Raw genomic sequence first — 72,089 nt, forward strand, 5'->3', positions numbered from 1 at the left:
GTTGGGCAAGTCACTTAAACTCTTCCTGTCTCACTTTCTTTGTCAGTAAAATGGGGTTAAAAATAGCATCTACATAACAGGGTTCTTATGAAAATCAAATGAGATACTCTCTGTAAAGTGCTTTGCATACCTCAAAGCACTATGCAAATGTTATTTTAATTATTATTATCATTATTATTTTCTTCATCATTATCATTGTTTCTAATTGGGTGGATACAACACCCTTACTGAATTTCTATCTCTAGCACCAACATCAGTAATCAAATCACCACTAAAGACACCTGGGTAGGAATGGTTATGACACCTGATAAGCTGGTGTCAATCAATTGGCATCTGATGGAACTCATCCTTCCTATGATTTCTCTAACTGTGTCGTCCCAATGTAATCACCATTCCCATATATGTATTGTCTTCCCTTACTAGAATCTATGCTCCTTCAGAGCATGAATTGTTGATTTTTTAAAATTTGTATCCCCAGTGTTAGCACAGTGCTAGGAATATAATAAATGCCTTGTCATTCACCATTCATTTATTATGACAAGTGATTTGCTAAACAATTGATCGCTAAACTTCTGCATATGATTATTATAGTCTTTGTCTACATCCTTTCTTCCTTACATTACACTTTTTTCATTAGCATGAGTAGTTCAACAATGATTTGTTTCAATTGCATGCCATATCCTTTCCTTTCTTTTTTCTTTCTTCTAGCTTTATATCATTATTATTTTTTTTCATCCTTGTCCTAACAGATCGGTTGTATGACTATACAGAAACAGCTGATTCAAATGATTCTCACATCACTAGCAAGTTGTTTCTCCTCTGTGATAATTGTTTTCCTTTTTTGTGATGTTATTTGGTGCTTCCCATGTCTGGCATCTACTGATTCTTTTCTTGAAGAATGTTTTCTTCATGTATAGGAGTGAGGCTTCTGTTTAGCCTACAAGGCTTTGTTATTTCTCATTTCTTATTCCTCATTTATATTTCCCAACATATTTCTCACCCATTCTAAGCATTGTGTTGAGTTTACCAAGTATTTAAGCATACGCTGATTTAATTTGCATGATCTTACTAAATTCTTCTTAGAATATCTCTACCTTTTCATCCTGTGCAACAAGTGTTGCTGCATAGGCTGCAACTACTTTCATGGCTATCTTTTGTGCAAACAGTGCCACAATACAATCTATCCAAATGTCCCTCAAAATTCTGGGGTTTTTTTTGACCCAGATAACATCACAGTGTTTTGAAGAACCTGGGGGATAGATTTATTGCAAAATAAATATATAGTAAATGTATTAATATTGTAAAAATATAGTTGAAATATGGAATATTCAATGTAAATGATGTTTCTGAATAACCAAAGTTCTTCAATCATTCTTATTTATTTTAATTCCTTTTGAATTTTATAGAAGACATTAAAAAGTGGTTTTTATATCTTAAAATGCTATATCAATATGTTATTGTCATTGTCTTAAAGTTCTTGAGGGGCATCATTAAGGTGGTGCACTGATATACTTGATAGGATGCAAGACTTACTGTCAGGAATGCATGAGTTCAGCTCTTGATTCTCTTGCTGTGTGACCCTGTATAAATCACTTGAACTCTCTGTGTCCCAATTTCTTTTTTTTAAATATAAATTTATTTATTTTTAGTTTTCAATATTCACTTCCACAAGTTTTTGAGTTCCAAATTTCTCACCCCTCCCCCCACCCCAAGATGGCATGAATTCTGAGTACCTCTTCCCCTAGTCTGCCTTCTCTTCTATCTCTCCCCACTCCCTTCACTTATCCCCTTCCCCTTCTATTTTCCTGTAGAGCAGGATAGACTTCTGTACCCCATTTCCTGTAGTTATTATTTCCCAGTTGCATGTGAAAACATTTTTTTAAAATATGTGTTTTTAAAACTTTGAGTTGCAAATTTTCTCCCTTCCTCCCTCCCCAACTACCCTCATTGAAAAGTCAAGCAACTCAATATAGGTTGTACATGTGCAGTTATGCAAAACACTTCCTTAGTAGACATGTTGTAAAAAACTAACTCTATTTCCCTTAATCCTATCCTGCCCTCCCATTTATTCTATTCTTTCTTTTGACCCTGTCCCTCCTCAGAAGTATTTACTTCTGATTACCCTGTTTCCTAATCTGCCCTCCTCTCTATCATCCCCCTGCTCTCTTGTCCCCTTCTCCCCCTATTTTCCTATAGGGTAAGACAGATTTCCATACCCAATTGAATGTGTATGTTATTCCCTCCTTAAGCCAAATCCTATGAGAATAAGATTCCCTCATTCCCTCTCACCTTCCCCTGTTTCCCCTCCACTGTGAGAGGCTTTTCTTTTCTGTATTTTTTTTGTGAGATAATTTACCCCATTCTACCTCTCCCTTTCTTCTCTGAGTATCATCTTCCCTCATCCCTTAATTTTGTTCTCCAGATATGATCCCTTAATCTTCAACTCACCCTGTGCCCTCTATCTATCTATCTCTATATACATACATATAATTTTTTTCCTTCAACTACCCTAATACTGACAAAGTTCTCATGAGTTACAAATATCATCTTTCCATGCAGGAATGTAAACAGTTCAATCTTAATAAGTCTCTTATGATTTCTCTTTCCTGTTTACCTCTTCATGTTCCACTGGAGTCCTGTATTTGAAAGTCAAATTTTCTGTTTAGCTCTGGTCTTTTCATCAGGAATGCTTGAAAGTCCTCTATTTCACTGAATGACCATCTTATCCCCTCAATTTTGCTGGGTAGATGATTCTTGGTTGTAATCCTATCTCCTTTGCCCTTCGGAATATTGTATTCCATGCCCTGCGGTCCTATAATGTAGAAGCTGCTAAATCTTGTGTTATCTTGATTGTGTTTCCACAGTACTTGAATTGTTTCTTTCTGGCAGCTTGTAATATTTTCTCCTTGACCTGGGAACTCTGGAATTTGGCTACAATATTCCTAGGAGTTTTCCTTTGGGGATCTCTTTCAGGAGGAGATCTGTGGATTCTTTCAATTTCTATTTTGCCCTCTGGTTCTACTATATCAGGGCAGTTTTCCTTGATAATTTCTTGAAAGATGATGTCTAGGCTCTTTTTTTGATCATGGCTTTCAGATAGTCCAATCATTTTAAATTCTCTCTCCTGGATCTATTTTCCAGGTCAGTTGTTTTTCCAATGAGATATTTCACATTGTTTTCTAATTTTTCATTCTTTTGGATTTGTTTTACAGTGTCTTGATTTCTCATAAAGTCACTATCTTCCAATTGCTCTATTCTAATTTTTAAGGAAGTATTTTCTTCAGTAAGCTTTTGGACTTCCTTTTCCATTTGGCCATTTTTCTTTTTAGGGCATTTTTCTCCTCATTGGCTTTTTGGACCTCTTTTGCCATTTGGGTTAGGCTGTTTTTTAAGGTGTTATTTTCTTCAGTATTTTTCTGGGTCTCCTTTATCAAGCTGTTGACTTGTTTTTCATGATTTTCTTGCATCACTCTCATTTCTCTTCCAATTTTTTCCTCTACTTCCCTTACTTGCTTCTCAACATCCCTTTTGAGCTCTTCCAAGGCCTGGGACTGATTCATATTTTTCTTGGAGGCTTTGGATGTAGGAGCTTTGACTTTGTTGTCTTCTTCTGGTTGTATATTTTGGTCTTCTTTTTCACCAAAGTAAGATAATATAGTCTGACTCTTTTTGTACTGCTTGCTCATGATCCCAGCCAATTACTTGAGTTTTAAACTCTTTGTTAAGGTAAGAGTCTGCTTCCAATGTGGAGAGTGTACTGTCCCAAGTTTCAGGGGTTTGTGTAGCTGTTTTCAGAGATACTTGTCGGGACCTGTAAATTTTCAGTTCTTCCAAGGTGGTATGATAAGGGGCAAGGTGTTTACTCCTTTCCTGGCCTGCGACTACAAGTGCTCCCTTCTGTCCTGTAACTGTGAGGAGGGGTTCCTCTCCACAACCACTACAAGCTCCAACATGCCAGTGCTCCTCCTCACACCAGCACCGCCACCCAGAACTGTGACCCAGGTCCAGACACGGGCAAAGCAAGAGATTCCTGCCTCAGCACTGGCAAAGAGATCCCTGCAATCCCTGTCTGATCAACCACTGGATTCCCCCTCAGTCTGTGGGCCAGAAGCTCGGGAAGCAGCTGCACCCCCACAGGGCCACGCTCTTGGCGAATGGAGCTGAAACCCTGCCTTCCTTTCTCAGCACCAACAGAAACCGACTTTTCCCACTGACCTTCTAAGTTGTCTTTGGCATTAGTGAATTGAGGAGTCTGGAAACCTCCACAGCTGCCTGAGAGTCAATCCTTCGAGGCCTACTCCAGGTTTGCTGCAGCCTGCGTGCCCACGCTGTGCTGCGCTTTGCTTTGCTCCCCGCCCGGCACAATACACCTTTCTGATCAATCACGCAGGTTGTCTTGGGCTGGAAATTTGTTTCACTCTGTCTTTTTGTGGGTTCTGCTCCTTCAGAATTTGTTTAGAGCCATTTTTTATGAGTATTTGGAGGGGTTTGGGGGACAGCTGAAGCAAGTCACTGCTTTCACTCTGCCATCTTAGCTCCGCCCCTCTGTCCCAATTTCTTCAGCTGAAAAATGTGGATAATAACAGCACCTACATCACAGAGTTGTCCTCAGGATCAAATGAGATAATGTAGTGCTTTGCAAACCTTAAAGGGCGACATGTAAATGCCAGCCATTATCCTTTTGTGTAACAATAACTGACGTCTATATAGAACTTAAAGGTTCACAAAATGGTTTCCATAAATTATTTTATTTTATCATCACAACAACCTTGTGAAATACAGTTTTATTGTAAAAGTGAAATGAAATAATGCATGAAGAGAACATTGCAAAGGTTAAAACCTGTTAGCTTTTATCATCATCATTAATAATAATAGGTACCATTTATATAGGGAGACTACATAGTGCAGTGGTTATAGAACATTGTGGTTAGAATCAGGAAGAGTAGAAATCCATCCTCAGACATTTACTAGCTGTGTGACCCTGGGCAAGTCACTTAACCCTGTGTGGCTTGGTTTTCTCAGCTATAAAAATGAGCTAGAGAAAAAAATGGCAAACCATGCTAATATCTTTGCCAAGAAAACACCAGAGTCATAAAGAATCAGCCGTGACTAAACAACCTAACAACGAAAAATTTATAAAAAGATTTTGAAGCTTGCAAAGCACTCAACATGTTATCTCATTTGGTTCTTGCAACAACTCTGATATAGGTGCTAATATTATTCCCATTTTATAAAGTAAACTAAAGTTTTAAGGGTTTAATTGTTTTTCCAGAGTCCCACCAGGTCAAAGGAAGGATTGAAACTCATGACTCAAAGTTGAGCTTTCTTTCTAGCACATCACATACAGTAGATGCAAGACACTTAGAAGACTGTGCTGAATCTGCCCTGACACTTAAAACATTGTGTATGTGTATTTAAAGTCTAATCAAAGTATGTATTCTTGTCCTTTTATTCCCTTTAGTTTCACACTGTCCTCCTTATTCCCAGCTGTTTGTCACTCCCGACTCTTGTTTCTGCTATTTTCTTGGTTTTTGCCTCTTCTCTTTTCCCTTGATCATGTAAATTCCTCTCAATGCTTACCCTTTGTTACTTCTTCTATATTCCCCAGCTGACCTACTCTTTTCTTAAGTTCTCCATGCATTATAGAAGTCTTTGACTTCTATACCTGCTTGATAGGCTTGCTGGTTAATCTCAGTGTCCTGTCTTCTTATTGGTGGGAAAACTGACCAATTCTCTGAATTCTTGTGCTTTGTCAGCTGACTAACAATGTTTCCCAGAGCTTTGTTGAACTTCTGTCCTTGAACAAATCTACTTGTTTCAAGATTTCAAATAGTTAGATTAGTCTTAATCAAAATTTTATTGTGGCTTGCTTTATTTTGTGTTTACTAGTTGCATTTTATAAAGAATTTTACGGTAATCTATAAATATACACATCTAGCTATTTTAAATGAGTGTAAAGATAGTGGATAAGCATCATTCTGTTTTAAAATAGATATATGACTAGTTTGGTGTCTTCTGGGCCAATGCTAGATTTTCATATAGGCAGCAATGTTTTACTATCTATGATTTTTATAGTTCTCTGGAAGTCATAGGAAGTTCCTGCCCTAAACTTTTTTTTCTTTTAAGTAACTGCCATTCTACCTTTGCTAGGAAATAGAGAGCTATTAAAAATTGATATTCTATTCTTTGATAAGAGAGCATGAAGTAGGAGAGTGTTGATATCAATCATGGAAGGGCAACCATATCTTGGACAATACGTAGTAGTGTGATAGAAAGAATATTGAGCTAGAAGATCTAGGTCTGTTTCTGCCACTAACCAGCTTAGTGGCCTGGGGAAATTCACTTCACTGTTTTGGGTTTCCATTTTTTTTTTAGATTCAAAGAGAGATCATTAAATTAAATGATCTGTTAGGCCACATCCAACTGTAAATTCCTATGCTTCTTTTCCTCTTTATGCTGTTGTGAGAAATGTTATATTAGATTTGATGCAGAATTGCATTTCTTACATTCTTAAGGCCAAGCTAAACATTGTACTGCTCCCACAACAGATTTAAGCGTTGAAGAAATAATATAACCCCTTGAACAGGTACCATGAAAAGATATGACATTTTACAATTAAGTATTTTGAACTATGCCTTTCCTGCAGAAGAAAAGACAGAACATTTTGGGAGGAAGGGTTGGGTCTTCCTATCTTCTTACCTGGGCTGAAAGTACAGTGCTTACTCATGGGCTTGGTTCCACTACTAATTAGCACAAAAGCTTTGGCCCACTCCATTTCTGATTGTAGTCAGTTTGAATCACCTTAGGTAGCCTGGTGTGCCCCCTGTTCCCAGACACCCAATTGGCTCAGAAATTCAGATCTCAATTGATCTACCAGCCATAGCCTCTAAGGTAGTAGGGATTGTAGGCACTCACTGTCATGCACAGCCACAGCATCTTTAAAAAATATATAAATAAAAATTGTTCAAGACGTTTGACTTCCAGAAAAAAAATGATGGATGTTTATAGCAGTTTGAATTAATAGTGAGTGAGCAGCTACAGTGAAAGAGAGTAACATTTGAAATTGGGCTTTGATTTAATAAGAGGTTATCAAATTATCTTTTAAAAAGAAATTGATTTTTAACTTCCTGGTATTGTGTGTGTGTGTGTGCTTTCCTGCTTCTTCTTGCTCAATGTCCGTTTCAGTTCTGCAGGGAAGCAAATGCTTTCCAGAACAGAAATGTTCTTTATTGAGTATCAAAGTACCTAGAGTTATATTTTCAATTGTGGAAAAACAAAACAAAACTGGGTCAAAGCTAAATCCTCCAAAGTACTACAGAAGTTATATTGACAAGAAGAATTTTACTTATAGCTAATGTTGCTCTCTAATGAATTCAACTTATTAAGGGGGATGACTTGAATGCTGAGGAAAATACAGCCTAATGGGATCAAATAAGAATGAAAAGAGACATCACCTAGGTTCAAACCCCACCCAAACCATGTATTCCATCTACATAACATCACCAACAAAGGGTTATATAGTCTTTGTTTGAAGACCGTCCATGATGGGGACTCTACTATGCCCTGAAGCATCTCCTTCCATTTTTGGACAGCAATAATTGCTAAGAATTCCTTCTTCTGAGCTGAAATCAGCTCACTGTAACTTCTGTTAGTTAATCCTTATTTTGTTCTCCAAAGTTAAGAGGACAACCCTCAAAATACTTGAATATCCTTATGTCTTGTATGTTTCTTTTTTTTAGCAATAGATTTCTACTCTTTTTGACCAGAAGAGAACAAACAAATGTGAGACTTGTTCCCATACATGTATAGAATGTTTCCTATTCAACTTAGCAAACTTAATATAAAAATAATTATTAAGAACTTGCTATGTGACAGCCTTGTTCTTTTACCACTGTGTTCACACTCTTTTGTATATGTTAGTCAGTATTCCTTTGAATATGTTACAGCTAGACCTACCTGGACATATTCCAGATGTGGTCTGACTAGAGAGGCTCTATATAATTAATTTTTATTAATGCAGAAAAACAATGTCTTTAGATGTTTTTATAGCCATAGCACATTTTTGACATTTATTCAGATTTCAATTCACTAAAATTCCTGGATCTTTAAAAAAATGAACTGATGTATATCTATGTGTTCTCCATCTTATACTTTGCTGTTGTTGGAAAATTCTTCACTTACCTCTATAGGATTTCATCTTTAGTCACATAATTCCAATCTGTCAATTTCTTTTTTTTTTTTTGTATATTGATTCTCTTATACAGTGTGTTAATTGTTCCTTTCTTCTTTGTGATATTTGGAAATTTGATAAATATATCATCTGTGCCTTGAATCTAAATTACAAGTTAATTTTTTTTTAACAGAATGGGGCTATAGAGAAAACACTGTAATACTCTACTGGAGACTCCTATTCATATTGACAGAAATTCACTAATGAACTTTTTTCTGGGCCAGGTCATTCACTAGTTCCAGTACAATACAACTATAATCTCATACATTTTATTTTGCCCAGAAGGATATTGTGGAGCACTTGATGAAATTTCTGGATGGAATCTAGATTATACTATTTCTACAATTTTGATCCTTATCTATTAATCTACCACTATGATTAAACAAAAGGAAAGAAAAAAATAGAAATAGTTAGCCTACTGTGACTTGTTCACAATGAACCCATGATAATTCGTAGTGCTTGCCTTCTCCTTTGCTAAGTGCTCACCAACCATCTTTTAAATATATAAAGCAAACAAAAGTCCACGTGCTTCTTACATATATGCTTTGGGATTTTACTAAGAATAGGTATCAAGCTCATCAATTCATACTTTGAAAGCTACAGTTAGTCCCCCTTTTTGAAAATAATAACAAATATGTTTTCACCAATCTAGCAATGCTTTTCCTATTTGCCATATTTCCTGAAAAATCACTTGAATATAGTTTAATAATAAGACCTACAAGTTGTCTAAGCTCCTTGGGGTACTGGGATATTTTATGTATAATTCAGGTGACCTGAACTCGTTCAAGGCAGTTACAGACCCACTTCTGATCTTTCTAGCTACTTTAGGCTTCTGTTGCTTCTTTTTATTTTGTTTTTAAGTGTGTATACTTAAATACTTAGTGTGTATACTTAATATATTATATTAAATTATTATTGTTTAATTATTATTGATTAAATTAAATTATATTAAATAAGAGTGTATACTTAGTTCAAAAATCATTCTTCTTGATAGAGAAAACAGAAGCAAAATAGGAATCAGGTTGTTAGTGTAATGAAACAAGCATTGTGTCAGGATTCAGAAGACCCGAGTTCAAATCTTGACTACCACTCTTGGGTAAATTACTTAACCTTTCTGGGTCTCTCTTGTATATTAAGGGAGTTAGATGAGATTACTAAGGGCTCTTGCAGCTCTAAACTTACAATGTTATGATCTTCCTTCTCTCTGTCATATATTAGCATCTTCTTATCTAGCAAGGTGCTTTTTTCCTTCCATGGTACTTCTTACCTCCAACACAGCTAAGCTAGCACAATTTAACGGCATATCTATCTCAAGTCTCAACTCACAATGGGTTCTAGCTGTCCTGAAGGTACTCTTTGCCATCTAGGAACATTATGTATAGTTATACTATTATTTTCCATTGGCTATAAGTTGCAGTGTTGTGCTATATTGTAGCTGTTAAACAATTGGGGGTAATGCCTGAAAGGCTTTTTTCTTTCTATCTTTTTCTTTCTTTTTTTTTTTTTAAGTATTTACACTATTCAAAAGTGAAATGCTAGCAGTAATAGATTTTATTGAGGCACCCATTTGTTATAAAGATTTCAATATAACAACAATAAACAGCTTTTCTGAAGCATGTTAGTTTTTAACATTTTTATCATTTCACACATTCTCCCATTCTCCCCCCTTTTCCATCTCTCCAATAGCTGATTCTCAAATTTTCCAGGGAAGAGAGCCACATGGCTGTAATTGCACCTGAGGGGACAATTAGGAGGCACCTGAAAAGTCAGCACAATTGGGTCCTTGCCATATTAACCAACAAAATGGCTCACAGACATTTTCCCTGTATCCCTGCTCCCTCTTGCAGAAATCTACCATAGCATAGTATAGAATTTGGTTAGCAGATGTCTTTCAACAATTAATACTTCTTCAGGTTTCTTTGTTTTGACAGACTTACTCTTTAAAAGTCTTCATACCACTTCTATTTTGCATTATTAAAGGATATGTCACAGCCAACAGTGAAAAAAATATAATAAACAACTTAAAATAATCCAACAAATGAGCAACTAATTGTTTCTCAATAAATAATAACTTTGAATGAGTAACACAATTAGATCTTTGTTTTCTACATATTTGCCTTAAATGTTAAGCAAATTTAATTTTTTTCAATGCTCATGAATAAATTGGGAACAGAATAGTCTACTTCTCAATTCCAGTTACATGTATATTAGCTGATGTGTACATGACTCTGGACATCTACATTAGTCTCTATGAACCCAATTGAACAAGGTATATGAATGCTAAGGTGGTTGAATTCACTGGCAGAGCAAAGGATATTATTAAAAACACTGGTGCTGAAGGCAATCATTTTTCTTTCTCTTTCAGTAGCAGATGATAAATTAAAGATTTTTCCATAATGCTGTTTTAGCCCCTTATACAGGCAAAGAATGTGATTTGCACCATCCAGTCATTTAATCATAAAATATTTAGCATATTGTCTATTTTTTCAAGGGTTTAAACAAGATCTGGGTATATTTAAGCTAACTATAGAACATTTTTGAATGGGACTTGTCTGGTTTTCTGAATAGATTCTTGGAAAATCAGGAACTTGAGGGACAGAGTTTTAAGAGTCAGAATTTCAAATTGGATTTGGTCTCTTTGAAAATGAATTTGATACAATAAGGTCAATCTAATTCACAACCTTAGGTACTGAGAATGGATTGGAGTAAAACTTCACTAAAGGAAAGAAAGCAATTAATATCCTTTCTAAGTTTTCCAAGTTACTAAGTTAATCTTTTGACCAAGATAACCAGAGTTCAGCTTTACCCTGAGTTTTTTCTGACAATACTTTAAAAAAAAAGTAATAGTAAATTGTTACTCATTAAGGAGTACAACCAAATATATGGCACTAGGATGAAGCAATATGCAGAATATAGCAAAGAGATGTTTACTGGGTTTAAGGAAGAACTATCTAATCCAGTCAGTCTTTCAACAAGCATTTTATTAATCCAGGTTATGTTTTTGAACAAAATCATTAAGTCAAAAAAGGGATTTCTCAGGAAAAAAAAAGGCTTTAGAAAAAAAGTAGAGAAGACTATACATGCCTCATACTCAGGAACCAGCCCTCCTTTTTTGGTTGCCTACACTTACACAATGCCTTGCACTTAATAAAACTGACCATTTACTTTGTTGATAAGGGTAACTTGGGGCTGAACAGAGCATGTCCAAAGCTTCCATTCCTGCTTCTGGTTTGCCAAATGTGCTAGGCCATTTCTTGCATTGCTTTGGGGGTGGTGAGCACCTCCTTAGTTCTGGTCACATGTGCCTCAGGGCTGAAGAGCTTGTAGTTTGATATGACAGAGCATCCCTCTTTTTGGTCACTGAGCAGGACAAGATAGTGACTCAGTGGGCCTTTAAAAAGGGGCTTTCTTGCTATCTCTGACTGGATTCAATACTAAGGGATGTATTCTCTCACGAGTAGTTGGGCTCCCTTTTCTTATACTCTTCCTCTAGTTCCATGCCTGCCCTACCCCCCCCCGGAAAAAAAATTAACATCAAATATGCAAGTTGATAAACAAGAGCATAATTCAGCATGAGGTAGACTCATAGCGGATTTGATTTTTAAGGGTATAGTTACTGAAATAGTATTAAGACTACTACTAGTAGAAGTAGTAGTAGTAGTACTAGTAGTAGTAGTAGTAGTAGCAGCAGCAATGATAGCAACAACATGAGGAGCAGCAGTAGCAACAGTAGTAGCAATACTGGTACTAACAGTGGCAACAATAGCAGGAACAGGAACATTCATATTGAACTTTAGGGTTTATAAAGCACTTATATATTTAAATTATTGTTTTTTATCTTCATAAGAATCCTATGAGGTAGGTGCTATTATTTTTCACAATTTACAAATGAAGAAAGTGAGGCTAGGAGATGTGAAGTGACCTGCCCAGGGTCACACATATAAGTAAATGTCTGAGGCAAGATTTGAACTCAAGTCTTCCTTACCCTAACTTCAGTATTCTATCTATTTTGTCCTCTAGGTGAGAAACTGAAATGACAAAAGACCTCAAGTATAAGGTACCGTACAATACCGCTACATGCATCCTTGTAACATTGTACTAAGGCAGGAGCAGGTAGGTGGTACAGTGGATAGAGCACTGGACCTAGAATCAGGAGGACCTGAGTTGAAAATCCAGCCTCAGACACTTGATACTATCTGTGTGGGCAAGTCACTGAACCCTGATTCCCTTGGGGGGGGGGATTGTATTAAGGTACTAGTATAATAATAATTATAACATTTATTTCAGGTTGTCAAAAAGTAGAACTCAGCATTGAGAACTAGGGGAGAAGTAAAAGTAAGAGACAAATTTGCTGGTTGATTGTTTCATGTCATCTTCTGAAACCATAAATTTCATTTGGGTTTAGGTCAGTGTGTTTTTTCATTTCCTATTTTCATTTTGGCAAAATGTAAGTAAAATGAAAGTAAGATTAACTTATTAGTTCGACAGATATTGGACTGCTTTTCCTTTGTGTTTAACAGTGTCTGTGTAATGACCCCAGTAGCCTCTCTACCTAACTAAACAAAGAAGTCTCAAAGAGGCTTAAATCTGCTGAGTTCCCCTGTCAGAGTAAGAGCAGCACTAATGACCCAAAGCCCCTTTCTTGCTGGTGGGAACTTGGAATGTCAATTAGTTGCCAGTTGCCCATCAATCTTCCCCCTGTCCCCCACTAGCATCAATCCTTATTAGTTTCCGGGTCCAGGATCTTCACTTCCTTCCCCCAATGAAATCGTGCTAGATCTAGATAAGAACTCAATAAGACACTCACCAGACTTTATTGGTTCAAAATGCCCCAAGAAGCCCCATTACCTCTAGACTCTAGGCAGTATGCCAAGTTCCACCAAGGGCTCCAGAGAACTTACCTATTTCTGCCATTTTCTTTGACTACCCTTGATGTTGTAAAAATATCACCTTAATAAAACTAGTTCACTTTCTTGTCTTGTGTGGTTCATGTTTCCTTTTTTTGGACCTTGGTATTTTGAAACATTTTAAGTCTGGATTAAAAAAGCTTATCTAGGGGAAGAATAAACAGAAGGTTGGGTGAGATTTCTTTTTGAGGAGTTTACAATTTTATTGGATAAAAGGGATAATATTGGTCAAAATTGTAAACGATTAGAGGCAATACATAATTAGGTGACAAATTAATTGTACAGATAATACTTATGTTGAGGGAATTGGACTAGGTAGCCTTCAAGGTCCCTATCAGCTCCAAATGTACCTCCCTATGGTCGAATTTGAGATGACTTTGTCTAGGAGGTGGGGCATGACCATGGAGAAGATATAGGATTTATATGATGAATTCATATGGTTAGAGCAAAACCAGACAGACAAAAATAAGCAACACATACTTGGCAAAGGATATACGGGTACAGTGAGTAAATGAATCATGTTGGAGTAAAGTATGTTGGGGTTTAGTAGGAAATAATGTTGTATTTGTAGGTGAGGGACGGGAATGAGATACATGAGAGATTTTGAAGGAAGAATCAATAGGGTTTGGTAACATTGGAATTGGGCCACAAAAAAAGCAGTAGGAGTACAAGATAACGCCATAGTTTAAACTTGGACAATTAAGAAAACGGTGTCACTATTAGCCGAAACAGGGAAATCAGAAGAGACTGGTGATGCAGTCTTCATTGCTGGATTTTTTGTCCATGCCTTACTGACTATATATAGGTTTATATTTCAGGGCTCTGCCTTGGGCTTTCTTCTCATCTGTTTCTTTGTTCTTTCTCTTGACTGCTCTTCTGTAACTTGGTAATGTAGTAAATGTGGCAAAGCAGCTCCCAAAGGTTCAATAATCTTTTCTATGCAGGCAATTCCCAGACCTAAATATCATTCCTCAATTTCTTTCCTGGCTTCATTAATACATTGCCAACTACCCACTAGATATTTTAGCTGAATATTTCAAGCATTTCAAATTCAAATTAAAAAAAAAAGAAAAAGAAAAACTCATTATCTCTCACACCTCCAAACCTTCCCTCTTCCTAACTTTCCTATTTCTCTTTTTATTAGTATGATTTAGTAGTGTAGTATAGTTTCTGGATAACAGGAGTAAAAAATATTTTATAAATTGGTAATTTAAAGATGAAATCTTATTATCTTTGAAACAAATGTTTTAGCTGTGCTACAAAGTATTTTTATTTTCAAAGTTTATATTAGTTAGGCAAATGTCTCCTTGTCTTAATTTCACTTCAAAAATTTGGAGAGAACTTGCTTTTCTTTGCTATTAAGTTAAAAGTAAACAGTGTTTATTGTGCATTTCAAGTATCATATAACATGCTTATATTGTAACTTGTCTCCCAGAATCAAAGATCATATGAATTTGATTTCCTATCATAGAGACTTCATCATCATAATCATTATCATATCATGCCTCAACAATGTTTTCACCCGGGAAATCTGAATTTGGCTCAAAATTTAGCTAATGTTATTCATTATCCTCTTAAAAGCTAAGAAAACTACCAAGTCCTTTAAATTTAATATATTTATTCAGAAGAGCAATAAACAGATGAAGAGTATATCCGCCATTTTTAGCAAAGAAAGAGTTGTGTATTCTACCTCTTCAGTAGTGTTGTTTCTTATTCCTTAGCCTTAAAATGGTTTAGTGTTAGAAAATCATTCAATCAATTAACTAGTGTTCAATGTGTTTACTATGTATGAGGCATCATGCCATGTGTGGTCCCTGAAAAAGACTGAGGACACCAATAGTGAAAATCTTAATAGCCTGAGTGTATTACTTAAAAGGATCCATATCATGTACATGTTTTGCATACCATAATGCACTGAATCTCCAATCAATACAAAAAGGAAAAAAATGAAGGAAAATACAAGTCTACCAATCAAAATCTTAAAAGTAAATGTATTGAATAGTCAAATAAATAATATAATCAAATCAAATAAATGAAAGAAAATAATGGTAGAGATAATAATGCAATTCATATAATTTGCTGCATACAAGAAAAAAAACTTCTTAAAAATAAAGATGAAGAGAGAATGAAAATGAATCTCTGGATCAAAACTCACATACAAGATGATTCTAAAATTGTAGGCATTGCAACGATGCTATAAAAGTTGCAGCATCAAGAGAGATAAATAGTGAAACTACATGATGAAAAGTGGAACAATAGTCATTAGACTTGTTTACAAGATGGCAGGACAATTATAAAGGAAATGTTGTTTGAACTGCCAAAAAAATAGTAACACAATAATTATAGGAAGCAAATTTAATACTCCTTTCTCAGAGCTATATAATCTAAGAACAATCTAAAGAAAAAGGGAAATAAAAAACTAAACAAGCTGCTGCAGAAGTTAAATTTGGAAAAAAAACCTTTTTACATCTTCCAACCGTAAACATTAAAGAATATGAATAAATTTTAGGATCACATACTACCTTTACAAAAATAAATCCTGTTCTTGAATACCAGGGAATCAGAACAAAATGTAGAGGCAGAAATTCTAAATAAATCTCTTGTGATTATAATAATCTATATTATTTCCCTCACTTTCATTGGAAAAGTGGTAAATTATGTATGTAGACTGTTAGTTATGATACTAGACCCTTCTCCCCCTCCCACCAAATGTTGATCAGTTTTGCTTAACATGTTTTTGTTTTATAGTTTGGTACAGTTGTTGTTCAGTCTTTCAGTCATGTCTGACTCTTCATGACCCTGTGGACCAACTGCCTATGCAATTTCCTTGGCAAGGATACTGGAATAATTTGCCATTTTCTTTTCTTGTTTTATGAAAGCAGGGGTTAAGTGACTTGACCAGGGTCATATAACTAATAAGTCTCAGAGGTTGAATTTGAACTCTGGTCATTCTGATCTTTCTGACTCCAGGCCTAGTGCTCTCGTCCAATGCACCAGCTAGCTTCCCCAGTTTGGTAAAAATGAGAGCTAATTTGAATAGAAGTGAGGGACATATTCAGATATGACATGTAAAAACAGAAAACATCAATAAAACTTGAAAATACATTGAATATCAATACCAGCAATTAATCTTGCAGAACAATTATTTTCATGAATTTAAATAACTTAAAAACAAAAATTCACTTCCAAGTCCCTATCAGGGTTCTATTCATTCCTTGTTATTCCCTTTTTCTCTTTTATGATGATCCTATATATTGTGTCCTTTACTTTTTTTTCTTGCATTATTTCATGAAGTTTCATAGGGAATTCCTTGTATTTTTCATATTTTTTAGTCTTAATTGGAATACATTAATACTTCCCATTTATAAGCTACAATGTATGTAACCATGCTTCTAATTGTAGGGCATTACATGTATGTGTGTGTATTATCTTTATATATACATATATGTAATGCCCTACAATTAGAAGCATATATATATGTATATATACATATATGTATATACATATATGTATATATACATATATGTATATATACATATATGTATATATACATATATATGTATATATAAAGATAATACACACACATACATGCACACATCCAGGAAACTTTTAATATAGATACAGATCACTCTAATAAAGATTTTATAGCAATGATAATGTAGTATTTTAATATTAGTGATCATAAATATTTGATTGCTATTAGTTTTTAATAAACTCTACAGTAAAACAGTTTTCAATAAACATTTATTGCACGCCAACTATGTTCAAAGTAGTATAATAGGCCTTGTTAGAAAGATGAATAAGGAACATTTTTTTTTATCTCAGGAGTTTCTAATCTAACTGTCAGTTAATAAACATTGATTAACTGCCCATTATGTTCCAAGTATTGTTTAAGTACTTCAGATAGATATCAGGGCAAAAAACAAACCAACAAACAAAAAACAAACAAACAAAAATCTCCCAGCACTCAGAGAGCTCACAGTCTAATTGGGCAGACAGTAAGTAAACAGTACAAACAAGCTAAATACAAAATAAATAAGAAATTATTGAAAGAAGGGAAGGTACCTGAATTAAGAGGAGTTTAGAAAGGCTTCCTATGGAAGAAAAATGTATTTCAATAGCTATGTTACAAAATATAATTGGACAAGATGTATAAGAAGTATGAAATATACAAACAGTGGCTGTTATTCAATATAAGGTGAGACTCTCGTGAACCAAATTTCATAAACAAGGCTCACAATACCTGAAATCCCCTTCCCTTCTCCCTTTCTCCCCTCTCCCTGAATTTGTTGCAAGCTGCAAAAGGCAGACAAAATTTGCCCTTTACAAAGAATTATAAGTTAGGCTGAACTATATACAGCAAGCCTTTCCCTCCTCTCCTTTCTTCCTCCAACTTTTAATAGTTATCAACCTCTGTTTAAGGTTTATTGGAAGCAATTTTGCTTTAGAGGCAGTACAGGACACAGTAATAAAGGTAACTCTGCTACTCTACCTCTGTGATTCAGAGCAAGGTTTTTTTTTTTTCCCTTGAATCTCACTTTCCTTATCTGTAAAGGATGGGGTTGAACTAAATGGCTTTTAAGGTCTTTCACAACTCTATGTCTCTGCTCCTGTATAGTTCTCAGACCAAAATGGCAATGAATTTAGGAAAAACAAAACTAAACAAAATAAAACAAAAACATTGTTAAGTGTGGGAGAGACACTGGTACAATGCAATACTTTGGATACTGGTTGATTCCTGCCCAATGTCCTAGGAGGATTCCAAAAACATTTCCCAGTGCTCCAAAAAAAAAATAATGAATGTTAAGCCACGACAATGAATTCTTTTGTATGTTACCACTTCAGATGTTCCATTTCTGTGTTTAGTGCTTGGATCTAATTGCATTGAATGTAAGGCTTTCATGATAGTGGCAGGCAGTGGAGTGGATTCAAGTGATTTGGGTGACTCTCTTGATTGTTAAATTCAAATGTTCATGAAATATGAAGCCAGCAACCTTTTCTAGTCATAAGTAAAATGGCCCTCTGGCTGAAAACAACAACAACCAAAAACTCTATTTGTTTATAGGTTAGATTAAATGAATGTGTTCTTTGTAATTGTTTGGATTCTTCTCAAATCTGGTTTATGGAAGAGATAGATTGCCAAAAAATGATGTTTTTATCATGAGAAAATGTTCATAAATTAGGGGAAAGGAAAGAAGCCCTAGGAATAAGAATAGCTCAGCTTACCAAATTCACTGAAAAGGTGACATTGAGTAGTAGGAAGAAGTTTTTTTTTTCCCCTGAGTTAGGTATCTTTCCAAGAGGTGTCATTCCAGGAAAGAAAATAGCATGACCCCTGTAGAATAAGAAAATCCTATATGTATAATTGAAACATCAATAATAATTAAAATTCAAAATTCCAGATATGGCTACAAATATGAGCAATTTGCTTCCTAAAGATTTGTTCAACTTAATGTCCTTAGGATGCTGGTATAGGAAAGAGTTTCTTCATTTGCCATTTTCAGTCTTCAGTGTAATAATAATTCTTTTGATTATTTCCTGACTACGTTTTGATTCAGCCAAGACTCTTGATTAAAAAAATTCTACATTTTCTGATATATCCTGAATAATGGGGTAATAACTTTTTTGATATTAACACTAATGTTCCATTTCAAAGCAACACCTCTAAGATGTCATGTTCCAACATACATGTAGAGACTGAAATGACTTGGCTTATTAAAATGTATATTAGAATATTTTGGTACATTAGAATATTTTAAAGATACATAATTAATTCATTTAAATGAACTTTAAAAGCCTGTTTTGTGGTACTTTGTGGAAGGAGACTTTTGGGAATACAAAGAAAATAAAAGCTGACTCTGCCCTCAATACACCTACATTATTTTAAGAGTGAGGAGTATGCATAAGTTACGTATAAGAAATGTTGGTTTTAAAAGAACTTTCTGATAGATTGTCAAGTAATTAGGCAAGGAGATACCATGTGCAAAGTCAGGAGTTGAGAGATGAAGTTCAGAGAATAGCTAATGGATTATTTTGGTTGAAAGACAGAAAGGAGAAATAATATGAAATGTTTCGGGAATGGAGATGGAAGACAGACTGTTGTTGTTCAGTTGTTTCAGTAGTTCATGACTCTTTGTGAACCCATTTGGGGTTTTCTTGGCAAAGATACTGGAATGGTTTGCCATTTCCTTCTTCAGCTCATTTTACAAATGAGGAACTCAGGCAAACAGGGTTAAGTGACTTACCCAGAATCACACAGCTAGTAAGTGTCTGAGGTCAGATGTGAACTCAGAAAGATGAGATTTCTTGACTTCAGGCCTGGTGCTCTACCACTGTACTCCAACAGACTATAGAAAATTTTAAATACTAAGCTGAAGAGGTTTAAAATTTGTTCTAAAGGAAAAATGTCATAGGAAATATTTGAGCAGAGGAGTATTTATAACTGAAATACTTTAGTAGAAAAAAAATCACCCTCTATCTTAATACATTCATAAATATATCAGATCATTTCAAAATATATCACATTGCACAGTAGCTTGCTAGACATTTGAGGGACAATCATAGCATTAGATAATGTTTATATGTGATTATTGATTGAAATGATTGGTAGGTAATCAAAGAACTGCTCATTTACTTCTCAATTCAGTCAAAATTATCAAAGCAGTTATGTGCATAAAATTATGCTTAAAAGAAGATCAAGAAAACAAGATTCAAGTTATTGGTAATTTGATAACATTCTGAGTAGAAATATACTTGTTAACACCCAGAGTGTTTTTTTCCCCTACTTAACCCTGTTTCTTCTGATTTTCTTATACCTGTTTGAGATTCAAATTTATTTCATCACATTCATTGATGAAGTTTGGATAAAGGAACAGGGACTTTCCTATTTGTACTGCTTCTATCCACAGTTACTAGTGCCTTTTTATGGCTTATGGTAGTATAAAGACAAATTAGATCCTAGTTACTAGTTACTGCAGAGGTGAGGTATAATTGCTATAGACAGAGTGAATTAAACAGGGTGACATTTTTTTTTCCCTTGCTCATGAAAGACTGAGACTGGGAAGGGGAGATGACCATTGGGAAGTTGGGTGATGGTGGTGGTGGTGGTAGATAGGAAAGAGGTGAAAGGAATTCACTTTTTTCAACTCAGCCAACAGTAAAGTTCGTGAGGCTTTCACTGAGAAGGGAGAGTCTGTAAATCATAAACTTCTGGAGTGCTTCTTTTGAGTAGCTGTGAGGCAGATTAACAATAAGGCTGTTGACTGGCCACGAGGTATGTTGGCTCTAGTAATCTTATCCTAAAAGGGTGATGACATTTCTGTGAAAAAGAAGAGCCAAGATTTTTAGCAGTGCACTGGAAAAAACAGAGAAAGGTAGCTTAGAGGCAGAGAACATCAAGAAAAGGTAGTACAACAATGATTATGGAGTAGTATTGGCAAGAGAGCTCTGGGATCATGTTAAAGAATTGCAGCAGCTAGATCTGACAACAGCTGAGATAAATGATTGGAATTTCAGGGGCATAGATATTCTCTGATGTGATGCAAGGCAGATGGAAGGAGTCCTTCCTTGGCTCTGAACGTTTATTTTCTGGGAATTTGGTAACCTTTCTCTCCCCTCTCCCCCATGTGAGTTTGTAGTGATGCCCATTTATGTATGGGAATTCACAGTGATTCTTCTGAATGAATGCCCCTTTCATTTTCCTTCCTATTTTGTTACAGTTAAATAGTTTGCTACTTACTGTATGGCCCCCTGCCTAGTTTGTTGGTAGCATAGAGATTGGATTGGAACTCAAGCTCTATTTTCACTGTCCATTGAATTGAAGCAATCTATGATCACCAGAGGCAAGTGAGATAGCTGCTCTACTCTCAGAGTTTTAGAATTTTTGACTGAATATAGATGTACATTTAAAATATCCATTTTTAAAGCAATAAATATCTAAATAAATCTTGCATATGTTTTCAGGTTTCCTTTCTATGAAAAATTTAAAACATTTAGGAATATAAATGTTCATTTTTTATTAATTTATTTAGATTTATGTTGATTTATCAACAATCACTTCCATATGCTTTTGAGTTGAAAATTTTTCTCCCCCTTCCTCCCCCCTCCATCCTCCCCAAGACAACACACAATCTGATATAGGCTTTACATTTACATACCCATTAAACATATTTTCACATTAGTGAAGTTGTAAGTAAAACCAATAGGAGGAGCCATCAGAAGCATGAAACAAAACTCAACAGAAGGTAAAAATAAGTGAGAGAGATTCGACTTCCATAGTTCTTTCTTTACATGTGGACAGCATTTTTCATCCTGAGGCCTCTGGAGATGTCTTAGATCCTCATAATGCTGAGAAGGGTTCACTTTAACAATCTTAGTCATTTCATAATGTGGCTGTTATTGTGTACAAAGTCCTCTTGGTTCTGCTCACTTCACTCAGCATCAGACCATATAAGTCTTTCCAGGTTTTTCTGAAGTCAGCCTGTTCATCATTTCTTATAGCACAATAGTATTTCATTACATTCATATGCCACGACTTGCTCATCCATTCCCCAATTAATGGACATCCTCTCAATTTCCACTTCTTTGCCACCACAAAAAGAGCTGCTATGAATATTTTTGTTCATATGGGTCCTTTTCCCATTTGTTTGATCTCTTTCGGGTATAGCCCTAGAAGTGCTATTGCTGGATCAAAGGGTATGCATATTTTTGTAGCCCTTTGGGCATAGTTCCAAATTGTTCTCCAAAATGGTTGAATCATTTCACAACTCCACCAACTTTTTATTAGTGTTCCAATTTTCCCACATCTTCTCCAACATTTATCATTTTCCTATTTTGTCATGTTGGCCAGTCAGATAGGTGTGATGTGGTACCTCAGAGTTGTTTTCATTTGCATTTCTCTAATCAATAATGATTTAGAGCATTTTTTCATATGACTGTGGACAGCTTTAATTTGTTCATCTGAGAACTGTCTGTTCATGTCTTTTGACCACTTATCAACTGGGGAATGGCTTGTGTTCTTATAAATTTGTCTTAATTCGCTATATATTTTTAGAAATGAGGCCTTTATCAGAGAGACTGGTTGTAAAAATTCTTTCCCAGTTTTCTACCTTCCTTCTAATCTTAGCTGCATTGGCTTTGTTTGTGCAAAAACTTTTCAATTTAATGTAATCAAAATTATCCATTTTGCTTTTGATAACGTTCTCTATCTCCTGTTTGGTCATGAATTCTTCTGTTCTCCATAGATCTGACAGGTAAAGTATTCCTTTTTCTCTCAGTTTACTTATGGTATCAGCCTTTATATCTAAGTCCTGAACTCATCTTGACTTTATTTTGGTATATGGTGTGAGATTTGGGTCTATGTCTAGTTTCTGCCATACTCTTTTCCAGTTTTCCCAGCAGTTTTTTTCAAAGAGTAGGTTCTTATCCCAGAAGCTGGGGTCTTTGGGTTTATCAAATAATAGATTACTATAGTCATTGGCTACTGTGTCTCGCATATTTAACCTATTCCACTGATCCACCTCCCTATTTCTTAGCCAGTACCAAGCAGTTTTGATGATTGCTGCTTTATAATAAGATTTAAGATCTGGAATTGCTCGGCCACCTTCCCCTGCATTTCTTTTCATTAGTTCCTTTGACATTGTGGACCTTTTGTTTTTCCAAATGAATCTTGTTATTATTTTTTCTAACTCTATAAAATAATTTCTTGGTAGTTTGATTGGAATGGCACTGAATAAGTAAATTAGCTTAGGTAGGACTGTCATTTTAATTATATTAGCTCGGCCTACCCATGAGCAACTGATGTTTTTCCAATTATTTAGATCTGATTTTATTTGTGTGAAAAGTGTTTTGTAGAGGGGGGATGGAGCCAAGATGGTGGAGGGAAAGCAGTGACTTGCTTGAGCTCTCCCCCAAACCCCTCCAAATACTCATAAAAAATGGCTCTAAACAAATTCTGAAGCAGCAGAACCCACAAAAATGACAGAGTGAAACAAATTTCCAGCCCAAGACAACCGGGAAGATTGATCAGAAAGGTGTATCGCACCAGGCTGGGAGCGTGGGGTGGGCGCACAGGCCACAGCAAACCTGGAGCAGGCCTCAGAGGACTGGATTGCGGGCAGCTGTGGAGGTTTCCAGATTGCTCAATCCACCAATGCCAAAGACAAATTAGAAGGTCAGTGGGAAAAGTCGGTTTCTGTTGGTGCTGAGAAAGGAAGGCAGGGTTTCAGCTCCATTCCCCAAGAGCGTGGCCTGGGGAATCCAGTGGCTGATCAGAGAGGGATTGCAGGGATCTCTTTGCCAGTGCTGAGGCAGGAATCTCTTGTTTTGCCCATGTTTGGATCTGGGCCACAGTTCTGGGTGGCAGTGTTGGGGTTAGGAGGAGCGCTGGCATGGAGGAGCTTGTAGTGGCTGTAGAGAGGAGCCCCTTCTCACAGTTACAGGATAGGAAGTAGTACTTCTGATCAGAGGCCAGGAAAGGAGTAAACACCTCGCCCCTTATCATACCACCTTGGAAGAATTGAAAATTTACAGGTCCCGACAAGTATCTCTGAAAACAGCTAAACAAACCCCTGAAGCTTGGGACAGTATACTCTCCATATTGGAAGCAGACTCTTACCTTAACAAACTCAAGTAATTGGCTGGGATCAGGAGCAAGCAGTGCAAAAAGAGTCAGACTATATTATCTTACTTTGGTGAAAAAGAAGATCAAAATATACGACCAGAAGAAGACAACAAAGTCAAAGCCCCTACATCCAAAGCCTCCAAGAAAAATATGAATCAGTCCCAGGCCTTGGAAGAGCTCAAAAGGGATGTTGAGAAGCAAGTAAGGGAAGTAGAGGAAAAACTGGGAAGAGAAATGAGAGTGATGCAAGAAAATCATGAAAAACAAGTCAAGAGTTTGCTAAAGGAGATCCAAAAAAATACTGAAGAAAATAACACCTTAAAAAACAGCCTAACCCAAATGGCAAAAGAGGTCCAAAAAGCCAATGAGGAGAAAAATGCCCTAAGAAGAAAAATTGGCCAAATGGAAAAGGAAGTCCAAAAGATTACTGAAGAAAATACTTCCTTAAAAATTAGAATAGAGCAATTGGAAGACAGTGACTTTTATGAGAAATCAAACACTGTAAAACAAATCTAAAAGAATGAAAAATTAAAACAATGTGAAATATCTCGTTGGAAAAACAACTGACCTGGAAAATAGATCCAGGAGAATTTAAAATTATTGGACTATCTGAAAGCCATGATCAAAAAAGAGCCTAGACATCATCTTTCAAGAAATTATCAAGGAAAACTCCTGATATAGTAGAACCAGAGGGCAAAATAAAAATTAAAAAATCCAAGATCCTCCTGAAAAGATCCCCAAAGGAAAACTCCTAGGAATATTGTAGCCAAATTCCAGATTCCCAGGTCAAGGAAAAAATTACAAACTGCCAAAGAAAACAATTCAATACTGTGGAAACACAATCAGAATAACACAAGATGTAGCATTCTACATTAAAGGACTACGCATGGAATAAAATTCCAGAGGGCAAAGGAGATAGGATTACAACCAAGAATCATGCACACAGCAAAACTGAGTATAATCCTTCAGGGGAAAAACTGGTCATTCAGTGAAATAGAGGACTTTCAAGCATTTTTGATGAAAAGACCAGAGCTAAACAGAAAATTTGACTTTCAAATACAGGACTCCAGTGGAACATGAAGAGCTAAACAAGAAAGAGAAATCATAAGAGACTTATTAAGATTGAACTGTTTACATTCCTGCGTGGAAAGATGATATTTGTAACTCATGAGAACTTTGTCAGTATTAGGGTAGTTGAAGGAAAATAATTGTATGTATGTATAGATAGATAGATAGAGGGTGCAGGGTGAGTTGAAGATTAAGGGGTCATATCTGGAGAATAAAATTAAGGGATGAGAGAGGATGATACTTGGAGAAGAAAGGGAGAGGTAGAATGGAGTAAATTATCTCACAAAAAAAACACAGAAAAGAAAAGTCTCTCATAGTGGAGGGGAAAAAAGGGAAGGTGAGAGGGAATGAGGGACTCTTATTCTCATAGGATTTGGCTTAAGGAGAGAATAACATACACATTCAATTGGGTGTGGAAATCTGTCATACCCTACAGGAAAATAGGGGGAGAAGGGGATAAGAGAGCAGGGGGGTGACAGAGAGGAGGACAGATTGGGAAGGGAGAAAATTTGGAACTCAAAGTTTTAAAAACACTTGTTTTTAAAAAAATGTTTTCACATGCAACTGGGAAATAAGAAATACAGGAAATGGGGTACAGAAGTCTATCCTGCTCTACAGGAAAATAGAAGGGGAAGGGCAAAAGAGAAGGGAGGGAGGAGCGATAGAAGAGAAAGCAGACCAGGGGAAGGGGTATTTAGAATGCATGCCATCTTGGGGTGGGGCGAGGGATGAGAAATTTGGAACTCAAAAACTTGTGGAAGTGAATATTGAAAACTAAAAATAAATAAATTTATATTAAATGGAAAAAAAAATTAAAAAAAAGTAAATAAGTACATTGGTTAAATCAAAAAATTTTAAAAAAAAGAATAAGAAAAGTGTTTTTTAATTGTGTTCATAGAGTTCATTCGTTTGTTTCGGGAGGTAGACTCCTAAATATTTTATATTGTCTACAATAAGTTTAAATGGGTTTTTTCTTTCTATCTCTTGCTGTTGGGCTTTGTTGGTAATATATAGAAATGCTGATGATTTATGTGGGTTTATTTTATAGCCTGCAACTTTGCTAAAGTTGTTTATTATTTCAAGTAGTTTTTTACTTGATTCTCTAGGATTCTCTAAGTATATCATCATGTCATCTGCAAAGAGTGATAGCTTTGTTTCTTCTTTGCCTATTCTAATGCCTTCAATTTATTTTTCTTCTCTTATTGCTAAAGCTAAGGTTTCCAGTACAATATTGAATAACAGTGGTGATAATGGACATCCTTGTTTCACACCCGATCTTATTGGAAATGCTTCAAGCCTGTCCCCATTACATATAATGGTTGCTGAAGTTTTTAGGCTATTTATTATTTTAAGGAAGACTCCATTTATACCTATGCTTTCTAGTGTTTTTAATAGGAATGGATGTTGTATTTTATCAAAATCTTTTTCTGCATCTATTGAGATGATCATGTGGTTTCTGTTGGTTTTGGTGTTGATATGCTCAGTGATGCTGATAGTTTTCCTAATATTGAACCAACCCTGCATTCCTGCTATAAATCCTACCTGGTTATAGTGTATTATTCTTGTGATAAGTTGCTGCAATCTACTTGCTAGTATTTTGTTTAAAATTTTTGCATCTATATTCATTAGAGAAATTAGTGTAATATTCTTTCTCTATTTTGACTCTTCCTGGTTTGGGTATCAACACCATATTTGTATCATAAAAAGAATTGGGTAAGACTCCTTCTTCACCTATTTTCCCAAATAGTCTACATAGTATTGGAATTAATTGTTCTTTAAATGTTTGATAGTATTCGAATGTAAAACCATCTGGCCCTGGAGATTTTTTCCTAGGGAGTTCATCAATGAATTATTCAATTTCTTTTTCTCAGATGGGGTTATTTAAGCATTTTACTTCCTCTTTGGTTAATCTGGGCAATTTATATTTTTGTAAATATGTCTCCATTTTGCTAAGATTGTCAAATTTGTTGGCATATAGTTGGGCAAAATAATTCCTAAGTATTGTTTTAATTTCCCCTTCCTTGGTGGTAACTTTGCCCTTCTCATTCTTGATACTAGTAATTTGGTTTCCTTCTTTCTTTTTTTTAATTGAATTAGCCAAAGGCTTATCTATTTTACTGGTTTTTTCATAAAACCAGCTCTTAGTTTTATTTATTAGTTCAATAGTTTTCTTAATTTCAATTTTATTAATTTGTCCTTTGTTTTTCAATACTTCTAATTAGTTGAGGATTTTTAATTTGTTCTTTTTCTAGTTTTTTTAGTTGTATACCCAACTCATTAATCTCCTCTTTTTCTGTTTTATTTATGTAAGCATTTAGAGATATAAAACTTCCCCTAAGAACTGCTTTCTCTGCATCCCATAGGTTTTGGTATGTTGTCTCATTATTGTCATTCTCTTGAATGAAATTATTGATTGTTGCTATGATTTGTTGTTTGACCCAATTGTTTTTTAGGATTAGATCATTTAGTTTCTAATTAGTTTATCTTTCCATGGCCCTTTATTACATACAATTTTTATTGTGTCATGATCTGTAAATGTTCATTTTCAAAGATAATCGCTAGTAATATATTTTTGAAACCATCTATAGGATACAAGTTTTGATGAATCATTGCTTTAGTAAAGATCTCAGTTTAAAAATAACTTGTGATATTGCTGTAGGGATCATTTTGAATACATTTCCAATCAAAGAAATATTTTCAAATTGTTCCTCCCTATAGTGTTATTTTATTTTGTAATTTATCTACGAAGCCTTCCATAAAACTCTTATATAGATTTTCCTTGGTAAAATGAATGGGACCCCAGCCTCTAGAAGGACAGAAGGGTAAAGTATAATCTTAGGTATATTCTATGAAGATACAAAAGGTTCTGATTATGGTTCTAGTGACAAACAGTATCTGCTCCTCAAGGACATACTTATCTAGATTTAGAGAGAGCATCACCACAAAGTTGCTAAATGATGAATTATTTGGCCATGGCAACTCATATTACAGATAAAATATAAAATAGCCCTCAATTCTATGTGGCATTCACCCCAGATCAAAGAATCTCAGAGGTGAAAATATCTTCCAAAGTCATCCGATGTCTAATCCATATCTTTATAGGATTCTTCTTTAATGTTTTCCCAAAAAATGGTCACTCAGCTTACATGAAAACCTCCTATGAGAAGGTACCTACTACCTCCTACGGCAACCTGTTCCACTTTGAGATAGCTCTAATTTTTAAAGTCTTTAAATCAAGCCAAAAATTTAGACTGCAGAAGAGGCAGGAAAGGTGGCAGAAAATGGTAAAAGTAAAAAAAAAAAAACAGTTTGTGCTTTCTGCCAAGATGGCAGCTTGAATGGAAGAAAAATTGCCCAGCTCCCATCTTCAAACTCCAGGAAAACCCTGAGGTCATCAAGGATATCAGTAAGAAATTCTAATAGGTAACTTCTGTCCCAGAACTGGAAAAAAAAATCAGGCTGAAGTCCAAGGTTAACAGAAAAGGGGTTATCCCAAGTGAGTGTCAGCATAGTCAGAGATGGCTCTGTGTCCAGAGGCAGCAGGAGCAGAGAGCTACCTTGAGAAAACCCCAGGTTTGTTAGAAAGCCTCTGGGTGAGGACTTTGGAAGCCCTGGAGAACAACAGCCAGCAGCAATTATAGTGACAAATTCAGTGCCACACAATGTCATAGCAGCATTAAGATCAGAACAGTTCATATCCAGCAGTTCTGAGATCCCCAACATGGTCATAAGATGACAAATAGGACCCTGAAGAGCCAACACTAAACTGCAAAATCGAATGATAGTCCACGTGTTCTCTTTAGAGATGCAAATGAAGAAGTCCGTAGATTTGGATAACGAGGAATGGAAAAAATAAAATACTATGAAAATAATTGTAGCATATTAAGTGAACATCTGTTGTAGAATATTGTCCTTCAAATAGTCCTTCAAACTAAATCAATACTTGATCTCTCTGCTTTCAGTGGGAAAGTGAGCATGGAGGACAGTGAAAAATATGTTGGAAAATATATTTTGGGATAAAAAATAGAATATAACATTGGAAATATTAGAAAATTAATCTGTATCTTTAGTCATTTAAAAGACACAGAGAATAACAAGTATAGAGACTTAATCAATTAATCAACAAGCATTTATTAATTGCTTTCTATGTGTCTTGTTTGGTCTTGCCCTCTAATGTTACTGCTGCTAATGATAGAATGGCTAATATTAGGACCAAGCCTCTGCTTCAAACACTGGCTTCCATTGCTGTCTCCCAATGATATTCTCTGGGGTCTGTTTTCCACCCATTTTTAATCATTTTCTCCTTTCACAATTGGAATTGGTTATATCTCTTGTTGTTTCCTTAATAGACCTTATTAAGATGTTATAGATGCTATGTGTTTCAGGTTTCCTGAACAGTAACAAACCCAGGTAATGAGTTGGCCTTGTCGTTGACTATAGATCCCAGTTCTCAGAGGAATGAACCACAAGGCACTAAGTCACTGAACAGTGACCAGTAAAGGGTGGTTTTCTTCTCTGTCTCTGTTCTTATTGGTTAGGGCTAGCAGGCTCCTAGTCCCCATTATTGAAGCTTCTCCTGACTTGTTGACATCTTTATACTTTCTCCCTATTCTGACTCTCCCATTTAGAATACTGCCTGGCTACAAGTTCATTTGTTGGAGCATATGCTGGCTCCTCTGACATTTTTCTTGTCCCCACCTCCACTGATTTTCTCCTGAACCTGAGCTTATTCTTGTTTCCTTGCCTGGATCTTTTCCATGCCTTATATGAGATCCTGTTGGGTTTTGGTAGGGCTTCTCTTCCCCACTTCCGCTGGATTTCCACACTTACCTAAGCTCAATCTGCTTTCCCTTGTGCAATTAATTTATCAGGGTATGCAGTGTGTGTGTGTGTGTGTGTGTGTGTGTGTGTGTGTGTGTGTGTGTGTGTGTGTGTAGATTTGGACTGGATGAATATATTTATTTCTATTTCCTGTTTTTGGGTTATTTTTCATTTTTATTTTTTAATGTTTGGTCTTTCCATGGTCCTTTTCAGATATTTACTGAGGTTTATGTGAGAGAGATGGTCTCTTCTCTGACCTTTCAAGTAACCATCTTACCTGGAAGGGAACTTTGAAATTCTTATGACACCTTATGAATGTGAGTTATTTATTTTAGACCCAAAAAAAGGCCAAATGTTGAGAAACAGTTTTGAGACTATATCTATATGAACTATGTCTATGTCTATATAAACATTACCATAACCTTTGATATTTAAAAGTGAGATCTTTGTGTTGTGGCTAATATACATTCATATTACTAAAAGAAATGATTCCCATAAATGTTGAAATTTTCACCGTAAAAGAAACAAAGAATAATTCCAGTTGAATGGAAAGATGGTTTATAGATCCTCCTTAAAGTGATAAATAAAAAAGGTTATTGGAGTTCATTTACTTGTACTTCTATCATTTCATGGAACACTTGGTTATCTTATTTTGAAGTGCTCTTGAAAAGTACTTGCAAAAAAAGCCTTACCACAAAGATAATTTCAGCTTATGGAGCAACATCTGTTGGGGAGGATGAAGAGGTTGAGAAATTTTATGGAATCCTTTATAAGTACATTCAAATTAAATGAGCATATCCTTTAACACTCAGTGGCTTCAGTGTGAAGGTGCACATAGGGGAAAAAAAAGCAGTTTAAAAAAAGTTTGAAAATGTGTTTTAAGAGTAATAAATGGGATAGGTGAGAGACTTATAAACTATTCAAAACCTTAAGCATAGATACCTTTATCATATATACTACTTTATTCAAGAAGAGAGCCATTAGGTGCTAGACTTATTGAGTTTCAGATACCATTACAGAAAATCAAATTCATTTTGTTTCAATAGACAGAGAATGACTGGTTGCTAATGTGAAAGCCATTTCTGAAAAGCTGTCTGAGTAATATTGTAATCCCATTGAGTTATTAAAGCAAAAAATAAAATCAATGCCAAACAGAAGAATAAGAATAGCACAAAAATATGGTTTATAATTTAGCCAATTCCAATTTGGCCCATTTAAACAAGGTGAGGATATTGAAAATAGATGGACTCACATAGGCTTGAAGCAAGGAAAGCCAAAGTTTAAGTCTGCCTCTGAAACATACTGTATATATGATGCTGGACAGGTCACTTAATTGCTCAATATTCTGGACAACTCTTAAGACTAAAAGTTTCAGGAAAGTGCGAATCTCATTGGTAGCAGAATTTTCTCATTTGACATCTTTCCACCAGTGAAATCATAGGTTCAGCCCTTGTCTCTACCCCTATTGGTGCTAAAAACTGGAAAATGGATAAATGAACAGACATTTGTACAACTTATCATAGTTTTGAAAGATGTTTAAACTGATAGAAGAAAAAAAAATTGAAACAGAGGAGACCAAAAAAGCACAGAAAGTTCTCATTTAGGAAATATTAGATTTCCTTATTACCAGATAATAGGAATCTAGTGGAAGGAAGCAACAGCAGATTAGACTATCAAGTTGATTCAAAGGCTTACTGAGAAGGATCGTGTGTGTGTGTGTGTGTGTGTGTGTGTGTGTGCATGTGTGTGTATGAGAGAGAGATTTTAAATAGTACAATCTCAACGAAAGAGCAAATTCACAGCAATTTGCTGAATTACTCAAATTAGCAAGATTATTCTCAGAGTATATAAGAACTAGAATAGAAAGAAAAAAAAAACAAACTTGCAAAAATGTGGAGAGCAAAAACATGAGAATAGCTAGACCAGACCAAATGTGCACAGAGAAAAAGTGCACTGAAAGCAGCATAGTTTTGATAAGGTAAAAGGGTTGTTCTCAAGGTATCTGGAAGACAAGTGGACAACAAATTCTAAGAAAGAATCATGAATTATATTATTATTTCACCCCATCCAGGGAAACTCTCCATGATTTATATAAAGATTTGGGTCCCTAAAAGGAAACTGACCTCTACTCTCAAATATCTGGAGAAAAATAGGGAATTTCTAACAGTGAAACTCATGAGCCCCCACCACATTTCCATGGATTTTCAACCAGATTTAATTAGCATTAAAAAAAAAAGAACATTTACTAAGCTGATATAGCAAGGATAGTTGTTGCAAATTGTGGGGCCTCCCCACACTTGTAGAATAAGGTCCTTGAAAAGAACATGCTTACCCCGACTCTAAATGCTGGCAGATGTGTGTATGACAAAGGGGTAATGTACAGCTTCTGGTTACTGGAAGTTGTTTTCTTACTTTACAAATATGTCATGAAGTTTCTGTTAGTTGTATTTCTCTACTGGGATTCAAATATTGATTTCCTTATAGAGTCCTGATGATGAGTGTTATGAGGCTCAAATGAGATAATGAATATTTTTCTAATATTAAAGCACAATATAAATGTCTATCATCATCATCATCTCATCATCATCAACAACAATAACAACAACCACCTAAAATCATCAGCACTCCAATCTGTCAATGACTTCTGAGTCTTCTATGGCTGAGCTCAAGTAATGTTTATAGGGTAACACAAAGGGATGCTAGTAAATATTTAATAACTTTGCCCTTGGGGGGGAAATATAAAAGTTGCTTTTAAGTTTATTCTGTTTTATCAACACTTTCTTAAGACTAGAAAATTAACAAAACAGCGAATCAAGCTCTGATTTGTAGCAAATGCTGATTTCTGAGGTATAAATGTTTACATTGAAAGTTTAACAATAGCTTCTGCAAGGGCTGTATGAGTGGGTTGAGTACACCCTTTGTCCTGAAGCTATGTGTTCTTGATGCATATCCAGTTTGTCTTTAGTTAGTCTCTTAGATTCCATACAGATGCTACCATCCCTCATTACTGCTGTGGGGACTTAGCTATCAGCTCCAGTGGACATTGCTCCCAACCTTGATGGCAGCTCTGGGTCTTTCAAGCCTTTCAAACTGCATAATGTGGTAACCTGGTCAATTCCATCACTGAATACTCAGGAAATCATCTTTTTGATTATCATGCTTTTTTATATCCCTTATTGGATTCATTGTCTCCTATTGCTCTGGTGTCTTTGGTAACTAACAAAGTCAGTGGTATCAATGATAAAGGAGAAGAGAGAAACATTTTATTTTCCTCCCAAGAACAATACTTTCTCAAGGGTCTGGAATCCTCAGTTCCAAGATTTGGAGTCCCCTGTCATTCAGCTGACTGACTCCACACTAACTTTCTGTCCATACATAGCCCAAAGGTATGATTTGTTCTTCCTCATTCAATCATAAAATATTTCTTGTGTAGCATCATCTATCTTGACCCAGTGACCCAAAGTCTCTATGATCCTTTCAAGTTGTTTGAGAACTTATTAACACCTCTTTAATTTTTTATTGATTGATTGATTCGATATAGATGGCTGGGTCTTCTGTGATTAATTGGAGTGGGTGTGGACTCCACACTCACACAGTCCAATTATTTTTTTAAAAAGATGCTCAAGAAACAACAATAACTACCAACCCATATGCCTACATTCCCATCCTTACAAAATATGAGAATAATTTATGCATATATTGAAGATATCCTTGATAAAGTATTGAAAAAGAACAGGAAGACTTTTGCAAACAATATTTTACAAAAGATGATATATTTACAGGAAAATATTTGACTGAAAGTTGTAGAAATTCTGAGCTCCCTGTGTTTATTGTTTGTTGATTGTTATAAAGCATTGGATTGGTAGAGCAAAATACCAACAGAAAATTGCTCTTTTGAAAAGATGTATCCCGTCTATATTTCAAAAATCATATTAGATTCTTTGAAAGATGTAAAGAAGATAATTTTATTCAATCCTTCAATTAGTAAAATGAACTAGAGCATAAAAATGTCAACCATATGATCACCAAAGAAGTTTGCTACTCTCAGGAAAGATAGGGAGTACAAAGGCCAATTGGAAGAGGAATTCTTTGTAGATGATGAGATCTTCTGTGCTCCTGTTTGTGAATAAAGATGTCCTGATGCAATCAAGCCCTGGAACACTTAAGAGTCTCAGAAATGAGAAGCGTTAATGCTCTAGGCCTACCTGATTATCTACACAAAAACATTATGTAGTTGTTTTTTGTTTTTTAAATGGCTCCAAGTGTCTCCCTGAACCTAATGCCTATCTATCCTGTGATGCTATGTGGTGGTGAGTAATGGAATGCCATAGTTTCTATAGAATCAAAGTTTCAAGTTGCCCAAAGAATAATGGTGAAGTATCATGGTATCGTTGGGTAGGTTATACCATATTATCAAGCATAAGTTTTTCAGGGCATATGCATTGGGCATGTCAATCATTCAATAAATGTGTATTAAGTGTCTACTATGTATCAGGCTCTATATTAAGTGCTGGGGATTTCAAGAAAGGCAAAAAGCAGTCCTCACTCTCAAGATGCTCACAGTCTAATACAGGAAATAAATTTGTAAACAATTACATACAATCTATACAAAATAGATAGAGGTGTAGATAGATAGATAGATAGATAGATAGATAGATAGATAGATAGATAGATAGGTACAGATATACTTGGAGATAACCAACAGAGGAAAAACACTAGAATTAAGGGGGTGGGAGCTAAGTAAAAAACAAATGTTCTATAGAAGGTGTTATATTAAATAGAACTTGAAGGAAGCCAAGGAAGCAAGTAACAAGAAAGAGCACGTATAGTGGATAGAGTGATAGAACTGGAATTAGGAAGCTGTTATTCAATCATTTCAGTTTTATCTGACTCTTCATTGGACCCATTTGGGATTTTCTTGGCAAAGATAGTGGAGTGGTTTGCCATGTTCTTCCACAGCTCATTTTATAGATGAGGAACTGATACAAACAGGGTTAAGTAACTTGCTCAGGATCACGCAGCTAGAAAGTGTCTCAGGTCACATTTGAACTCAGGTGTTCTTGACTTCAGGACCAGCACTCTATCCACTGCACTACCACCTACCTGCCCATATATAACCTAGCTGATTTTATATATATACACATACACACATGTACATATACATACATATGTACAATGTGCATGTGCGTGTGTATATGTATATGTACATGCACATATATACATATACATATATTCATACACATACATATAAACATATGATTTGAAATCAGGAAGGTGAGTCTACCTCACACTAGACCTGGCACCCTATTCACTGCATCACCTAGCTTCCCTGCAATTAAAAAAACAAAACAAAACAAAACAACAACAAAAAAAACCTGAGTTCAAATCCAGTCTCAGAAATTTACTAGGTGTGTAACCCTGGGAAAATCACATAACCTCTTTGTTCCTCAGTTTCCTCATCTGTAAAATGGAAATTATAATAGCACCTACCTACCAAGGTTGTTGTGAGGACAAAATAAGATAATATTTGTAAAGTACTTAGTAAAATTTGCAATACGTATAATACTAGTTATTATAATAAGATTCTGTAATTCTGACCAAAACACTAATTACTCATTAAAAGAATTTTAAATAATAATATTATTGTTGTAAGAAACAAACAAGAAATGCTGCAAATTTCCCAAAGCAGAAAGTGCATCTAAGTTCTACATAACAGTATTCATAGCATCAGAGCTGATGAAAAAGTCACTCAGCTATTTGAGAAATATTGCATCAGCAAATAATATCACTTCTTTGCTGTTGCATTATTTGCTGAGAAAGACACAAAAGTTGTGCTTTACTGTTTCATGAATCTGTTGATTAAAGTAGCAAGAACATTGGATTGGAAGCTGGTGACCTAAACTTGAATCTTGGCTACTCTACTCACTTCCTGAGCAAGTCAAACAAGTCAGTTGAACTGTATGATTAAATTTCCTCATCTGTAGAATGGGAAAATGGGAGGTAATGCTATCGTTTAGATCTAAGATTTTTAAACTAGGGTCCACAGACAAGAGAGGTTTTTTAGATAAATTCAGAGAGCCTACAAAACTGTGTGTGCGTGGGTGTTTTATATATGTGTGTGTGTGTGTGTGTATGTGTGTTTCAATATAACTTTGAATTTCCTTTGAAATCCAATGAGTTTTATTTTATACATTTGGAAACATTATTCTGGAATGTGATCCATAGGCTTGACAAGACTGCCAGAGCAGTCCATGACAGAAAGAAAAGTTTAAGAATCATGGGTTTAGGGAATCTCTAGGGCCCTTTCAAGCCAGAAATTTTCTTACCCTAACAGCTTGAATCTTAAAATTCAAAATAAAAACTACCTCAAAGAGATAGGGACAGGAGCCAGACCTATGATTTCTTTGATATAGGGAACTTGCAGTGAGAAAACTTCCCCTAATGATACTAACTGGCACTTTTTATGCAATTTATATGCAATTAGGGCACTGAGAAATTAAGAGATTTGCTCAATGTCATATAGCCAATATGCGCCACAGTTGGGGTTTAAACCAAGGTCTTTCTGTCTGAAAGACCAGCTCTCTCTCTTTCCACTAAACTTCAGTCTTTTATATCCATCACAAAATAAATTGAAGTTGAAAAGGAATAGATTCTGAATAGGAAAAGATCAAATATTATAACAGGTTGCTAGAGGTAGAAAGACCTGTAGAGAACATCTAATCCAACAACTTTATTACATAAATGAAAAAAAGAAAAAGAATTAGCTGAGATTTGGAAAGTTAAACTAATTAATGCTAGGTTTCATATTTAGTTAGTTTTAGAGCTGGAACTTGAATGCATTGACTGTATATGTGTATCTCTGTGTGTGTGTGTGTGTGTGTGTGTGTGTACGTATGCTGCATTGGGGGAGGGAAGCATTATTTTGTTGAAATTCAGACTAGCTGCTTAATTTTTGTACAAACCACATTCACATTGTAATTGCATATTTTCACATTGTCTATCAAAATTTTTATTCAAGCGTTTTTATATCATCCTGATTTAGACCAATTTCTCCACAGGGGCTTAGTTCCTTGGCTAAATTCCCAATTGAACATAACTCTGGCTGAATACAGAAATGTTTCTTGCATTTAGAGGGGGTATGGAATCCTTCACTGCCCTTTAATTGTGGAGTTAGAATCTGAAGAGGCAATTGACATGTCTACTTAAAGATACTTACTAAAGGTGTAGGAGAATTTGAATCTCTATTGACATTTGGCAATTTTTTTTAGAGTAAAGTACAATTAGTGGGTCTAGTTTTTTTTTTAACTAAAATTATTGGGAAAGGATTAAAAGAAAATGTAATTATTTTTTCTCTTTTAAATTTAAGTAGTGAGTTTTATAATATATTTTGGAAACCTGGCATACACACACACAAACACACACACACACACACACACACACACACATAATGTGTCTTTGAATAATTGCCCAATGGTTTAATGAAAAAAGCATCCTAATAGAAAATAAACAAGCTTGATGTTGAGCTGGAACCATATTCATTTTTTCTTTGTAACTCCTAGAATAACTTGTGTTCTAAAGGTAAAGAATATAGACTTATAATCATTACTGTTTCCTAAGATTTAATATTTGTAGTAGAAACTTCCTCATCTTGTGTGATCCTGACTTTTGTTCTTTTTTATTTGAACTTCTTCTTTCAGGGTATTTGCAGTGTTTTTTTCTTAATATGGAAGCTCTGGATTTTAACTATTACACTCTTGGACTTTTCCTTTTTTTTCCCCCCTAAGAAGGAGGTCAGTGGATTTCTTCATCTTTACTAGTACTTATTAGCCCTACGGTTCTAAAAGATTTGGATTGTTTTCATTTATGATTTTTTCAAATGGACTGACCAGAAGTCCTTTTAAACTATTTATTCTCTTTCTAATTCTTTCTGCAAGAGCTTTATTTTCTTTTTAATTTCTTGCTTTGATTCTTCTAGGCATTCATATAATTTTGGGGGACATTTCTTTCCCCTTTACCTCTCTGCTTATACTTGCTATGGAGTTGGATTTAAAATGAGTTTGATACTGTAGAGTGTTTTCTTTGGTTTACTCATCTCTCTACTGTGTCAGGCCCAGGCTTTGCAGAGATTTTGAGTAATCTGCTTGGTTTTGTAGTTAGTAGCCTGAGTTTTTAATTCTGATCTCCACTTGGTGTCGTCCAGTCCCGATGATCTTTAAATTTCAGAACATATCTTTAGAGCCCTCTCTGGTCTCTCATAATAAAGTGTTAGTGTCTCTGGGCATGGATTGTCCTGGTTTGGGTATTGAAGTCTGCACCAGAGAGCACTGAATCGATCGGCACCTTTTGGTCATGGCTTGCTACTGTTATCAAGGGCTTCCAACGTCCCCTCTTTGAGGTATTCTCAGGGTAGCTCTCCGCTCTTGCTTTATCCAGACACATACTATTCCAGACTACAGTTATCTCTGGTTTCTTTAGGAGGCTACTCTGCCTCTGGTATTGGTTTTGCTAGAGAAAGGGTTGAGGTGTTGATTTTATTGGCAGTTCTGAAGTGAATGAAGTCACTGCAGCTTCTCCTTTGATTTAGTTATCATTACTTAGTCTGGCGTGGCCTTCAAGGTTTTACTGTAGTAGGTGTGTGGGAGCTGGGTGGCCTGCCTCCCATCCTGGTGGCAAACTTGGTAAGAAGTCCCATAGTTCTCTGCCTTAAATTATACTGAACATAATTGTACCGTTTACTGATAACTTGACCTGAACAAAAACTGTAATCTGCTGTAATGAAGTGATGTCATCAAGAATTATTCAGAGCATAAGGTTTTTGTCTCTTCATGAAAGGTCTCTTCATGTACATCTGTGCATTTGAATCTTTGTGCCTTTTTTTCTTTCTTATTCCTTCATTGTCAACTGCCACTTTCCAGTGCTATCAATGCATCTGTTGCTATCAACCCCTTTCCCCTCCTCTTACTCATTCTATTTTTCTACTTCAGTAGGAGATTAAGACTTTAAAATATGAACTCTGTCAGTTCCCCTCATAACTTCTAATTATCACCTTTTTTGATCCTTCTTTCCTCTACTAATAAAGAGAGAGAGAGAGAGAGAGAAAGAGAGAGAGAGAGGGGGAGAGAGAGAGAGAGAGAGAGAGAGAGAGAGAGAGAGAGAGAGAGAGGGGAAAAAGAGAGAGAGAGAGAGGGAAAAAGAGAGGAGAGAGAGAGAGAGGGAGAGAGAAGAGAGAGGGGGAGAGAGAGAGAGAGAGAGAGAGAAGGGAGAGAGAGAGAGAGAGGAGAGAGAGAGAGGAGAGAGAGAGAGAGAGAGAGAGAGAGAGAGAGCGCATTCCTGCTACTCATTAAGCTAATCCCACTACCTACTGGTGTCTTTGATTCCATTTTCTCATCATTCCTCCAGGACTCTTCTCAAATTCTCTCCTTCTTCATTTCTGTAGCTGCATAAAATTGATGGTAAAAGAAGAGTTTATAGTTTCTGAGAAAGACCTGAGATGTGTCCTGAATAAAAGTACATGAGCTTTAGACAATATACATTTGACCCATTATGATGTCTCATAAAAATTATGTTTTCTTAATTGATTCAAAAAGGGTATAAGCTACACACTCAGTTGGCTATAGAAATTGCTCTTACTCTACAAGAAAGGAGGAGAAGAAAGAATAAGGGGAGAGACAATAGAAGGGAGAATGGATTGGTGTAGATAAAAGACATAAGAAAAACACTTCTGAGGACAAACAGGGGTAAAGAAAAGAGAGTAGGATAAATGGGTACAAATGATGGAGTGAAATACACAGTAATAATAACTGTGAAAAAATTATAGCAAATTTCTCTGATAAAGACCTCATTTCTCTAATATACAGAGAACTGAGTCAAATTTATAAAAATAAAAGTCATTCCTCAATTGGTAAATGGTCAAAAGATATGAACAGGCAGATTTTAGACAAACTAAAGCAATCTACAATCATATGAAAAAATGCTCTAAATCATTATTGAATAAAGAAATGCAAATTAAAACAACCCTGAGCTACCATGCCACACCTATCATATTGACTAATGTGACAGAAAAGAAAAAAGACAAATGTTGTAGTTGATGTTGGAAAACTGAGACACTGATAAACTGTTGGTGAAGTAGTATACTGATCCAACCATTCTGTAGAGCAGTGTGAAACTATGATCAAAGGGCTATAAAACCCTTTGAACAAGCAATAGCACTATTAGGTCTGTATCCCAAAGAGATTTAAAGAAAAGGAAAATAATCTATATAGAGAGAAATATTTAAAACAGCTCTTTTAATGGTAGCAAAGAACTGGAAATTGAGGGGATGTCCATCAAGTGGGGAATGGCTGAACAAGTTGCTTATGATTGTGACTGAGTACTATTTTCTTATATCATAAGAAATGATAAGCACGATGCTCTCAGAAAAACCTGGAACAACTTACATGAACTGATGCAAAGTGAAATGAGCAGTACCAGGAGAACATTATACAGAGTAAGAGTGATATAATACAATGATCAACTATGAATGACAGCTGCTGTCAGCAATAAAATGATTCAAGACAATTCTGAAGGACTTATGATGAAAAATGCTATCCATCTCCAAAAAAAAAGAATTGGTAGAATATGAATGTAGATTGAAACATACTTTTTCTTTACTTTTTATTATTTTTTCTTTTTTCTTGTTAAAATTGTTTTTACATGTAATTGGGAAAAGTAAAATTTTAAATCATAAAAAATAATTTTTTGACTTTTATTTCCTGGTTGTCCACTAGTTTCCAGTCAGGCACAGATTGCCCAATAGCAGAATTCTGAGGCATGGTGCCCATGTTCTACTAACAGTGAATTGTTCCTACCATGAAGAAAGTGGAAGTCTTGATTTTGGAGTCCTTTTGTATCAGAGAGCTTTGAGTGATTTATAAGGAGCATTTTGCATCTCAACCCTGATCAGCTTCCTCTCTGGTTCATGATATCAGTCGTAAGAGGAAGCAAGATGATAGGGAGGATAAAATAGAGAAAAGCTGTCATTATTATTAAGAAATTGAATCCTACTGATGTTGGGCCATCTTTGTTTTCTGGGAAAGCAAGTAAGTACCTTATGCATTTGCTAGGTGAAACATGAGTTTAAAAATTATCTATTTACTTTTATCACCTTAGCCAAATGGAACACATTAGACCAAAGCTTAATTAAAGAGTCTAATTAAATAGATAATTCTAAAGTTTCAACTTCATTTTCTTCTGTGTAAAAACAAATAAAATGTTAACCTTTTGCTTTAAAGGGGGAAGATGCTACAATATATTTTAGGTTCTTTAAAATTACATAATAAGCAAAATGTGTCAATGTGTGGATTGTAAGTTTAAATGTATAGCAAGTTTTCCTAAAAAGTGGATTATCAATTAGCTGTGCAATGGAACTACTCCTGTATCTTGTATGTATTCCTGTTTGGTTTTTTGGGGGGTAAGGGGATTGTACTATATATTATATATGTGTATATGTACCTATATATTCACATATTTTTTCAAATCTCTGTTATGATTATAATTACTAAATGTTCCATAGCAGCTATTATGCTTATTCCTATTATGGAGGCAGGTGTTAGTCCAGGTTTATGAATGGAGAAGCTGAGACATAGAATAGTTAAATGACTTCCCAAAGGTCTGGGAGAGCGAACAGGGAGAAGTTGGTATTCTTCCACTAGTATAAGTTGCTTTCCTTCCCAAAAAATTGCCTCCTTTTTCGAGTTTTCCCAAATGTGCATTTAAAAGAAAAGGATTCTGAACTTTTTGAAGAAAACACAAAACAAACCACAGAAAAAAAACCCTTTGTTTCTCCTTTGGATTGAATGCTGTAATAACAAAGCTGGTACATGATGATTTCCTCAGGAATTTGTTTTCTCTAGACTTTATAATCTTGCTTTCTCCCCCCATTAAAATAAACAATCAAAAAAAAAAAAAAAAAGAGTAAACCATTATGTACAAGTCATCCTGGCTGCTTGCCTCAGAGTGCAGCTTTGAATGCTGGAATTATATTTCATTGGTATCTTGACACTAACCAACCTTCCACTCCACCAGGAAATTGTGTTCAATGTCTTCTCCAGGCATTTTCAGGGATTGGACATGAGTAACAGTCCTCCTTTTATCCAAAGCCCATTTCTACAAGCAGCTAATAAGGTGCCCATTTTGGATAAAAGGCAATTTATAACCATGACTCCTACAATGGCGTACTGCTTCTTTTATTTTCTCAGTTAATGGTTGGCCTCAAGTATTGGGAGTGAAATTTAAAGCAATGTTCAAACAACTTAAAAGCTGATGGGAAAAGTCTGACAATTTTTTTGGCAGTTGAATAGGAAGAGTAGAACATAGGATTTAACACTAGAAGAGACATTCAGGATCATGTAGTGTAGCTCTTTACAGATGAAGCAAGTGATTCTTACAAAGATTGAATGACTTGGCCAGAATCACAAGGTAGTAATTGATAAAGATCGTGACTGCTCTTATTTAACAATTTGCAAAAATTTACATACCAAATAAAATAGTAACAATAATAAATAGAGGCTAACATTTATAAATTTATGTTTTTCAAAGGGCTTTACATATATTACATCATTTGATCCTTATGATATTCCTGTGTCATTATCTCTATTTTCCAGATGAGAAAACTTGATTTCGACCAGGATCACACAGGGAATAATTACTTGAGTCAGGATTTGAACACTCTTCCTTTTACTCTCCTGTATTCTCCCTGTCTCAATTCTGTCTGCACTCCAGTTCATTTTCCATTCAGCTATCAAAGTGATCTTCCTAAAGTTCAGATCTGCTTATATCACTCATCCCATTTAGAAGAATAAACAAAAACAAACAAACAAAAAAGATCTCCAGTGGCTTCTATCATATCTAGGATCAATATAAAGTTCACTGTTTGATTTTTAAATCGCATCATAATCTAGTCTTATTCTTGTTTCTAATCTTACACTTTACTTGCCCCAATCTTTTTTGAGATCCAGTGACACTGTCCTCACACAAGATATTTCATCTCCTGATTCTGCATGTTATCATTGGTCCTATGAATAGAATGTTCTCCCTTTTCACCTCTACCTCCTGGCTTCCCTACCTTCAAATCTTAGCTAAAATGTCTTCTTCTGCTGGAAGCCTTTTCTAGTCCTCTTTAATGTGAGTGGCTTCCCCCTCTCATCACCTCCGATTTATCGTGAATATATCTTTTTTGTAAATAGTTGTTTGCGTGTTGTGTCCCTCATTTAAATGTGAATTCCTTGAGGGCAGGGATGTTTTCCTCCCATCATTTTTCATAATCTCAGAGTTTAACACAGTTCCTGGGCAGCTAGGTGGCATAAAGGATAGAATACTGGGATTGGAATCAGCAAGACTTATCTTTATGAGTTCAAATCAGCCTCAGATACTTACCAGCTGTGTAACCCTAGAGAAGCCATTTAACTCTGTTTACCTCAGTTTCTTATCTGGAAAATGGGCTAGAGAAGGAAATGACTCTCTAGTACCCCTGCCAAGAAAACCCCAAATGGAGTCATGAACAGTTGAACACAACAGAAAGATTCAACAATAAGCATAGTGCCTGGAACATAGTGAGTATTAGTGCCTGCTTGCTTGATGCTTTATTCTTTAAGGATCTACAATTTCATCAATAGATGATTAATACCCTATATCTGCACCTTATTAGATATATTACCTGATTTTCAATGGCTGAAGAAAAATCATCTGGCAAACAATCCTCTGATAATGAGTTGGAGTACTATTCAGATGATAGAGCTATAGACCATCATTGGGCCTGTTCTTAAAGGCCGTATCCTTGATATTACCTACCAGAGATTACACTTCATTGGTATCACATTTAATAATTAAGAATCACCTCCACCAGCAATCAGCTAATCAACAATATTTTATTGAATGCCTACTGCGTGCCTGGCATTTTTCTAAGTGCTGGTGTTACAAATGCAAAATTAAGACCTTTATTTCCCTCAATGACATATGATGTTCCTGTTCATATATAAGATAATACAATATATTTACGTAGAGCTACATTGTGATGATGGATTTTTAAAAAATGTATTAATCAGGAAAAGGCCCTTGAACAAGATGCCACCTGAGTCTAACTTTGAAGGGAGCTTGTTTCCAAAGGACGTATGAGGAAATAGAGCATTCTAGGCATAGGAGAAAGTTGGTACAAACATGTGGGTGCCAGAGATGGACTATCGTAAGCAATCTAGTTTGAGTGGTGCATATAGTACAGCATGTGAGGGAGAATACTGAATAATTATTCTGGTAAAGTGGATGGAGACAAATGGTGAAGGTCTCTGATATTAGCCAGGGGAATTTGTAGTTTATCCCCCAATGGGGAACCAGGGATTCTCAAAAGAGGAGTAAAATGATCAGACGTTTTTAAAAAATATCGATTTTGCATCTGTATGAAGAATGGATTGGAATAGAGATAGGCCAGTTAAGAGATTATATCAATAATTCAAATGAGAAGCAATGAGTGGCTAGACTTGGATGATGGTGTATGAGTAGAATGAAGATGACAGATGTTGAAGAAGTAGAATTAATAAGCTTTGGCAACTAATTGAATAAGCAACACCCATAAAATGACAAGACGAAGATGATGCCTTTATATCAATATTGTGTGATTACAAACACTTTCAAGTTTTAATAGAATACATCAAGAGAGGTAGCATGATGAAATAGATAGATATCATTCTTGACCTGAAGTCTACAAGACCAGGATTTGAATCCTGCATTAGGCTATGTAACCCTGTGAAGGTCATTTAAATTTCTGAGTCTCAGTTTAATCAACTGCAAACTGAGGATAACAAAAACATCTACCTCTTAACATTATTACAAAATAAGTCAGATAATATGTGTAAAGCATTTTGTAAACCTTTGTAAAGTACTGTGTAAAAGGGAAATATAATTCTCTATTGTAAATTTAAATTTTCCCTAAATTGTCATTATTATTGGAATTTTCTATGTAATTTAATTTCTATGAATAGCGTATATATGTATTACAATATCTGTTGAAGATGACAACTGTACCTGTTGATGATAACTGTAGTATGCATAACATTAGTGTTAAAGACTATTTCTTGACAAAAGGGAACTAAATAGACTTGGGAGATATTTCTCACTTCTCTGTACCATTGTGCCTGCTCATTTAATTTAGGAACTTTAGCACTTAATATCTATCTTCTGAAGGCATATTTACCAAGTAACACATATTTACCAAGCCCACAAACTTAGAATGTTCAAATATGAAGAAGTCTATTCGAAGTCGATAGAAACAAATGGAACTCATATGTTGTTGTTGTTCAGCCATTCAGTTGTGTCTGACTCTTTGTGATCCAATATACCAGGCCCTTCTATCCTCCTTTATCTCCCAAAGTCTGTCGAAGCTCACATTCATTGTATCCATGACACTATCTATCCATATCATCTTTTGCTGTCTCCTTTTCCTTTTGCTTTCAATCTTCCCAACATCAGGATCTTTTCCAATGAGTCTGTCTTTTCACTATGTGGGCAAAGTATTTAAGCTTCAGCTTCAGTATTTGACCTTCCAGTGAATAGTCTCAATTAATTTATTTAAGAATTGACTGATTTGACCTCCTTGCTGTCCAAGGGACTCTCAAAAGCCTTCTCCAGCAACACAATTTAAAAGTGTAGATTCTGTAGCACTTAGCTTTCCTTATAGTCCAATTCTCCCAGCCATACATTGCTACTGAAAACAAAAACAAAAACAAAAAAACAAAGCAAAACATAGTTTTGACCATACAGTCCTTTGTTGGCAAGGTGATGTCTCTTCTTTTTAGTATGCTAACCAGATTTGCAAAAATTTTTGTTCCAAAGAACAAGAGTCTTGTAATTTCATGGCTGCAGTCACCATCTGCAGTGATCTCTGAGCTCAACAATGTAAAATCTGACTCTGCTTCTATTTCTTCTCTCCTGGTTTGCAAGAAAGTGATGAGAGCAGTTGCCAAGAGTTCATAGAATGTTACAATGCTCATTAGCAGGCATACCTTCTTGAGAGGCTTATATAGACTCATTTACTCATTATCCAGTAGGGGCAGAAAGAAATTACCCCTCCTCCACATATCAATGATCCCCATCCACAGGTCTTTGGCTGTCTGCCCACATTGTTTCATCTCTTTTGCAAGGTCACTGTTCTTTATCTCACCCTTCCTCACTATCCTTTGCTGCTCTGCCTATGGCTTTCAATGACCTACAAGTCTCACTGGCCCCAAGTAGATGACATCAGTTTCTTCTTTTTGTCTTGACCATTATGGTTCTTCTTTTTGTCTTGACCAAAGCCTATGCTGAATGTTCTTTTCAAGTTCCAAGGAGATGGTAGTTAAACCTTTGTCTGGGAACAGTCACTTTCTCCAAACTCCATGGCTTGTTGGTGTTCATACATTTCCAGTTATTATTATTATTTCCTTGAGCCTTCTTTCTACTCTAGTTTCCAAGTCTAGTCTTCATATACAGTGTGTCCCAGTGGAACCATCTTCCCTTGTGGGAATCTCCATTTTCATGTTGGCTCAAGATGACTCACCAAAATTGGCATTCTTTCTTCCTTGGAATCTGGGTAGTATATGTTCCACCATTATTAGCACTACCCATGAGTCTGGAGTCTTAGAAAAACAAACAGTCACCTGAGAAATAGTTCACCTTTATTTCTCCTGGGTATCTTGGCATGACTGTTTATTCATTGACACTTCTGAAACATCAAAGGAAATGAATAGAGAAAGAGACATGTAGGGCTTTCCTTCAGCATTATTGCATGCCAGGGAAGGAAAGACCTCTAGTATAAATCATAGAATTATCCTGAAACATTTAAGAGAAGAAGAGATAAGCACTAAATACTACTATATTCTGGGAAGGAAATATTATAGTGTCTAGTATATGTTTAATACAATGCAGCCACTTATGTATTGGTATTTTAAAAACACCATAGAATAGAGGGAAAAGTTAAACTATTTGGTAATTTTGTGCATTAGGAGTAAATCTTGAAAAAAAGCTTTTCAATATTTATATTCTAACATACCTGGAACAAGTCGGTGTTTATGTACTAATTAGATCCAATTTATTGAACCTCAGAAATAGATCACCAGAGATTTTTTTTCTTCTCCTTAAAAAAAAAAGCCAACTTTCCGCATAGAAGAAAAGAAATAACACTTTGTAGTCTGCCTTCAGACTCACTGTCGGTTGATGATATTGCTAAATAACTGAGGAAAGAATGAATGAGATCATGAAGAGCTAATTTTTTTTGACTTAATAACAAGTCAGGGCAAAAGAGTTAGAGGTCATTTTGCAATCAACTTATGCTGCATTTGGAATCCTACTCATGAGGACTTTACAACACAGCTTCTATGCTAGTCTAAACAACAGGCAGTTTGGTTGATGGGCTATCTTACCCAATTGTCTTTCAGAATTTCTGCCTTGCAGATAAAGAAATACAGGCCTGCATTAGAAAAGATAAAAGGAAATGCTGGACAAGTAATTATCAAATGGCTTAGTAGAATACTGGTCTTGTTAACCAGTCATTCCTGGTGGATGGCATCCTGCTAGCACATAAGGTAATGTGTGGTTGGTGTTACTGGTGATTATATTTTCTCTCTCATTTTGGAATACAGTATGGTGAACACTTCAGTAGAGGAGAAGTCCCCATCACTTTATATCATTAGCATTTACGAGAACTGGAGAATTAATGTGTTTAATATTTGTTCTGCAGTCTTCTCCACCCCCAGATAGCTATCTTTGGTATAAGAGCAGGGAAAGAACTTTCTCTTTAGGCTTATTCCTTATGAACACTTATCTCAAATTTGACATTATCAAAAAATATAATTTGATTGCAATAAATGTTAAGAATAGGCAGAAATATAATATTTGGACCACACATTTTTATGCATGAGAGGTGACATAAAGTTATAATTGGTTCATGAATCTATAAGTGCACCAAATATTATTATTTTGAATCCAATAAAATAGGCAATGTGATTCAATACAATAAATAAGCAAATATATATTTAGTGGAATTAAAAAGCAAGATATTTCATGTGTCTGCTTTTTTCCATCAATGAATGTAAATGTTGCGGAAAACATAACTTCATTTATTCAATTATCATTCCTAAAGTTCCTATCATGTGATAGTCACTGAGGATACAAAAACAAAGAAGTTCTTGCCCTCCAGGAGATTACATTATATTGGTAAAGGTAACATGGATACTGAAAATTAAAGTAGAAAGAAATATACACATAGATAGATAGATAGATAGATAGATAGATAGATAGATAGATAGATAGATAGAAAAACTTGCACAATTTCTGTGGGAGGGCAGGAGTACTAGGTCAAGATAAGCTTCCTAGACAAGGTGACACTTAAACTGAGCATTGAAGAAAACTATTCTTCTACAATGTGGAAGGGAGGAGGGTGTGCATTCCAACATGGAAGAAAGCCTATGGAAAGGCATGAAAAGAGGAAATGGAATATTATGTATAGGTAACAGCAAGTAGGTTGGTTTGGATATAATACAGAATGAATGGAAGACAAAAAAATATCTACAATATGCCTGGAAAAATAGACTGGAGCTAGATTGTGAAGGACTTATGAGCCAAACATAGATGTTTAATTTTTTTTGTTTGTTTGTTCTACAGCAGGCCATTGGAGTTTCTTGGGCAATTAAGTGACATGGTCAGATCTGTATTTCAAGAATATCAATTTTGCAACTGTGTTGAGGACAGGGAAGAAGAGGAATGAGACTGGAGATTGAAAGATCAATTCAGTAGCTGATTGAAAGAGTTCAGGCAAGAGATGGTGCTGACCATGTGAATGGAAATGAATGAGAGATACATTGTGGAGGAAAAATGGACTAGGCTTGGTAATTGCTTAAATAGGATGACTGAGGAAGAGAAAATTATCAAACATGACTTCTAGACTGTGAAGGTAGGTTATTAGAAGGATGATAGTAGCTTCAACACGTGTAGGGATATTATGACAAGAGGACAGTTGGGCAAAAAAGATGAGTTCCATTTTGGAAATGTTGAATTGGAGATGCCTAAAGGATGTATAGGCAGAGATATCTAATGGGTAGATGATGATACAGGGATGTAGTTCAAGAAAGAAACTGAATCTGGAAAAATGAATCTGGGAGTTGTTTGCATAGGGGTGATAGTTAAACCCATGAGAGTTGTTGAGATCACCAAAAAAGATTATAGATGGTGAGAGGAATTATTATTTTCTATTATATTAATAACTAATTAATAAATTAAGATTAATTTTTTTCTCTCTATTTCTTCATTCAAGGACCAGACCCTGTAAGTAAGTCAGTCTTTGAAGGACATTGCTGAGAGATGAGATTGCACAAATCCTCAGGATACAGGCTCCATGATCCACCCAAGCAGTAGATCTTACTACTGTTTAGAGTTTAGCCCCAAAGTATTTTTGTTTGTTTGTTTGTTTTTGGTGAGGCAATTGGGGTTAAGTAACTTGCCCAGGGTTACACAGCTAGTTAGTGTTAAGTGTCTGGTCTGAGACAAGATTTGAACTCAGGTCCTCCTGACCCCAGGGCTGGTGCCCTATCCACTGCACCACCTAGCAACCCCCCCCCCCCAGCCCCAAGGTATTAAGCCCATGTCCTTGAAACTCTTCACTGGAGTTCAGGGTAATGCAGCTTATGAAAGGAAAATAAACAAACAAAAAACCAAACAAACAAATAACCAAAGTGGTTTGGGTAGAGATGAATTCCTTTGTCTAGATTGCTGGAGATAGCTGAGTCTCATGATAAGCCACATTCTCAGAAGGAGGAATTGAAGTCTATCAGACTACCTTTTCATGAAAGTCCATCTCTTCATTAATTGTTCATCAGTCAGTGTTGATTCTCACCTGTCAGGGGCACCCATTTTTCCAAAGGTTTTTAAGCATTCAGTGATCTCCATGGTTTTGTCTTGCTTTGGTTACTGAGAGAAACCACTGACCATCAATTTATTGATTATCAGCTAGCCTAATTTATAAAATTATTATTGATTATTCAGAGATACTTGTCTCTCAGCCTTTCCATTCATCTCAATAGAGAAGGAAAAAGAACCTAGGAAAGAGCCCTGAGTACACTCATCCGTAGGAAGTGGGACAAGGATGATGATCCAGCAAAGGACACTGAGAAGGAGAAGATGGGCAAGTAGAAAGAAAAACAAGAGAAAGTGATATTGTGTGAAGAGAAGAGAAGAGAACCAACTTGGATATAATTTGAAATGTAGAATTGGGGAGAAAAAGGAACTGGGGAAGGATGGACTCATTTTCAAAAAAATGAAGTTTTTAAAGAGTTCCTCTACCTACAGGTAAAGTGGAACTTAGCATAGCATAAGCCAACACAACCACCCTTGACACAGGTGGCTTCAGGAGAGAAGAGGTTTGGAATGAGCAGCTGGAAGAAGAAAAGGCATCTCACTTAAGGGACTGGTTTAAAGCAGTGAGAACCCATTGAGGTTACACATTATTAATTTATATTGGAACAAATCACAGTGGTGTGACTTCTATCAGTATTCAGCAACATTTATGTAGGAGCAGTGCAGCCAGATGATAGGAATAATGCTGTGTTGGCTAAAACTAGGGGAGGGAAGAGAAAGAAAAATACATTTCTGTGATAAAATTATTATATAGTTAAAAGGAGGGGCAGCTAGGTGGCACAGTAGATAGAGCTCCAGCCTTGGAGGAGCTGAGTTCAAATCTGGCCTCAGACACATGACACTTACTAGCTGTGTGACCCTGGGCAAGTCACTTGACCCCGACTGCCTCACCAAAAAAAAAAAGCAAAGGAATAGCAAGTTGTACATAGCAGATTTGTAGCTTCATGTGCAATCATCTTTTTGTTATTCTACTATGTTATGCAAATACCCCTTTTTATTTTATAAACTAAAGAATAAAATTGATTAATTTTTAAAAAATAATGCAGAGTTGGAATTTGGAAAGGGTTAACCAGCAAAGAATAAGGGATTCATTCACCTAAGGAGGACAATGTAGAGTTGTTCTGCTTAACTCTAGGGTCAAGATTTAGAATGGAGCAAAGTGAATTCAGAGTAGAGATGATGGGAAAACCTGGACAGCATGGTGAGAGAGACTGATAGATTTAAGAGAGATGAGATACAAGGACAAGCACGTGGTTAGACTAGTGGAATTTTAGAGTTATGGAATGTTGAGATGGAATACTTGTGTCCAATGACAATTTAAAGTACAAGACCTGTGTGACTGAAGGTGCATAAACCATGGGAATCAAAGAGGTTGATGAGAACTGGGATCCAGAGCAGACATCAACATAAGAATTGAATTTCTGATGTGATGGGATCAAAATGCAGAATGAAACATAATTTTTTTGGACCTTTCCAAAGCAAGAATTTGTTTCTTTTGCCTCTGTGTTTTTGTTACGAGGGCTTTGTTTTTCTTTTCTATACTTTTCCTCTAATGGAGAACTGTGGAGGGAGGTGGAAGGGAGAGAAAATAGATTTTTGTTGATTGAAGAAAATTTTAAAAATTAAATACAATTATAATGATAATAACTTAGCATTTATATAGCTCTTTTCTCATTTGATTCTTATAACTACCATATGAAGTAGGTCTTACTATAATCTCCATTTTACAGATGAAGAAACTAAGTTTGAGAAAGCTTGAATGCTTGCCAAGTGTTTTGAGGCTTATAAGGAGGGTTTCAAACTCAGGTCTTCATGACTCCAAGTTTAATGCTCTATCTACTGTTCTAAGTGGTCTCTTGGAGTTAGGAGGAAGATTGTGACCCAGGTATTGAATTCTTTGAGAAACTTCTTCATCTCCCATCAGCTACACTCTGAGGATTCCACTGCACCATCATCACCAAAAAATAATAATAATAATAATAATAATGATAAAAACCAAACAAACAAAACCAAAAAAAACAAACAAAACTAAACTTACTATGAAGATTGCTTCAGCTTTGGTATTCTCACTTCATCAGAAACTTCAGTAACGTCTGCCCCTCTGGGGAACGTTTATCTAGGCTGACCATAGGTTACATGGGGGATGAAGCTAGAAAAGAGTGACTTTGAGATCACATACTTTAACCCCACTTATTTTACATGAAGAAACTAACGTCTAGAGAAAATTGACTTACCAAAAGTCATGCAAATGGTACATACTGGTATTGGGAATCAACAACTTATCTTTGGACATGAGTTCCAGTGTTCATGGTATTACCCTATATTGTCCTTACACTGTATTAGTTTTCTGTATTGTTCATTGTAAATTCCTGGAGGTCAGGGATTGTTTTGTTTATTTCTGTATCTGCAGAGGTTATCCTGGAACAGAGTAGCTACTTAAAATTTGTTTCTTGCATTAAATTCAATAACACATGTCATTTTAAAAAATAATATTCAAGAGCATTGCAGTGACTATATATAAATAAGTATATATACATATATACATATATATATACATACATATATATGTATGTATATATATGTGTGTGTGTATGTATGTATGTATTTTCCCCAAATAAAGTAGCTTTCTTTTATGTATCCTGTATATGGTACAATATAAATGCTTTCCTGTAACTTATTCCATTGCGTTGTGTATGGTTTGAATCATCCAATGGATAAAAAAAAAATCAGTAAACAATATTCCAGAATCAGAATAGGGCAGACCTTGTGAAAAGTGCTTAAAAAATATCTACAGCATTTTAAGCCACCATAAGCACTCTTGAACAGACGTACTGACTTAAACAGACATGTTAAATGAGAAGCTGACTATTTTAAGGGGAAAGTGAAACCCTTGGTAGCCACAAAGATTTCAAAAAGGGAATTTACTACAGACAGGCTTTTTTTTTTAATGAATACAGTGAGACAATATTTTGATTATTATTTTGACCCAGTGTTTATGAGTTTGGGCTTGGCAGTTACCCTAACCATTGTTCTGTTTCTGATTGGAAACCTGGAATTCATCTGACTCACAAGGAGAGCACGGTGCTCATGCAACAGACTCTACAACATTTTATTTTACTGGTTTAGGTCATTCGCACTGCTGCTGTTGATGCTCTTCGTAGTGGGCATGAGGGAAACACATGATTGACTTTAAGTTACAGACATTGACAATAAAACACAAACTATAACATGTACTACTTTTGTTCAGATACTTAAAGAGGGCCCTATAAAATGGCTTGAAGTTAGACAGTTTTTATTTTTCTTGTATACAATAAATGCTTTTAAAGAATGAAAGACTTAATTTATAGCATATACGCATCTTTCTGTGCACATTTGTGTGTATTCATACACACGTGGCTCTGTATATGTCTATACTTCGAAAGAATTGCTACTCTTTTGAGACTGTTCCAATATCTGAATTTGAAGATTGGAAATTTCCTTTAAAAAGCTGTTTATTGAGTGCATATGCAGAATATTCTATTAAATGGTTGTAGTGTTTGATGGATCTAGAGTAGAATGGGGCATCTGGAATGGGCACAAAATCTCACTTGAGTCTATTTCTTAATAATTTGAGATTCCTAACAACAGAATTTTTTGTAATATTGGTAAAACATTAGGTGTAGAAATCTGGGGTTTTCTGAAAGATGGGGATTACAGGATAATAGATTTAGAGTTGGTAAAGGTATTAGAAATTATATTTCCTCACTTCACAGTAGAGAAAACAGATCTGGGAAAGTGAAATGACTTAACTAAGGCCACACAGATACTGGACAATCAGTAACAGCAGAAAATTGTACTGAGGTCCTCTAATTCCAAAATACAGCACTCTCCAATAGCAGCTCACCCCTCAACAGGTACTGCTGACTAAAAAACTGAATGAAACGTTGGCTGTCTATGCCCTAGTTGTTGTGCTTGAGTACATTTTCAGGATGATAGCCTAACATGTTTGATAAAATGAACTTCTTTTCAGAATATTCATTAAATCTGGGCAAGTCACTTAAACTCTGTTTTGCCTCAGTTTCCTCACCTGTAAAATGGTGATAATAGTAGCACCTGACTTCCATGGTTGTTGTGAGGATTAAATGAGACAATAATTGTAAAAAGAACTTATCTGCGTAACTCTGGGCAAGTCACTTAACGCCCCCCCCCCCAAAAGAAATTCTTTGGCTTAGTGCCTGGTGCAAAGAAGGTACTATATATAACTATTAATTGTTATTATTATCATCACATCACATCTTTCCTAAAAAAACAAAAAACAAAACCAAAATAACATTAAAAGGCTCATCCTTGTCTATAGCATGAAGCCTAAATTCTTTAATCTAGCTGCTAGTCAAGTTTTTTCACAGTCTCTTCTTTACCTACCATTGATTCTTATTGTGAGAGGCAGCAACCTTGAAAATCTGGGTTCAAAGTCCTGCCTCTGACATAGCCTCACTGTGTGACCCTAAACAAATCATTGCTCTAGGCCTCTCTCTAAGACTATGCTTTTTTAGAGAAGAAGCTAACCTGCTTCCATAGAGGGCATTCCCTCACCTCTCTATGCTAAAGAAATCAGGGCCAATCCCTATCTTCTTTCTTTTTGTAATCCTACATGAACCTTCCACTCCAATCCAGCCAAATGGGCTAGCTCATTGTTCCCTCAGTGTATTACCCATTTTCCCACTCCTGTAACTTGCCTCATGTCATTCCACCTGAATGCAATGATTTGTCCACCTAGTCTAAAGGACAGAGTACAGGATTTTTAATGAGGAAAGCTTATTAGTAATGTAACATCTATGGACAGCTGGGTGGTAGAATGGATAGAGTGCCAGGCCTGCAGACAGGAAGACCTGACTTCACATCCAGCCTCAGATAAGTACTAGCTGTGTGATCCTGGGCAACTCACTTAACCCTGTTTGCCTCAGTTTCCTCATCTGAAAAATGAGCTGGAGAAGGAAATGGTAAACCACTCTAGTATTTCTGTCAAGAAAACCCCAAATGGGGTCATGATAAGTCAGACACAACTAAACCAACTGAACAACAACGACAATATATGAGTCTTAGTTTCCTATTTATAAAATGCAGAAAATAGTATCTATTTCCAAAAAATGTTGTGAAACTTAAAGAAGCTAAATTATGTAAATTGCTTTGCAAACATTAAGGTTTCCTATAAATTTCAGTTGTTATTATTAACCCTGTCATTAACCAAGTTTAAAGAACTTCGACCATTCAGTTCACTCAAAATGTCAAAATCTTAGAATCTTCTGTTTACATTCTGTCACATATATATCCATGCTCATTTACCATTTAACATAGGGTTGGCATAATTTTGCATTTAAAAAAAGTCACTGAATTAGAGTCTGGAAATGCAAGTTTTGGTTTCAACTCTGTTATTTTTTTAAAGAGACTTTAATAGAGATAAATGTAGTATCTTGCAGTTGTGCTACAAAACACAAACACACAATAATACAATTTACAAATATAAAATGGAGAAGGTATGCTTAGATAACAGTTATAAAAAGTAATGGGTTTTAGTAAGATCGATGGGAGATAAGAATGTTAAAAAAGAAAAAAGCTAAGTGAATATTGGCCTACAGTAAGAAGTATTATGTCACTGAAAAAGAATAGGAAGAAAAAAATAAGCATTTACTATGTTCCAAAGGAGGGAGCTAAATGGCTCAATAGAAAGAGCGCTGGTCCTGGAGTTGAGAAGAGCTGAGTTCAAATTTGGCCTCATACACTTTCTAGCTATGTATCGCTGTGCAAGTCAACCAACCTCTGTGTGCTTTAATCTGCTGGAGGAGGAAATGGCAAACCACTCCACTCTCTTTGCCGAAAAAAACCCCATGGACAACATTGGTGTGCTACGGTTCACAGGTTCACAAACATGAATGAACACCTGAACCACAGCACGTTTCCTGCCACTGTGCATAAAGAATTTAGGAAGTTTTAGTCTCACTGCAAACTGACCTGGTTGGAACACATTTGTAGTGTCATGTTCATTTCTGGACACTACATCTTAAGATGGCCATTGACAAACTGGGAACATATTCAGAATAAGTTGATTATGATGGTAAAGAGCTCAGAAGCCATGTTTTATGAATATCAGCTGAGGAAACTGGGAATTTTTTTTTAATTAAAATTAATTAATTTGTGTATTTTTCATTTTGAACATTTACTTCTGTAAGATTTTGAGTTTTAGCGGGTGGAGCCAAGATGGCGGAGTGAAAGCAGTGACTTGATTGAGCTCTCCTCCAAACCCCTCCAAATACTCATAAAAAATGGCTCTAAACAAATTCTGAAGCAGCAGAACCCACAAAAAGACAGAGTGAAACAAATTTCCAGCACAAGACAACCTTCATGATTGATCAGAAAGGTGTATCGTGCCAGGCTGGGAGCGCAGCGCAGCGCGGCGTGGGTGCACAGGCTGCAGCGTGGGCGTACAGGCTGCAGCAAACCTGGAGCAGGCCTCAGAGGACTGAATCTCAGGCAGCTGTGGAGGTTTCCAGACTCCTCAATCCACCAATGCCAAAGACAAATTAGAAGGTCAATGGGAAAAGTCTGTTTCTGTCATGCCTGAGAAAGGAAGGCAGGGTTTCAGCTCCATTCCCAAAGAGCATAGCCCTGTGGGGGGGTGGCTGCTTCCCGAGCTTCCAGCCCACAGACTGAGGGGGAATCCAGTGGCTGATCAGAGAGGGATTGCAGGGATCTCTTTGCCAGTGCTGAGGCAGGAATCTCTTGCTTTGCCCGTGTTTGGATCTGGGGCACAGTTCTGGGCAGCGGTGCTGGGGTGAGGAGGAGCGCTGGCTTGGTGGAGCTTGTAGTGGTTGTGGAGAGGACAGTTACAGGACAGAAAGAAGTACTTGTAGTCGCAGGCCAGGAAAGGAGTAAACACCTTGCCCTTATCATACCACTTGGAAGAACTGAAAATTTACAGGTCCCTACAAGTATCTCTGAAAACAGCTGTACAAACCCCCAAGCTTGGGACAGTACATTCTCCACATTGGAAGCAGATTCTACCTTAACAAAGAGTTTAAAACTCAAGTAATTGGCCGGGATCATGAGCAAGCAGCGCAAAAAGAGTCAGACTATATTATCTTACTTTGGTGAAAAAGAAGACCAAAATATACAACCAGAAGAAGACAACAAAGTCAAAGCCCCTACATCCAAAGCCTCCAAGAAAAATATGAATTGGTTCCAGGCCATGGAAGAGCTCATAAAGGATTTTGAGAAGCAAGTTAGAGAAGTAGAGGAAAAACTGAGAGTGATGCTAAAGGAGACCCAAAAAAATACTGAAGAAAATAACACCTTAAAAAATAGCCTAACCCAAATGGCAAAAGAGGTCCAAAAAGCCAATGAGGAGAAAAATGCCCTAAAAAGAAAATTGGCCAGATGGAAAAGGAAGTCCAAAAGCTTACTGAAGAAAATACTTCCTTAAAAATTAGAATAGAGCAATTGGAAGATAGTGACTTTATGAGAAATCACACACAGTAGAACAAATCCAAAAGAATGAAAAATTAGAAAACAGTGAAATATCTCATTGGAAAAACAACTGACCTGGAAAATAGATCCAGGAGAGAGAATTTAAAAATTATTGGACTATCTGAAAGCCATGATCAAAAGAAAGCCTAGACATCATCTTTCAAGAAATTATCAAGGAAAACTGCCCTGATATAGTAGAACCAGAGGGCAAAATAGAAATTGAAAGAATCCACAGATCTCCTCCTGAAAGAGATCCCCAAAGGAAAACTCCTAGGAATATTGTAGCCAAATTCCAGAGTTCCCAGGTCAAGGAGAAAATATTACAAGCTGCCAGAAGGAAACAATTCAAGTACTGTGGGAACACAATCAGGATAACACAAGATGTAGCAGCTTCTACATTAAAGGACTGCAGGGCATGGAACATAATATTCCGGAGGGCAAAGGAGATAGGATTACAACCAAGAATCACCTACCCAGCAAAACTGAGTATAATCCTTCAGGGGAAAAAATGGTCATTCAGTGAAATAGAGGACTTTCAAGCATTCTTGATGAAAAGACCAGAGCTGAATAGAAAATTTGACTTTCAAATACAGGACTCAAGTGGAACATGAAGAGGTAAACAGGAAAGAGAAATCATAAGAGACTTATTAAGATTGAACTGTTTACATTCCTGCATGGAAAGATGATATTTATAACTCATGAGACCTTTGTCAGTATCAGGGTAGTTGGAGGAAAAAAATTATATGTATGTATATAGATAGATAGATAGAGGGCACAGGGTGAGTTGAAGATTAAGGGGTCATATCTGGAGAATAAAATTAAGGGATGAGAGAGGATTATACTTGGAGAAGAAGAAAGGGAGAGGTAGAATGGGGTAAATTATCTCACAAAAAAAAACAAAAAAAGTCTCTTACAGTGGAAGGGGAAACAGGGGAAGGTGAGAGGGAATGAGTGAATCTTATTCTCATAGGATTTGGCTTAAGGAGGGAATAACATACACATTCAATTGGGTATGGAAATCTGTCTTACCCTACAGGAAAATAGGGGGAAAAGGGGACAAGAGAGCAGGGGGATGATAGAGAGGAGGGCAGATTGGGAAAGGGGTTAATCAGAAGTAAATACTTCTGAGGAGAGACAGGGTCAAAAGAAAGAATAGAATAAATGGGAGGGCAGGATAGGATTAAGGGAAATAGAGTTAGTTTTTCACAACATGTCTACTATGGACGTGTTTTGCATAACTGCACATGTACAACTTATATTGAGTTGCTTGCCTTTTCAATGAGGGTGGGTGTGGAGGGAGGAAGAGAGAAAATTTGAAACCTAAAGTTTTAAAAACATATGTTTAAAAAAATGTTTTCACATGCTACTGGGAAATAAATATAGGAAATGGGGTACAGAAGTCTATCCTGCCCTACAGGAAAATAGAAGGGGAAGGGGATAAGAGAAGGGGAGAGAGATAGAAGAGAGGACAGAGTAAGGGAAGGGATATTCAGAATGCATGCCATCTTGGGGTGGGGGGAGGGGGGATGGGGTGAAAATTTGGAACTCAAAAACTTGCAGAAGGGAATGTTGAAAACTAAAAATAAATAAATTTATATTAAGATCACCCTAGGGAAAAAAAAAGATTTTGAGTTTTAAATTTTTTCCACCTGCCTCCCTGCCCCATCCCAAGGTGGCATGCAATCTCATATAGGCTCTACGTAGAGCCTATTTTCGCATATTTTCACATTAGTCATGTTGCAAAGAATTAGAATCAATGGAAGAACCATAAGAAAGAAGAAGCAAACAAACAAAAAAAGAAAACAAATCAACTCTGTTATTGTTTCTCTGATTTTTTTACAAGTCACTTTACCATTCTGAGTCCTAGTTTTCTCCCTATGAAATGAAGGAGTTGGACTACATGATCCCTATGGCCTCTTCTGTGATTAATGTCCTATGACTGAATCTAAATGAATTTTTTTTTTACTGTTTAAATGCATATGTGTGTGTGCCTATATATGTATACATGTGCATGTATGAGGATATATGTGTGTGTGTATGTATTATATACATATCCAGATTCTTCAATTAGATTTTCAGATCTTGAGGGCAGGATCCATATTTCATGCTCCTTTGTATTCTCAGAGTCTTTCACAATAACCATGCAATTTTACAGTTGTAGAATTGAACCTTGAATGACATAGATTTGACAATGATAATAGCAGCCATAATATGAATCAACTAAAAATAGTTCACATTTTATGTTTCCCTGTGAAGTAGGAAGAGTATAAGCATTATTTCCATATTACTGTGGAGGAAAAGGACTTATCCAAAGACCTTTTAGTGGCAAACCTGAGTTTGGACCCCTGTTTTCATATTTTCTTTGTTCCAAGCTAGTGTACTTTGCTCCTCCTACGCTGTTTAGAAGTTTCATCTTGAGATTATATCATAGTAAATTCCAACCCCTCTCCCGCATTACTCCCTTCCCATTTTTTTTGGGGGGGAATGTATGTGATTTTATCAGTATAGAGAATTCTCAGGGAGTTCTCCACCAATGCAGATTAATGACTCTCTATTCTTTATGGTTTTAGATTATTGCCTGGGACAACAACAGGTAAAGTGACTTTTTCATAGTCAAACATCGATTATATCTGAGAGCCAAGACTTATATTCAAGTCTTTGACTTCAAGGTCAATGTTTTATTTAAACCAAGCTGCATCTTAAAATTTTCTTTGGCCTTATGCAGCCTTTTATTGGCCAGGGAGCTGATAGGAAGTATAGTCTCTCCCATTTGAAAGGGGAGGGTACTGAGATATCATAAGAAGAAACCATTTGGATAGGACAATCCCAGAAATTTTTGAGCCTTCTGGGGAGGTCCATCAGCCAATTCCAAGGAAGGGTGCTGCTATCCCAATTTGAATATAATTATGAGCATCTGGAGCGTTGTATGGCTCACTGACTCATTTAAGAAATGATTTGCCTAGATAGATTTTGCAGTTTCCCTGGCTTTCTACACTATTGGAAGCTGGTGAATTTATCCTTTCTCTATTCTTCCATGTCCTCTGACTCATGAATGTATGTTTCTGGCATCAATCTCCCTTGATGGTTTCTCCTCTATTTAAACTTTAATTTCTTTATGTAAATGCATAATGTGTTTTGTCTCCAGATAAAGATAAGCTGATTTTCCATGCCTTATGAGTAAGTGTTTGCTGTAAGAGTGGACCACATAATAGGGAAGGAAAAAGAATTTGTGGACCAATAGTCTTATACTTAACTTAACTATATATTATGAAGCTCTCTGTCTCTTTTTCTCTGTCTCTCTTTTCTCCATAAAAAGAGTCTTCACTTAGTTAAATCTTAAGTAGTAGATCTTTCAAGGTAATATGTGAGGGTTGAATTGTGGAAGTAGTTATTGACATAAAGCTTATAATACAGTAAACTATGATATTATATTCCCCTGTGAGGGTGGATTTGAACACACTGTTTTTTAGAAGAGAACAAGGAGTCTCTGAGGTGAAAAGAGAAAAGTAAACATTAGTTTCTTTGCATTGAAAATTCCCATATCCATTCCTTACTATAATTCCTTTCTCCGATGCTTATTTTTCCCACAGTTAACCAAAGGTTAGAATTGTAGGAAGCTGACATAGATGAAGATTGAAAGGCATTGTCAAATCACTGGGGGAAGAGGACAGAAGACAGCAATGCAGATTGGAATACATCAACAGAGTTGCATAGTAACTCAGGCTGAATACTGAGATAGATTTGCAGGTCAGAATTTAAATTCAGCAACAGAGAGTAGAGGGGCAGCTTCCATAGTGTCTGCCCACACTGCATTTGAGCTGTTATCATCCTTCCCTTTTCTTGGCACAGAATTCACTCCAAATTTGCAAGCAAGCAAAAAAAAAACATACTAAATTTAACATCTCTTTGGCACCTTGGCTGATCTTTCTTTTTCATCTTCTTATTAAGAAACTTAAAAAAGAAAAGAAAAGGGTCTAAGTAGAATCACTTCATTACCTTTTATTGTCTTACATTTAAATGAGATATTTTTTGTGAATACTATCTTATGCCACTATAGAAAACAACTGAGTTTCTTTTAAATCTAGGAATGGGTGAAATACTTAGCAAACCAAACCAAATAAGGCAGAGATATTAAAATATAATTTGTCCTAAATAGGCAAGATTAACATAATTTTATTTATTTTTATTTAGCTATAATTATTTGTTGGTCTTATGAAAAACTTTTCCTGGCTTAATGTCTTAACACAATCTTGTTACTTTGGTACCATCATCTTCGTCTCTAAAATTTGTCCTTTTGCTACCAACCACAAAGGATTGGGTTCAATTTCAGGTGAAAAATATGCATGAAAATGGCTTTGGAAACCATAAAGATGATTGTAATTGGGAATTATTGTTATTATTATATTCATTCCCTACTATCTTAAACTTAAACTTAAAGAGGTCTGCCTTCTTCCCACAATACCCATATCTCTCTAATTCTATTTTTTTTTAACTCTTATAGGTCTTTTATCTTATTTTGTGGTGAGTCTCCCTCCAGTTATGCAGAAGTAATTTAAGCCTGTCCTTTTGGTGCCATTTTTTATATGTCCTCCTAAAAACTGTCAGAAAGGGCCCATCAGATCTAGGACCTACCTCAAATTCTCTTGCAGTTAGTTGCTACAGTAGATAAAAGTGCTGGATCTGCATCAGGAAAGCCTGAGTTCTAATTCACACTCAGGCACTTACCAGCTGGGTGTTCTTGGGCAATCTGTCTGCCTCTGTTTCCTCATTTGTAAAATAATAGAATTTACCTCACAGGATTATTGTGAGGGTCAAATAAGATTACATTTCTAAAGGGCTTTACAAAGCCTAAGGTGCTATATAAATTCTAATAATTTAAATTATTATTTATTGTTGTCAATAGCAATATCATTAGTGGTAGTAGTACTACTAGTAGTAGAAGTAATATTACTAGTAGCAGTGTAGTAGTAGTAGTAGCAGCAGCATAATAGTAGTAGTAGTAGTAGTAATAGTGGTAGTAGCAGCATAGTAGTAGCAGTAATAGTAGTAGTAGTAGTAGTAGTAGTAGTAGTAGTAGTAATACAAGTAGTAGTAGTAGTAGTGGTAGTAGTAGTAGTTGTTGTTGTTGTTGCTGTTGTTGTAGTAGCAGTAAAGGAATACATGGTCTATACATTAATTATCCCACTATCTCGCTATGTGGACAACCTACGTATAGCTGTAGATGTTGATGATATACATATTAACATCAAGATATGGAAGGTACAAATTTAAACGGTAGGTTACTCTTCTTTGGATCTCAGGGTCTCTATAGCCCACTTTGGAGATTAGGCTAACAGTTAGTTAGAAATCATTGCTTTGGGGTAGATGGAAGACAATGGCTCCTTGCAGCATTCCTCCAGGGGACACAGTGCACTCTTCAGGAGATGGAAGGCACAAGGCTGCAGAGTGGTCTGAGGTCTTCTCACCAGAGGAGGCTGGATATGATGCGGCAGCAAGATGTGCAAGGAAATTCCTTTGGAGCAGATGGAAGATGCCTGGTCTGGCCCTATGCAACCTTCCCTCAGGGTCCAAGTGCTGCCCCACTCAGGTGGTCTGAGGAGAATCTTTTGATCCTTTTAATCAGTTCAAGTGTCCCTTCCAAATTAAAGGCCTTCCAGATCCTTTCTCTTTTGCCTTGTTAGTGTTTTTCTCTTTTGAAAGTACATTGTATTTACTTATCTGGGGACATGTTGTATTCTCCTAGAGAATATAAACTCTGAGGGCAGGGCCTGACATTCTTCTTGTCTTTGTATTCCTAGTCCTTGTGTACTGTTCATTACACATAATATTGAATCAATGCTCGTTGAATTAAACTGAAGTCAATAGACTTGGTTCAAATCAACTCTTGAAGGATAGAGATTGCTCACTATTTGAAATTATTCAAAAGAATGTGCCTTATGACATTTTGAATTTCCACATTTTCCATTCACCTTGAAGCTGAAATTTCTGTTATGTGTTGTCTCTTCCAATTGGAGAATGAGTCTTTTGAGAACAAGGTCTCCTTTTGTGTCCCCAGAAATTAGCAGCATGCTTGGCATATAGGAAGTGCTTAATGAAATTTTAAAAATCCATTCATAGTTAGCTGTGCTATTCAGTCAGTCACTAGCAACATTCTTATTGACTACCCACCATACTAGAAGTGATCACTCAAACCAATGCTTAATATACTTTAAGAAAAATATATGGACATGACACCATTACCAAGAAAGAGATTTGGATTCTAATGCCATCTCAGCTGGTTGAATATCCTTGAATAAATCACTTCAACATTCCCAGAGCCACTTCACCTATAAAATGAGTGCACTGGACTAGATTTATGTGATTTCATGAGAAGGAAAATGACATAATGGATAGAGGAGGAACACCTGGATTCCAATCTCACTTCAGAAAGACACTTACACTGTGTGATTCCAGGGAAGTCATTGAACTATAGCATATGCCAATCCACATTTGTAGAAGCAAAGTTTTCTCATTTGGGATTACCCTACACTAGTGACATCTTAAATCAGGTCTGAAAATGAAACAAAACAAATAAAACGTGATAACAGGCTATTGGGAACACATATGCAAAAGTAGAAATTGGGTTTGTTTAACTAGTTCATATATGAAATGAATCATTTTATAGGCAACATAGTACAGTGGGGGAAAAAAGTATTGTATTTGGGGTTAAATCTTGGCTCTGCCACTTACTATCTGTGTGACCTTGGGCAGCTCACTTAATTTCATTGGAGCTCTAAATCTAAGATCTTATTATCTATGAACATTGTAGTATGAAAAATGTACTTAAGGGCAAGTCATCTAGCCTCACCATACCTTGGCTATCTAACTGTCAAATGGGGATGATATTTGAACTATCTACTTTATCCAAGCTAGCTACTATAAATTCAAGTGAGATAATGTTTGTGAAAATACTACTTCAAAAGTAATGCACATAATGTCATAGAATTGTGATTTTTGACTTTCAACAGTTTTTTCAACAATTTACCATATCTTAGGTCCAATATAAATTTTGCCGAAAAATCAAAGACAAAACCCAGTCTTGGAAAAAAAATAATCATTCTTTCATAGCCAAACCTCTTTTTGGTGATCTGCTTCTCCACCTTTATCTGTACGGATCTTTAGATGATGGAAGCAACAGTCAATATTGGGCTCGTTCTTGGATCCTTTCCAAATTGTTAGTAACTACTGAAGCTTATATTCCGCTGGAGTTTTGGGGAAGTTAGAGTCACTTCCTATGGGGTCTATAATGTCCAACGTACAATAAAATAAACTGAGGCAGAGCTCTGAGCCAATGATATCTTACTAAAGGGTCCTTGGCCCCCTCTGATGAAGTAGACCAGATCTTCCTCATGATCTGAGTTGCCTCTAGTCCCTAAAACCTTGTTTACATATCGGGTTCAGTACTTGGATACTTTGGAAAGGCTAAGTTAAATACAAAATCCCATTGGTTGATAGACCTTGTTTTGAAGGCCAAAAATGATGAATCAGCCAAAAAATGGTATATCTGCAAGGGGGTCATGGATTGAGTGAAGCATGGGATATCTCTGCTGACTGATTGGTCATAGCATGGGTAAGGCAATAGTCATCTCCAGTGATTAAGTGGTCATAAGATGGTCACCTGCTCATGTTGGACAGGAGAGAATGGTCTGGAGGTACAAAAATAAGTTGAGAGAGTTTCCAAAGAATCAAGGCATCCCACCCACATTGGACATGGAATTTAAGCAAAACAGTATATAGATATCTTTGTCAGCATTCTTGTGGTTGTGCAAGTGAGCTTCAAAACTGGTAAACAAGTGGTGAGCATTGTATTAAAGTTTGAGGCCTATTATAAAGGCCAACTACAAGAACTGTCTTATCTCATTATTCCTACATGATTTATGTAAAATATCAACTGATTAATACAGTATATTTAAAGGGCTCACACTTCACATCAAAGTAGAGTTTCTAAGGAAACTGAATTATGCTGACCCCACTCAACCAGTATTTAAAGGTATTATTTAAAAAGAAGAATGATGTTTTTCTATGTCAAACTCTTGCAAATGACAATAACACACATTATTTTTAAAGCTTGATTTAGCTGACTGAAAACTCCCTGTACAGAGACTTTCTTCTAAGACTATCTCTACTTCATTAAATAACATAATTACTTAACCAAAATACAGATGAGTCAGTAGGAATTTCCTACTGGTCTACAGCAGTTAGATGGAAAGATTATTCTGCATGGAGCAAGGGAATACATCTGAATAGAAATAACTATTCACCAAAAAGCACGATTTCTATTGGTGCTTATGATCAAAACATGCCCTGTCTAAGAAGACACGCTCTGTGAATTTTAATATATGTGAGTAGTGGGGGAAGGATGCCAAATGGAACTTGAAGAGACTCGAAGAGAGAGAGAGAGAGAGAGAGAGAGAGAGAGAGAGAGAGAGAGAGACAGAAAGACAGAGACAGAGACAGAGAGACAGAGACAGAGACAGAGAGACAGAGACAGGAGAGGAGAAGAGAGGAAAGGAAAGAGAGGAGAGGAGAGGAGAGGAGAGAAGAGGAGAGGAGAGGAGAGGAGAGGAGAGGAGAGGAGAGGAAGGATGTGAGGAAGAGACAGAGACAGAGGCAGAGAGACAGAGACAGAGAGAGGATTATGATTGGAGTGTCTTTAGACCAGTTTTGCTTGTGGGACACCCAACTTAACTGCTTCCAACACACAGTCAGAACGGGACCAGAGGTGAGGTTGTAGCAGAAGACACTACCGGAATTAAAATGAAGACCAGGGCAGTTTGGAACTTCTGATTATGAGAGAGGGAAGCAGTTATCGAAGGGAGAACACTGCAGATGGTATGGCTAGGCCAGAGAAAGAATTTGCAACTGGATTCAGTTCCTAGAGGAAAGAGGTTAAATCAACACCATTTGAAAACATCATTCGAGGGTCAGAAATGGCAAACCACTTGATCATCTTAGCCAAGAAAACCCCAAATGGGATCTCAAAGAGTTGGATGTGCCTGAAACAACTAAACAACAATGAACATGCATAAGTCATGCTAGTTTATAAAGGCCCAAATGAAAGCTAAGTATCATATGACAGAGTTAAAGAACTTTGGCTCTGGAGTCAGAGGATGCAGATGCAAATTTTACCTGTATTACTGCTGTATAACCTTGGTCAAGTTGCCTAAGCTTTCTCATCCTCAGTTTTCTCATCTGTAAAATGATGGGATTAGACTAGATTTTTCTAGTACTAGAACTATGATCATATGATTATCATGCTTTGTTGCCAGAGAGACTCAAATCAAGCAAGATCTAGAGATCAACAAAGATAGGGAGAAGGGCATTGGAAAAATGCTCCAGCAAAGATTGAAGTATAATCATCTGTCTCAAGTGGTAGAAGCAGCTGGCCAAGGGTGCCTTTAATTTAAAGGGTCCTTCACCAAGGGTGTCCTAACATCATTTGCTGTGGGTTTTGGATGAATACCTCTTGAAAGAGGTCCCATTTTAAAACACAAATTCAAGGTTGAGCTGGAATAAAAACAAAGGGACTCATCTGCGTATTCTGCCTACCAGGCCCTCCTTGCTGGGCCTTCCCGTGTCTCCCGCACCCTAAACCAAGCACATTTCTTCCTTTAATCCTTTTCAGAGCACTTAGCTGCTAGAGTGATAGGCAACTGTGAAATGGGGGAACAGTAAAATCTGAAAGTTAACTCAGAGAAGTTACATAATGGAAATGTCTGTGGGGATTTTTTAGCAAGGAGAAAATACCATACAGGGTATCTTTTGAAGATGTTATTGGCTTTTGCTCTGGCATGTTGGGTATCTTTTTGTAAAATGAAACCACAGTCGGGCAGTTGGGATCCAGATTGAGTTCTCACAGTATGCTGTTTCCTGAAGGTAGCTCTGCTTTGGCTGTAATCCCTCTGAGCGCTGCGAAGGAATTGAGAGTTGCAGATGTCACCTTCAGAGTGAAGTATGGTACCCAGTTTTGCTGTTAACAAAAGACCTATTATAATAGCTTTATACCTCAGTTAAAGCAGAGGAACCAGGGAGATGATTAGGGAATAATTTAGCTAAGCAGATGTTACTATTCAATAGAAAGATCATTCAAGTCTTTGAAAACTTGGGAACTAAAATGACTTTCTTAAAACTTCTGACTTGGGAAATCATGGAAACACATCAATATTTTCCCTACAAACTTGGCATCAGATTTTTTGGTTTTAATTCAGCACAAGAAGATACTCTTGGACCTTTACTGCAGAATAAAATAAGAATATTTAGAGAATAGAAAATTGGTTCTGTAAGGAAATCTGTCTGGGATCTCAGCCAAGGGTGTCTACTAATTGTAGACAAAAATACCTTTTTAGAAAATAAATTTACTTAAGGTGATTCCATACATGGACTCTAAGGACAGCATCTTATATTGACTTCCCAGTGCTTATTTAAAGTTGTTTTTCATTCCCCATGTTGCCATAGTCTAGCCTAACTCAGTAGCTTCTTAAGGGCAGGGGCTATTAAGAAGATTTTTGTTGTTGTTGTTGTTTTTGTCTTTTTCGCCCACTGCCTAGTACAGTACTTTGATTAGTTGGTCTGGTTTCACCGGTTAGGGTACTTTTGGCAAAGAAACTCCCTTTGTCATTGTAGGTCAGCAGCTTCTCTCCAACTTTTAATTTTAGTTGCTTGGGAGAAGTTTTGTTGTTGTCGTTGTTAAGTTGTGTCCAACTTTTAGGGACCCTATTTGGGATTTTCTTGGCAAAGATACTGGAACGGCTTGGCGTTTCTTTCTCTAGTTCATTTTACAGATGAAGAACTAAGGCAAACCGGGTTAAGTGACTTGCCTAAGGTCACAGAACTATTATGTGTCTGAGGCCACATTTGAACTCAGGAAGATCAGTCTTTCTGACTCCAGGCCTGGTACTCTATCCACCACACTACTTAGCTACCTGCTGACCCCCTGCCTGGAAGAGCCCAAAGATCAACTACTCTAAACCTCTAATTTGAGAGATAAGGAAATTGTGGCTAGGAGAAATAAATTAATTTGCCTAAGATCATACAGCTTAGACTAGAACCCAGGACTTTTGACTCTTGTCCTCATTCTCTACTTAACCAATGGAATTCTGTGCTATTCTGCACTAAATTAATTTATTTTTAAGTAAGTGGTATGTGAAGACAGAACATTAACTGATAGGTATCCCCTCCTGGCATGATGTAGACAAGAATTTTGAATAAATTCCAAGTATATTTTGCATTTCCTATGGAGAATTAAATGCCCAGTGATTGCACAGTCTCTTGATTATCTGTCATGAACCTTGCTGTAATCTATTGCAAGTTTTGAATTAGTATTTAATATGGAAGTGCAGACTTATCAGGTTGGACGCTAATAGCTTTCTTACACAGAAGTATGAATGTTTTCATATTCATTCTTTTTCTTCGGTATCTATGTTTCATTGAATTGCTTCTTGAGCCTTCTCCTTGCTAATTCCCTAAAATTTGGCTTCTTCAATATATTCCACAGTGGAAATCAAGCTCTGGCTGAAGCTGAGCCTGGCAGGTTACAAAGGCTTCAAGCACATACCTGAGTGCCAACATAACTGAGAATCTTTGCCCAAAGCCTGGCCACAGGTGATGAAATTTGGAGGCCACAACAATGCACAAAACAAGGAGTGGTTGTGTGATCTGCATTGATGGAGGGAATACCCACCCATATGGAGCTTTCACAGTATCAAAGCAATCAAGTTTAAAAACAAGTAAGACTTTCTTTCAAATATGGTATTAATAATAAATGGTTATTTGAGATTAAGACTAAATACCCTGGATTAACCACTGCGTTTACTCTAATAATAACTGTCTTTCAAATGATGCCAATACTTTACCATCAAAGCAGGAAAATACATTAGGGGATATGAAAAATTGTGTTTTGGTCCCAGCTCTGTCAAAGGCCAAACCTAAGGATACATCCATTGGCCTTATGGCTCTTTTAGTTTCTGCAATCTAAAAGATCAGCCCCTAGCCTCATTTACGTACTCCATAAGGAGAGCTTTGAAACATAGCATTTTTTAGCTGGAAGGCAGCTAGAGATCTGCCCTTTCAGTTTGTACATGAGGAAACTGAATTTAAATGACTTGCCAAAATTTACATCTAATTTCAGGGCTGAGATTAGAATATAGTTCTCTTGACTCCAAGACAGTGTAATTTCTATTATACATTGCCTTCTTTTGTTTTATTCTGCCTTAACCTGTGCTAAACTCTTCCTCTCACGCCACATTGTGGTGGGACAGGTCACAGGGAAGGAGGATTCCAAAAGGAAGCCTATTTCTTTGGGCTAAAGTTTCATCTGTAAATGAAGTGCCTGGGCTAAATGAGAACTAATGTCCTTTCTCAGACTAAAATACCAGAAATCATAATTTAGTTTATTCCAACCTGGATCTGGAAAAGGAAGTATGTTCCTGCAAATAAAGGACAGAATATTGCTTTCCACTTTTTAATTAATTTTTTTTTTATCAATATTCTCCCTTTCCAAGGAAGAAAGCCAAACCTTATTGCGAGGAATTGTAAAATAAAGAAAGCAGGTTGGCTATATCAACAAACACATTCCCTAAGTCTGACAACATATTCAATATTCTACATCCATAGTGCTCTATCTTTGCAAAGAAGGAAGGAAGGCATATTTTCTCTGGTAGTCTCCAGTCACCTTCTGCTTTAGAAAGCTTCTAGATAGCATTATAGTTAGAATGCTGGCCTGGCAGTTTAAAGAAAGAGGTTCAAATCCCATCTGAAATACTTTCTGGATGATTGTCCCTGGACAAGTGACACCCTACTGCTCTGGCCTTCAATTTCCTAATCTTGTTAAAAGGGATAATAATAGCACATGACTCACAAGGTATGAGTAATCTGTAAATCTTGAAGCACTATATTAAAAGTAAGGTGTCGATAATATTATTAAAAGTATCAGCTTACCCAATATTTGAGCACCTGTCATATGTGGGGCACTTACCTAGACTTTAAAGATATAAATGTAAGACACCACTGTTTTACTGTGTATGCGGTTGTTTCATTCAAATTTAGGGTAGAATTTAGCTAGTAATTATCAATGGAAAATCACTAAATAGCAGTTTAGAAAAGGAAGAGACTAATGGTAATTTACTAAATTAAACCCACAAAAGTTAACAGGAAGACAGAATATAATAATTTTCTAGTGGAATGTAAGGAATACTATTTTAGGCTTGAGGATGGTTACATGAGCTCATTACTGCCCGTGATCCTTTTTATTAACAAATGTGAGGATGATTATGAGATGCTCGAGAATTGTTTGGCTATGACTTGAGGAGATAACAGTTGAGTTAAATTTTCATTACTATTTTCTACCCTATTTTAGAATTTCCTCAGGCTCATACCTAGATTAGTAACTAGGCACAGAGCTGCTTAATTTGTTGTTACTATAGATTACATCTCTGGACTCCAAAATCTACAATGCTAATTATGATTAGAAGTGTTCCTTGTTAAGGACACAAGGGGAACTCCAGTGTTAGTCCCTGGTTCCCTGGTGCTTCCTCACCTCTATAAATACGAGGTAACCTTACTTCCTACCATGGGAAGATATAATTCACTCCTGAGATCCTAGCTCATTTGTAAGGTATTTCCAGAACAGAGAAAAACTTGTGCCAAATGTTGCAAATCACATACGATCTGTGCCATGAGACTCTCAAACTATTTCATTTACAAGCATATAAAGCATACAGTAATTTGAACCTCGGCCATACAAGGAAGGAGTCAGGGCTCCATTCACCATGCAATGCGACTTTCCTGGCATTACCTCGCAAAGGGCTTTCTGGTTGCATTTCCTGAGGCTGCCTTTTAAAATACTGAAATGTAGGGTTTCACCATGTCTAATGGGGATGACAGTGCCAATCCTAGCATTACTGTACATTTGCTCTTGAAAAAAAAAGTGTGAAATGCTTCTATCACAATTTACATTCAGTATAAATCAAGCTAAAAGACATTGTGCATGGCCAAAAAGAGTCGTAAAGAAATAATTGATATGTTGTGGATAAAGTACCCGACTTGCCTTTAGAGAACAAAGATGAGTGCAGTTTTAATGAAGCATAACTGTATTTTTGTTGTGAAGATGTTTCAATTTTTTGGAACATTTTACATGCCAAACAAACTCTGGTCATTCATTCCATTGAATGATTTAAAATACAAGGAGGGCAATGATTTGGAGGCATAGCTGGGAATGTTTGTATCTGAGTTAGTCTACTTGTATATAATAAGCAGAGACAATTTAGTCCACAAGCTTCCGATAACACCTGCAATTTTGTGTTGCTTATTTAAGAAATTCAAGGTCTTGGAGCTTTGATGTTAACACTCCCTTTTCATAAATCTTCCTATTATTTTAAAATTAGATGACAGGAAACAATTTGGAGACTCATTATTAGTAAATTGGCTGTTTAATTTATTTCCAGGGCCAGCACTAAGTAAAAATTTTAGTTGGAGAATTTGGTCTTCTAACCCTTTCACCTCAGAATTCCTGAGACATCCTTTCCTGGCACCCTTTCTAAGTCTCCTCCACTCTTCTGGCACCACTCTGTGCCTAACATTTTGGTTAGATGTTAGCAAATTCCTAATAAATTGTGCAATGATTAAGGAGACAGAGTTGTTTGTTACAATGAGGTGGAGATCTGGAGTCAGAATGCCTGGACTGGAATTCCATGAATAACCACTTAATAACTCTTTATACTTTATTTACTAGATTTGTTATTGTCACTTAAAAGTTACTTTAAAATGGTGACATTTTAAAGCAGGAGACATACCTGCTTCAACTTCCTAATAGGTCAGATAGGAATAGAAACAAGATTTGCCAATTTCATTAGTAAGTGGAACTTTCACAAGAGGGGAATCACTCCCACTACACAGGTCAGCACCTTTTCTGCCACTTATAGTCTGAGGCAGTTGCCGAAGACACTGAAAGATTAAATAAATGCTTTACCCATGGTCAGACAATCAGTATGTG

The sequence above is a fragment of the Phascolarctos cinereus genome, unplaced genomic scaffold (assembly GCF_003287225.1).
Source record: "Phascolarctos cinereus isolate Bilbo 61053 unplaced genomic scaffold, phaCin_HiC Scaffold_3;HRSCAF=262, whole genome shotgun sequence".
Classification (NCBI taxonomy): domain Eukaryota; kingdom Metazoa; phylum Chordata; class Mammalia; order Diprotodontia; family Phascolarctidae; genus Phascolarctos; species Phascolarctos cinereus.